At 48.2% G+C, this 71,482-nt stretch overlaps 1 protein-coding gene across 1 annotated transcript; it reads right to left on the reverse strand.

The window, feature by feature from the left end:
- Positions 1-9,429: 9,429 nt before the first annotated feature.
- On the reverse strand, positions 9,430-59,263 carry LOC140185997 (solute carrier family 2, facilitated glucose transporter member 5-like). Its single transcript, XM_072239822.1, has 13 exons — positions 59,222-59,263; positions 56,353-56,451; positions 54,056-54,216; positions 51,612-51,736; positions 50,756-50,901; positions 40,520-40,652; positions 36,063-36,256; positions 33,579-33,689; positions 23,880-23,981; positions 20,044-20,113; positions 13,651-13,778; positions 10,931-11,207; positions 9,430-9,539 (listed from the first exon to the last, which is right to left on the reverse strand). The coding sequence occupies exons 1-12, from the start codon at positions 59,261-59,263 to the stop codon at positions 10,953-10,955; spliced, it is 1,566 nt and encodes a 521-aa protein (XP_072095923.1). The 3' UTR covers positions 9,430-9,539; positions 10,931-10,952.
- Between the last annotated feature and the right edge of the window lie 12,219 nt (positions 59,264-71,482).

Below are 71,482 nucleotides of genomic sequence, written 5' to 3' on the forward strand. Positions count from 1 at the left end.
CTATTAGCACAGAAAAAGTGTCCCAACCTTTCCTCATACTCCGGCCAATCCTGGTTTCCTTCCAGAAATTCCCCAATAGTTCCAAACATCGCTATCTGAAACGCGAAGCTCCCATTTGGAAAACGTGCCAATACGTTCACAAAACCAGTTCACCTCGTCGCCAAAAATATGTAGTGACTTCTACTTTAAAAAAGGCGCACTCGACAACTTCATGCCAAAGAAACAACTTTATCTCGAACTTCAAAACCGTTACGTATATACAGAGGCTTTCACAACCCGTGCGGCATGGCAGGTACACTATACACAGAGCCCACCGGAAGTAAAAAGAACGGAAGTAGAGACCCTCCATTATCCTAATTAGTATTAATTTACTTTTAGTAATGCTCAGATTACAACAATGGAGACGCTGTGTTGGTGCTGGAATGTGTGGCGACACTTGCGGGCCACACCCAGCATATCCCTGCGTGTGTTGGTCATTAACGTAAATGAAGCACTTCACTGCTGTTTTGTTGTACAGTACACACATTAGGCGCATATTTATAGCTAGGGTGCCTGTCTTTTGCACAATACTGTAGTGATTTTATTATTGCACTGTACTGCTGCCACAAAAAAAAACAAAATTTCATGACTTATGTGAGTGATGACAAACCTGACTCTGATACGGGTCTCTATTGTGGACTGAGAGCAGGAAGGGGACAGGGAGAGGGGATCCGCGGTTGGAAAATAGGTAAGGGAGTGGGAAGCAGCAGCGAGATATTCTGTAATGACCAATAAACCAATTGTTTGGGATCAAATGACTTTACCTAGTGTCCAGGGCTGGGTGTGTCTGTATCCCCCATGCCGGGCACTCCTTCTCTGCCACCTGTCCTATACCCCTCCCACAGCGCCCCACCCTCACCATTTCCAACATCCTTTACTCCGGCCAGGTTTACAAACATGCTCACTGCTCCACGTTGACAAATACTGTACTGTGCAAAAGTCTTAGGTGCCCTGGCTATATGCATACACGGCTCAGACTTTTGTAGATGTGATCAATAAATCTGAATATGAATCGGGTGGTGGTGCTCATGAATAGGACCTGGCGGGTATGGGTAGGACTTTGAGAGCAATTGTCAGGGTGGGTGTTGAGAGGGTAGAGGCAGAGAGTCCCAATGCCGGGTTTCAAGCCGAGGAATCAACAATTTCTTTCCTCCGTCGACCTGCTGAGTTCCTCCGGCAGACAGTTGCCCTACATTCCAGCATCTGCGGTCTCCTGTGTCCCCGGGTTCAGAGAGTCCCACAGTCATACTGCACAGAAACAGATCCTTTCGCCCAACCGATCCAGGCTGACTAAGTTAGTCCCTCTTGTCCACATTTGGTTCATGTCCCTCTAAACCTTCCCCCCCGCCCCCCCAAGTATTGTAATTGTACTTGGCTCTACTACTCCCCCTGGCAGCTCAGTCCATACATCGTCTGCCCTCTGTGAAGAACTTGACCCTCAGGTCTCCTTCTCTCTCGCCTTAAACCTATTCCATCTAGTTCCTGATGCCCCCAATCCTAGGGGGAAAAACTGAGTGCATTCACTCTATCTATGCCCCTCATAATTTTATACACATCTCTTTAAGGTCAATTCCCCACCCCAAGTCTCCTAAATTCCATGGAAACGGAATCAGAATCATAACCACAAGGGATTCTGCAGATGCTGGAATTCCTGAGCAATACACACAAAATGCTGGAGGAACTCAATAGGTCAGGCAGCATCTATGGAGGGGAATAAACAGCCGATGTTTTGGGCCAAGATCCTTCATCAGGACTGCAAAGGAAAGAGGCAGAAACCAGAATAAGAAGGTGGGGGGAAGAGGAAGAGTACAAGCTGGCAGGTGAGACCAGGCGAGGGGGAAGCTGGGTGGGTAGAGTGGTGTGAGTATTGAACGAGCTGCCAGCGGAAATGGTGGATGTGGGTTCAATTTCAACATTTAAGAGGAGTTTGGATAGGTACGTGGATGGGAAGGGCATGGAGGGAGGGGGTGGGGGGAGGAGATAGTTCTGGGGGAGATAGACAATTTTTTCCACTGTACTTCAGTACAGGTGACAATAATAAACTAATTTGCCCACTTCTCTGATACTCCGGAGATCTGGCCCATCTTGGAAAGAGAACCAGAGCTGATGTTTCAGGTTAAGGTTAGGGCTGGAATTGGGAAGGAGAGCAAAGATGGTTAATCTTCAGGAGGTTGGTGGGGGTGTCTCTGTAGATGTGACCTCGGAGAATGATCCAGCCTCCACCACCCACCAAAATAAAGAATTCCACAGACTCGGCTGCCTCTCTGACAGGATATTACGGTGGAGATCTGAAATGACTTTTGGACCTCAGTAAGTCAGGCAGCATCAGACCTGCTGAGTTTCTTCAGCACTTTGTGTTTGTTGCTTGATATTTTCAGCATCTGCAGAATCTCTTGTGTTTAGTCCTATATGACTGCCCCCCACCTTTTTACTTGTCACCCCGTCCCTGTGTTTGAGATATTCCATCTCATATTAATGTCAGTAAAACTGCCTCTTACTCTCTGAACTCCAAAGAGTACAGCTGTAATTTATTAAACTGCTTGGGAAAGGGCACCCCTCTCACTCCATGAATTAGCCCAGTGAAACAAACAACCTGCTTGAGGCAATCATTGGGTCAAGCAGAATCTGTGGGGAAAGGGCACAGTTGACGTTTCAGGTCAAAACCTTATATCAGGACTTCTCGGTTTCGACTGTTCCTTTCCCCCTCATTCAAATGTTCGAGCTGCTGAGTTCTTCCAACAGGTTCCTTGTTGCTCCAGGTTCCAGCATTCGCGGTCTCCCCACATTACTCTTCCACAGCGAAGTCTCTTCAATGTATGCTGATTTTGAAGGGACGTTCCTCCCACTGGCCACCCCCCTCTCTCCAATCTCAGTCCTGATGCAGGGATCCAACCCACAACGTTGACATTTAGCCCTGCGCTCTGCACACTTCCACTTCCGAACACTGGTTTGTGGTCTGCTGTTGAATCTGCTTCCAACCCTTGAACCAGCAGCCTCTCCCAGGTCGCCATGGCACTAGAAACACTCTCTCTCCGTCCACTTGATCAACCCTGTGCCTGATCATTGGACACACCGTTAAATTTGAGTTTTTTGGCAAGGTAATGAGAGAGGTTGATGAAGGTGGGTCAGTGGATGTTGTCTACATGGGTTTTAGTAAGGTGTTTGACGAAGTCCTTCATGGGAGACTAATCCAGGAGATTAAGATGCATGGGATCCGCGGCAGATGCCTGTTTGGAATCAGAACTGCCTTGTGCATAGAAGATAGCGGGTAGTGGTTGAAGGGAGTTATTTGAGCTGCACGTCTGTAGCCCAGATAAATGTGCGCTATTGCACCTTGGTAGGGCAAAGTCCTTAACAGTGTTGCTGAACAAAAAAATCTTGGGATCCAAGTTCATAGTTCCTTGAAAGTGGCTACACAGGTTGATAAGATGGGGTTAAGAAGGTTTATGGAATGCTTGTTTTTATTAGTCGAGGCATTAATTTCAAAAGTCAGGAGGTTATGCTACAACCTTATAAAACTCTGGTTTGGCCACATCTGGAATATTGCACACAGTTCTGGTTGCTCCGCTATAGGAAGGATGCTGAACATAGAAACATAGAAAATAGGTGCAGGAGTAGGCCATTCAGCCCTTCGAGCCTGCACCGCCATTCAGTACGCTCATGGCTGATCATCCAACTCAGAACCCTGTACCTGCCTTCTCTCCATACCTCCGATCCCTTTAGCCACAAGGGCCATATCTAACTCCTTCTTAAATATAGCCAATGAACTGGCCTCAACTGTTTCCTGTGGCAGAGAATTCCACAGATTCACCACTCTCTGTGTGAAGAAGTTTTTCCTCATCTCGGTCCTAAAAGGCTTCCCCTTTATCCTCAAGCTGTGAGCCCTCGTACTGGACTTCCCCAACATCAGGAACAATCTTCCTACATCTAGCCTGTCCAATCCCTTTAGAATTTTATACATTTCAATAAGATTCCTCCTCAATCTTCTAAATTCCAAAAAGTATAAGCCTAGCCAATCCAGTCTTTCATCATATGAAAGTCCTGCCATCCCAGGAATTAATCTGGTGAACCTTCTTTGTACTCCCTCTATGGCAAGAATGTCTTTCCTCAGATTAGGGGACCAAATCTGCACACAATACTCTAGGCGTGGTCTCACCAAGGCCTTGTACAACCGCAGTAGTACCTCCCAGCTCCTGTACTCAAATCCTCTTGCTATGAATGCCAGCATACCATTCGCCTTTTTCACCGCCTGCTGTACCTGCATGCCCACTTTCAATGACTGGTGTACAATGACACTCAGGTCTTGTGGCACCTCCCCTTTTCCTAATCGTCCACCATTCAGATAATAATATGTTTTCCTGTTCTTGCCACCAAAGTGGATAACCTCACATTTATCCACATTAAATTGCATCTGCCATGAATCTGCCCACTCACCTAATCTATCCAAGTCACCCTGCATCCCCTTAGCATCCTCCTTACAGTTAACATAGAAACATAGAAAACATAGAAAATAGGTGCAGGAGTAGGCCATTCGACCCTTCGAGCCTGCACCGCCATTTATTATGATCATGGCTGATCATCCAACTCAGAACACCGCCCCAGCCTTCCCTCCATACCCCCTGACCCCCGTAGCCACAAGGGCCATATCTAACTCCCTCTTAAATATAGCCAATGAACTGGCCTCAACTGTTTCCTGTGGCAGAGAATTTCACAGATTCACCACTCTCTGTGTGAAGAAGTTTTTCCTAATCTCGGTCCTAAAAGGCTTCCCCTCTATCCTCAAACTGTGACCCCTCGTTCTGGACTTCCCCAACATCGGGAACAATCTTCCTGCATCTAGCCTGTCCAATCCCTTTAGGATCTTATACGTTTCAATCAGATCCCCCCTCAATCTTCTAAATTCCAACGAGTACAAGCCCAGTTCATCCATTCTTTCTTCATATGAAAGTCCTGCCATCCCGGGAATCAATCTGGTGAACCTTCTCTGTACTCCCTCTATGGCAAGGATGTCTTTCCTCAGATTAGGGGACCAAAACTGCACACAATACTCCAGGTGTGGTCTCACCAAGGCCTTGTACAACTGCAGTAGTACCTCCCTGCTCCTGTACTCAAATCCTCTCGCTATAAATGCCAGCATACCATTCACCTTTTTCACCGCCTGCTGTACCTGCATGCCCACTTTCAATGACTGGTGTATAATGACACCCAGGTCACGTTGCACCTCCCCTTTTCCTAATCGGCCACCATTCAGATAATAATCTGTTTTCCTATTTTTGCCACCAAAGTGGATAACTTCACATTTATCCACATTAAATTGCATCTGCCATGAATTTGCCCACTCACCCAACCTATCCAAGTCACCCTGCATCCTCTTAGCATTCTCCTCACAGCTAACACTGCCGCCCAGCTTTGTGTCATCCGCAAACTTGGAGATGCTGCATTTAATTCCCTCATCCAAGTCATTAATATATATTGTAAACAACTGGGATCCCAGCACTGAGCCTTGCGGTACCCCACTAGTCACCGCCTGCCATTCTGAAAAGGTCCTGTTTATTCCCACTCTTTGCTTCCTATCTGCTAACCAACTCTCCACCCACACCAATACCTTACCCCCAATACCGTGTGCTTTAAGTTTGCACACTAATCTCCTGTGTGGGACCTTGTCAAAAGCCTTCTGAAAATCCAAATATACCACATCCACTGGTTCTCCCCTATCCACTCTACTAGTTACATCCTCAAAAAATTCTATGAGATTGGTCAGGCATGATTTTCCTTTCACAAATCCATGCTGACTTTGTCCGATGATTTCACCGCTTTCCAAATGTGCTGTTATCACATCTTTGATAACTGACTCTAGCATTTATCCCACCACCGATGCCAGGCTTACCGGTCTATAATTCCCCGGTTTCCCTCTCCCTCCTTTTTTAAAAAGCGGGGTTACATTAGCCACCCTCCAATCCTCAGGAACTAATCCAGAATATAAAGAGTTTTGAAAAATTATCACTAATGCATCCACTATTTCTTGTGCTACTTTCTTAAGCACTCTGGGATGCAGACCATCTGGCCCTGGGGATTTATCTACCTTCAATCCCTTCAATTTACCTAACACCCCTTCCCTACTAACATGTATTTCCCTCAGTTCCTCCATCTCACTGGACCCTCTGTCCCCTACTATTTCCGGAAGATTATTTATGTCCTCCTTAGTGAAGACAGAACCAAAGTAGTTATTCAATTGGTCTGCCATGTCCTTGTTCCCCATGATCAATTCACCTGTTTCTGACTGTAAGGGACCTACATTTGTCTTAACCAATCTTTTTTCTTTTCATATATCTATAAAAGCTTTTACAGTCAGTTTTTATGTTCCCTGACAGCTCCCTCTCATAATCTTTTTTCCCCTTCCTAATTAAGCCCTTTTTCCTCCTCTGCTGGACTCTGAATTTCTCCCAGTCCTCAGGTGTGCTGCTTTTTCTGGCTAATTTGTATGTTTCTTCTTTGGAATTGATACTATCCCTAATTTCCCTTGTCAGCCATGGGTGCACTACCTTCCCTGGTTTATTCTTTTGCCAAACTGGGATGAGCAATTGTTGCAGTTCATCCATGCAATCTTTAAATGCTTGCCATTGCATATCCACCGTCAACCCTTTAAGTGTCATTTGCCAGGCTATTTTAGCTAATTCACGTCTCATACCTTCAAAGTTACCCTTCTTTAAGTTCAGAACCTTTGTTACTGAATTAACTATGTCACTCTCCATCTTAATGAAGAATTCCACCATATTATGGTCACTCTTACCCAAAGGGCCCCGCACGACAAGCTTGCTAACTAACCCTTCCTCATTGCTCAATACCCAGTCCAGAATGGCCTGCTCTCTAGTTGGTCCCTCGACATGTTGATTCAGAAAACTATCCCGCATGCATTCCAGGAAATCCTCTTCCTCAGCACCCTTACCAATTTGGTTCACCCAATCTATATGTAGATTGAAGTCGCCCATCATAACTGCTGTTCCTTTACTGCACGCATTTCTAATTTCCTGTTTAATGCCTACTCCAACCTCACTACTACTGTTAGGTGGCCTGTACACAATTCCCACCAGCGTTTTCTGACCCTTAGTGTTATGCAGCTCTACCCATATCGATTCCACATCCTCCTGGCTAATGTCCTTCCTTTCTATTGTGTTAATCTCCTCTCTAACCAGCAATGCCACCCCACCTCCTTTTCTTTCATGTCTATCCCTCCTGAATATTGAATATCCCTGAATTTTGAGCTCCCATCCTTGGTCACCCTGGAGCCATGTCTCTGTGATCCCAACTATATCATATTCATTAATAACTATCTGCACATTCAATTCATCCACCTTGTTACGAATGCTCCTTGCATTGACACACAAAGCCTTCAGGCGCGCTTTTACAACACTCTTAGCCCTTATACAATTATGTTGAAAAGTGTCCCTTTTTGATTTTTGCCCTGGATTTGTCGGCCTGCCACTTTTACTTTTCACCTTACTACTTTTTGCTTCTACCCTCATTTTACACCCCTCTGTCTCTCTGCACTTGTTCCCATCCCCCTGCCACATTAGTTTAAATCCTCCTGAACAACAGTAGCAAACGATCCCCCTAGGACATTGGAGAGGGTGCAGAAGAGGTTTACCCGGATGCTGCCGGATTTCTCTGGAGCGTCGGAGGCTGAGGGGAGAACTCATAAAGTTTACAAATTATGAGAGGCATAGATAGAGTGGGCAGAGAGTATCGGTTTCCCAAGGTTGAAATGTCTAATACCAAAAGGCATCCATTGAGGGTGAGAGGAGATAGGTTCAGGAGGGATGCGAGGGGTAAGTTTTTTACTCAGAGAGTGGTGGTTGCCTGGAATGCGCTGCCTGGTATAGTGGTAGAGGCAAATACATTAGAGACATTTAAGAGATGTTTAGATAGGCACAGGAATGTGTTGAAGATGGAGAGATATGAACATGGTGTAGGTAGGAAGGATTAGAGTTTTTGATTTTCTTCTTAACTGGGTCAGCACAACATTGTGGGCCAAATGGCCTGTTTCTGTACCATACTGTACTGTTCTATGTTCTAAATCCAAGGAGAACTGTGCTGGCCTCTACAACACCACAGAAGTGAAGGTCCTGAAGTGAACTTGGAAAATGAGAGCAGACCTCCTCACTGGAGTTTACAAAATCATGAGGGGTATGAATCATAGAAATCTACCGCACATTACAGGCCCTTCGGCTCACAATGTGCAGACTCTAGAAACTGCCTAGAGTTACCCTACCGCTTAGCCCTCTATTTTTCTAAGCTCCATGGACCTATCTAAGACTCTTAAAATACCCTGTTGTATCCACCTCCGCCACTGTCGCTGGCAGTGCGTTCCACACACCCACCACCCTCTGTGAAAAAACTTACCTCTGACATCCCCCTTGTACCTACTTATAAGCACCTTTAAACTATGCCCTCTTGTGTTAGCCATTTCAGCCCTGGGAAAAAGACTCTGACTATCCACACGATCAATGCTTCCCATCATCTTACACACCTCTGTCAGGTCACCACTCATCCTCCGTTGCTCCAAGGAGAAAAGGCCAAGTTCATTCAACCTGTTCTCATAAGGCATGCTCTCCAATCCAAGCAACATCCTTGTAAATCTCCTCTGCACTCCCTGTATACGGATAAGATGGATGGTCATAGTCTTTTCCCCGGGGTTGGAGAGGCCAAAACTGGAGGGGATAGAAACAAGACAAGAAGGGAGAGATTGAAAAGAGACCCAAGAAGTAACTTCTTCACACAGAGGGCAGTGAGTACCTGGAATGAGTTACCAGAGGTAGTGGTCGAGGCAGATCCAACTGTAAGATTTGAGGCATTTGAATAGGTGTGTGGAGGAGAGGGGCTTAGAGGGCCATGGGCTGAATGCAGACAACTGTGATTAGCAGTGAGGATGCTGTGGTCGGCAAGGACCAGTTGGGCTGAAGGGCCTGTTTCTGTGCTGTGTTACTCTCTGACTAAATTGCTTCCAATTCTCGTTGACTATCATCTCTTGGATATTCTCCCTCAGACACAAGAGATCTTGGAATCTGGAGCAAAAATACAAACTGCTGGAGGAACTCAGCAGGTGAGAAACATCTGTGGGGGTATGGACAGTTGATTTGGGTCGAGACCCTGCTCTTGGACTGATCGCTTGAGAAGGATTTCATTAAATTACACAAGACAACATGTTGGTAAAACATCAGTATCCTTTATATAGAAACAGTGCCTTACATTTGTGAGTAATGTCCACCATTTCAGGATTTTCCACACACTTCTCTGCCAGTGTGATGCTGAAAACATGGGAGAGGATTGTGCTCAGCTCGATCTCACTGGCAGTAAGGTCTCACAACTGGAAATAAGATTCTACCACTGGCAATGAGGCCTCATTATTGGAAATAAAGTTCCACCACAAGTAATGAGGTCCTGTCACTGGCAATGAGGTCATCCATTGAAATGAAGATGAAAAACCTGCAGATGCTAGGAATCTGAAATAAAAACAAAAAGATGTTTGGAACACTCACCAGGTTGGACAGTGTGGGTGGAGAGAGGCACAGAGTCAATACTTGGTGTTGCCTGTCCATACTGGAGAGAGGCTTTACCAGCTCTGATGACTGTTTCTCTCTCTCCACAGATGCCATCAGACACACTGAGTGTTGTCTGCACTGCGCTGCTATGTGTTAAACTGAAATTGGTTGGTTGATAAGCACGGACCCACTCACATCAGGCAGACCGTCCCAGCTCTATTCCAGCTGTGTCTGCCCACTCAACAGAGTCATCAGCTGTGCAAGGAGCTCCTTAAACTCACAAAATGTTTAACTCCAAAGTGAGAGTGTTCCATTCTGGAATGGCAGCCCCAGCCCTGGGATAGACAATAGATGGGATGGGATAGCCCAGGAAGTGGTGACCTCCCGACACTGGTGCAGCCTGTGGTTTGCAGGAGGGAGGGCTGAGGAAGAGGGGTTCATGAGGAGGGAGAGGAGGATCGAGGTGTGGACATTGAGGGTGAAGATGATGTGGGAAAGATGAGGAGGGAGGCAAGAGACATACATACTACTGCAACCACACACAAAATCCTGGTCAGGCAGCATCTATGGAGGGGAGAAAACAGTCAATGTTTTGAGCCAAGACCCTTCACCGGGACTGGAAAGGAAAAGACAGAACCCAGAATAAGATCAAGGAGTAGAAGCTGGCAGGTGATAGTTGAGTCCAGGTGAGGGGGAAGGTGGGTGAGTAGAGGAGGTAGAGGTGGATGAAGTAAGAAGCTGGAAGGTGATAGTCAGAAGATGTAAAGGGCTGAAGAGGAATCAGGTGGGAGGGGATAGTGGGCCACGGGAGAAAGAGGTGCTGTAGGGAAGTGGTTTCAACTTTAGCAACCGCACACTGGTGTGACCCAGTGCAGGGACAGGGTGTGGAGGTGAGGGACATTCTTGTAAATTAGCACCTGCGCAGCAACAAACAGTACAGGAAATGGAATCTTTCTGTTCATAGGACCAAGACAAAAGAGTAGAATTAGGCCATTCAGCCCATTTAGTCTGCTTTGCAATTCCATCATTCCCTCTCAACCCCATTCTCTTGCCTTCTCTCCAGAACCTTTGACGCCCTGACAAATCAAGGATCTATCAATATCTGTTTTAAATTTATCCAATGACTTTGCCTCCACAGCCATCTGTAGCAATGAATTCCACAGATTCACCACAATCTGGCTAAAGAAATTCCTCCTCATCTCTGTCCTAAAGGGATGTACTTCTATTTTGAGCTGTGCCCTCTGGTCATAGACTCCGCCACTACAGAAAACATACTCTCTCCACCCACTCTATCCAGGCCTTTCAATATTCCATTGGTGCATCTGTTCAGCGCATCTTGCCCGAATTCATACCTCTGCCTGCTGAGGCTGCTTCCTAGAAAAATCTGGAACTCTCAATGAATGAAGAACTAGAATCTAGCGTCCCGTATCCACTGAACTTCTTCAGCTGGAGCTCATCGGGTGACATGCGGGACGTGGACGAACTTGACACTGGGTGACTGACAGAGAACATCTGGCTGATCTCCATGAAGGTCTTGTTCTTGGTCTCAGGAATGACCAAGTGGACATAGATGCAGACGAGCCAGCAAATGCCACAGAAGACCAGGTAGCAGTAGGCACCGGCAGACATCTGGGAAAACAGAGAGGGGGTTCACAGCTCAGAATGGGTCACGGGTTATTATTGTCAGACGTACCGAGATGCAGTGGGAAGCTTTTGTTTGCCTGCCTTCCAGACGGATCATTCCATCAAGGAAGTAAAACGAAAACCAGAAAGCAGCATGTACTGTTACAGTTACACAGTACAGTGGTAGTACATGACATGTTACTGAGTATGTTATACTGTGCATGTTATTTATTAACATTCTAATTGGCTGCATCACCATCTGGTATGGAGGCGTCAATGCACAGGATCAGAAAAAGCTGCAGAGGGTTGTAAACTCAGCCAGTTCCATTGCAGGCACTAACCTCCCCACCACCACCAAGGACATCTTCCAAAGGCGATGTCTCAAAAAGGCAGCATCCATCATGAAGGACCTCCACCGTCCAGAACATGCCCTCTGGGAGGAGGTAAAGGAGGCTGAAGACATACGGGGTGGCTGCTTATTTGGGAGAACTCTTAAAGAACAAAAAAACTAATCGTGAAAATAGACGGGATTCCCTTCGTTTATGCTGTGTAATTGGGAGACGGTTGACGAACAGTTTCTAACTCACGTTAGTCACGTGTAATTGTGTGACCATTAGACACTACACCATGCTGACAGCAAACAGATTTTTACTTCTGTTCAAAAAGCAGTAAAGTTTGTCACTGATAGTTCACGAGAAATAAGCGGTAAGACAATTTGGAACCGTTTTGCTCTCTGCGGTTTCAAGCATTCATGCCTGGAGATGCCAGAAACTGCCAGGAGTGAAAATGAAACAATTCACTACTTCAACAATTTAGGACCTACGAAGAATTTGAAGGTGTCGACAATCATCTTGAATGTTACAATGAAAATGAAGATTTGGAGGATGTAATCATCGAAAACATTGTATGAAGGCAGTCCAATATTTGCATTAGGTATATGCATTGAGTTTGTTCATTTGCAGTCAATCAAAAGAACATGGCAACATACACAGTACAAATTCCTCTATTAATAACTATCAGGAACTAATACAATTTCATAGTATTGTAGTAGTATTGGTAGTGTTCTAATATGTTCTGTATTTCATTTAAATACATAATTTGTTACTCAGTTAAGCAACAGTTCATATTTTTTATACCTTTTAAACTATTTCCATGAGGGTTCAGCTAATTGGGGCAGCCACTTAATTGGACCAAAATGTATTGTCTCTGATGTCTCAGTTAACTGGAATCCTCTGTAGTTGCAATTATGCAACTCTGTCGAGTATTCCTGTTTCTATCACACAGTGAGGTGGTTTGTTATATCGGACTTCTGCAACAGGGGTCACTGCGTCCAACATAGTGAGACACTAGTTTTAAGATGACCACATGTTTAACATGGTTTCAAAGAGTGGCAAGGCAGTGTAAACACTTTACAGCACCTGCGACTGGGATTCAATTCCCACTGCGATGTGGGAAGGAGTCTGGAAGGAGTTTGCATATTCTCCCTGTGATTGTGGCTTTCCTCCCACATTCCAAACGTGTACGGGTTAGTAAGTTCTGGGGACACTATGGGGGCACTTGCGAACTGCCCCTTCATATCCTCGTATTGCGCTGGCTATTGAGGCCAATGACACATTTCACTGTATTTTTCAATGTGTCGACATGCACAGTACAGGTACAACACTCCTGTTTACAATGTAGTACAATACACCACGTATCTGACTGATCGTTTCCACGGATGCTGCCCGACCTGCTGAGTTCCTCCAGCGTGTTGTGAGTGTTGCAATACACCACGTATTATTGGTTAACGACACTTGCTGGGTGTAACCCTTCCCTACAACAGTGTATTAGCACCTAAAACACCTCAGTCTGTGTTATCTGATAATACACCATGTGGTAGCAGATGTAACAATCCTGCTTACAGTGTACAGGTCTCATGAAATACAGAGTACAGCACACTTTTATAGATTAGATAGATAGATTTATTAGTGATGTACATTGAAACCTACAAGGGGTGATTGATAAGTTCGTGGCCTAAGGTAGAGGGAGTCAATTTTAGAAAACCTAGCACATTTATTTTTCAACATAGTCCCCTCCTACATTTACACACTTAGTCCCGTGGTCACGGAGCATACGGATCCCTTCTTTGTAGAAGTGGTCCACAGCAGGGGTGATCGATAAATTCGTGGCCTAAGGTAGAAGGAGATGAGTTATACATCTCTCGTTACATGCACGTGCAGTTCAACTCTTTGAGTGAAAATGCAGAAAGTTTGAAGTTAATAACTCATTTCCATCCATGTGATAAATAGATCTGAATCAGGCAATGCTCATGGGAGGGATTTAGGACTTTGAGGGCAATCAGCAGGGGGGCGACAATTGTGGGCTGCTCCCAACACAATGCAAACAACACATTTCACCGTACATGTGATGAACAAATCTGAACCCGGACCAGCTGCAGTAAAGCACCGACCTGCAGGAAGGGGAAGACAAAGCCCACGGTGAAGTTGGAGAGCCAGTTGAGGGAGCCTCCCACGATGTAGGCCGCCGACCGGTGGGATTGGGTGAACAGCTCTGCTGTCATCAGGAAGGGGACGCCCGCTGGAAGAGCAACATGGTGGGCAGGGGAAGAGCCGGGGGGGGGTGGGGGAGGATGTGTGGGAGAGAGAAAGGAAGTGGTAGATAAAGAGAGTGGGAGAAGAGAACAGAGTGAGTGTGGGAGATAATGGGTCAAATAGAGAGAATGTGGGACAAGGAGACAGCAAGTAAATGAGTGGGGAGGAGAGAGGGAGAGAGATCAAAGAGGGTGGGAATGGAGAGAATGTAAAAGGAGAAAGAGAGAGAGCGAGAGAGTCAGCAGTCAGGCCATAGGAGAAGAAAGTAAAAGAAAATGGAAGGATGGAAAAATGGTAGGGGAGGGTGGGAGGGACAGGAGGGTATGAGAGAGGGAATGGAGGGGTGGGAGGGGGAGAGGAGGAGGTGCGGGAGGGAGAGGAGAGAGTGGGAAGGGAGAGAAGGAGAGGAGGATGTGGGGGGGAGTGAAAGGGGAGAGGAGGGGGTGGGAGAGGTGGGGGCAGTGAGGGGAATGGGAATGGAGAGGGATGGAGGGGAACGGAGAGGAGAATGTAAGGAATGAGGGGGAATGAGAGAGGGAGTGGGTAGTGAGAGAGTGAGGGTGGGGAGTGAGCGGATGAAGAGGTGGAGGAGGGAGGGCAGGAGTTAGAGTTGAAGAAGATGAGAGACAGCGTTAGACAGCAGATGCAAACCAATAGACGAGGAGGAAGAGGAGGGGAGCGGGGTAGGCAGTCACAGCCAGATGAGGCAGGGACGAGAGGGAGGAGGGTGATGAGAGACAGAAGTCGGTTAACAGAAGCAATGGCGCTGACCCACTCCCACAGATCACACAACCCATGGTACAAAAAACCTGCTCTCTGACAAACAGCACCAGGAAGACGTGGATAATCCAGGCATGGCAGCATGGAAGTTAATGTAACGTCTTTACTGCACCAGCAACTGGGCTTCAATTCCTGCCAATGTCTGTGAGGAGTTTGTACGTTCTCCCCATGACTGTGTGGGTTTCCTCCGGGTGCTCTGGTTTCCTCCCACAGTCCAAAGGCGTATGAGATAGTAGGTCACATGTGTAAATGGGCAATGCAAGCTTGCTGGCTGAACGGCCTGTTACCATGTTGTATCTCTAAATAAATCCTCCAATGAGTACACAAAGGTCTGTGTTCCTGGTAACTTGAGGAAACTGCATCCCCCAGTACTGCCTGTGGGAGGTAGGTGTTGGGGAAGGGATGTTACTGAATAGACGTATGGGCCCCCTCTGCCCCCATCTTACTCAACCCTTCCACAGATACATACGTCAAACTCGGAGATTACAGAGAAAGCAAGCTCATCTGTGACACAGGGCCGTCCAGCTCCGCACTTACTTAACGGAGATGGAGACAGTGATCTAATCTAACATGCAGAGGGTGAGTTCAACAACAATTTAGCCCAGATTTGCATCAGTTTTGCATAATGGCCATGGCAGAATTTAATGTGATAAAATGGATCCGAACCCAGAGTTGAATGCTATTGTTCATTAAGAATAAAGAAGAAGATATATTCATCATTGTTTATAAACAATGATGCATGGAAAGGACTAATTAAAGATGTAATTACACTGAATACATTCTCTGTTGTAAATGTAATATATTCTTCATGGACAGTACCGATACATCAACTACCTAAAACAGCGGCACCCACATTTATCATTCCGAGGTGCCCCTGTTATACTGCGTTCTGCGCCTTCAATCAGACCAGCCAGGAACAGTGCGGAATTCACTGAGGTGACAGAAGATAGAACAGTACAGGCCCTTCAGCCCACCATGTTGTGCTGACCTTTTAACCTACTCCATGATCAATCTAACCCAGATAGTCCTCCATTTTTCTTTCATCCATGTGCCTTTCTAAGGCTCTCTTAAACACCCCTGTTGTATTTTCCTTCTCTCTTGTGAGCGTGTTCCACTCACCTACCACCCTCTGTAGAAAAAATGTACCTCTGACTTCCTCCTATACAGTGCTTATAAAAAGATATTCACCACGCCCCCCCATGTTTCATTGTTTTACAACTTTGAATCAAAATGGATTTAATCAAAGTGTAAACAGATCCCGAGAAAACGTCTCTGGCTGTCTACTCTATGCCTCTTACCATCTTGTACACCTCTATCAAGTCACCTCTCATCCCCTTCACTCCAAACAGAAAAGCTCTAGTCTGCTCACCTATCCGCATAAGACCTGCTCTCTGATCTAGGCAGCATCCTGGTAAATCTCTTCTGCACCCTCCTTAAAGCTTCCACGTCCTTCCTATGTGTTGGCGTGTGGCCAAGTGGTTAAGGCATCAGTCTAGTGGTCTGAAGGTCGCTAGTTCGAGCCTCAGCTGAGGCAGCGTGTGTGTCCTTGAGCAAGGCACTTAACCACACATTGTTCTGTGATGATACCAGTGCCAAGCTGTATCGGTCCTAGTGCCCTTCCCTTGGACAACATCGGTGGTGTGGAGAGGGGAGACTTGCAGCTGCCGGTCTTCCATACAACCTTGCCCAGGCCCATGGTCTCGTGAGACTAACGGATGCCTATATCCTTCCCATAATAAGACGACCAGAACAGACCAAGTTTGGTGGTGCTGGAGAATTTAAAACTTCGCCTACCCCCTCTCCCCACTCAGTGTGGCTGGTACAAACCCCAGGACAGGATGGGCAAACTGTGTTCTCATCTGTAATAACAGGGCTGAGGGGGTCTGTGGAGTGGAGAGAATGTTTCCACTTGTGGGAAAGAGAGGATTCAGAGATCGCCAGTGTCAGAGAGTCAGCAAGGTACCTGACAGGGAATTCCAGAGAAACTCCTTTCTCTGGAGAGCGGTGGGAATGTGGAGCACACTCCCACGGGGAGGGGTGGGGTGTGTGGGTAGTGTTGATGTGTTGAAGAGGAGGCTGGAGAAGCAGAGAACAGGACAGAGGGTCACATGAATAGACTGAGAGGACAATAAGACATAGGAGCAGAATTAGGCCACTTTTCCCTCACAGTCTGGCCCACTATTTGATCATGGCTGATTTATTTTCCCTCTCAACCCCATTCTCCTGCCTTCTCTCCATAACCTTTCATACTCTTACTAATCAAGAACCTATCAACCTCCAGTTTAAATAAACACATTGACTTGGCCTCCACAGCAATCAGTAGCAATGAATTCCACAGATTCTCCACACTCTGGTGAAAGATATTCTTCCTCATATCTGTTCCTTGGAAGTCCTTGTATTCTGAGCTGTATCCCCTGGTCCTGGACTCTAAATGTGGATAAATGTGGATGTGGTTTGTATGGAGTGGATGGACTGCTTCTGTGCAATCCATGTTCGGGTCTAAAGGCTGATTTATACTTCTGCGTCAAATTGATGCCGTAGGTACGGCGTAGCCGCGAACCCTACGCAGAGCCGACGCGGATCCCTACGCTGTAGCCTGACGCGCACCTCTCCCAAAATGTAACTACGCGTCGTGGCGACGCAGACCGCAACAACTGTGATTGGTCCACTTGGTAGCATCGCATTTCCTCATACGCTGCAATAGCTTCCCATTGGGCGACTGAAGGGCAGGGAAGGAACTCTGGCTGCAGTGCTTTCCATAAAGCTTTACAGACCTCCGAAATTATGGAGGACACATTTCGCTTTTATGAAAAAGGACACTCACTTTAAACTTGTTTACCCCGAGAAAGACTACCATGACCATGAAGCCTTGCGCAGGCAGGTGTGTGCGCATGCGCGATGTGCCCGAATTGCAGAGCGACGCAGACACACCAACGCACAAGTATAAATGCTCACAACGCGCGTAGGCCACTTGAGTAGGTAACGGCGTCGAGTTGACGCACAAGTATAAATCAGCCTTAAGCCTTGCTGCTGAGCTATGCTGAGGCTCGAGTGAGGGAGCACCCCAGCGAATCAGAGGCTTCTTCAATCTGACGCCTCTGCCCACGGCAGCTCCTCCTCCAGTCTCCAGTCTCCAGACTCCGGATTTGCTGAGCACTGCAAACTCCTCGTCCAACAACCTGAGGAAGAAAACCTACAGGACACCACAGTGATGGCCTTCTCAATATGAGACTACTCTGAGCGATGTTAGAGCGCTCGTCTGGATGTGTGAGAGGGTGGAAAAGACCCTGAATGTCATGGGGAGTCTGCTGGTGTGAATGTTGGATCTAGCCACATTTATCTGGTCGAAGGCACACCATTGCAGCCCTCTACCTCCCTGTAGAATTCAGTCTCAATGCATTTCTAATCGGAAACTAAAGGTCAGCACACACAAAATGCTGGAGGAACTCAGCAGGGCAGACAGCAGAGAGAAATGAACAGTCGATGTTTCGGGCCGAGACCCTTCATCAAAATTCACTTGGAATCATCTATCACCTGCCAGCTCCAGTTCTCCTCCCTTCTCCCTACTCTTTTATTCTGGCTTCTGTCCACCTCCTGTCCAGCCTGTCGTTGGGCTGTGGGAGGAAACTGGAGCGCCACACGGTCACTGGGGGAACATGCAGACTCCACACAGACAGTATTGGAGGTCAGAATTGAACTGGGTTTCTCTGGAATTCAGAAGCAGTGGTGCTGTCTGATTGGTCTCCTCTACATCAGTACAACCGTGGGCTCCTGGATGGTGGGGAGGTGTCTGCAGTTGGATCGGCTCTAAGGCTTTCACTTAAAGAGGATGTGTTCTATGTAAGAGTGAGTGGCTCCTCTGTTCAGCTTTATGTCACGAGGACCCGGGAGAGAGGCTGGGCTGCTGACCGCGGAGACTGCAGGTGGACACCGTGTTGGTTGATAGTTTGCCTCCCGAGGTGGAGACAGGGAGATCAAAGAAGGGGACACAGGTTCTGGAAGTCACCTGTAGAACCTGCAACAAAGAAATCAGCCCCTGGAAGAAGACAGGATAAGAGGAGAGTGACTTAAAAGAGACCTGAAAGGTAATTTACTTACACAGAGGGCAGTGAGTACCTGGAATGAGCTGCCAGAGGAAGTGGTCGAGGCAGGTACAATTGCAACACTTGTGAGGTATTTGGATAGGTAGACGGAGGGGTGGGGTTTGGAGGGTTACAGACTGAACACGGGCAACTGGGATGAGCAGAGTTGGGCCAAAGGGCCTATTTCCAAGCTGCATGACTCTGTAACTTAGGGGGTCGGGCAGCGACTGTGGAGGCAGAAGGTGTAGGTTTATATTTCATGTCAAGCCCCTGCGTCGGACCGAGAGGGGCAGGAGAAGATTGCTGGTGTATAGCAGTGTGAGGGGAGGTGGGACAAAGGCTGGTAGGTGAGTGGTGAAACCAGCTGGGGAGAGGAATGATGGGCAGGCTAATCCAGGTGGGGGGGGGGGGTAGAGGGTCCTGCCGAAGAGTTTCGGCCCGAAACGTCAACTGTACTTCTTTCCACAGATGCTGCCTGGCCTGCTGAGTTCCTCCACCATTTTGTGTGTGTTGCTTGGATTTCCAGCATCTGAAGATTTTCTCTTGTTGGGGGTAGAGGGTGGAAGGGTGAACAAAAGGAAAGAAAACGAGGTGCGTACGGGTGCAGAGCATCGGGGAGGTGGGTCACCTGGATACAAGAAACTCAGTGTTCCTCCTGGCACTGTAAGTGCAGTGTGAGGTGTTCCTCCATTGTGCCTAGCGTCTCGGTAGCAACAGAGAAGGCCGAGGACGGCCGTGGGAGGAGAGCACCAGGAGTGAGGACCTGCACTCTGCTCACAACGACCAACTTGAGCTCCTGTGACTGGGTCGGAGTTCAACTTTCTATCCCTCTCCCCCACGCCAACACCCGGCTGCCCTTGGGCCTTCGCTGTGCTACACAGGAGCTTCTGGAAGGAGATTCAAAGTCGCCAGGTGAGTGGACACTGTGGGGCCAGGTTATAGCCACTGTTCCTACTTGAGGCTCGTCGGCCCACCCCTCTCTCCCTACACTGAGGAGAACACACGCGACTGGCCACCCTGGGGGAGGTTGGTGGGTTGCGGTAAGCAAGGGTGTGAGAAGGTGGGAGGGATGGAAGGGGTGGCTTGTGGTGGTAGAAAGTAGGAGGGTGTGAATGATGATGGGAAGGAAGGGGAGAGTGGTGGGAGGGTGATAGGATGGGGTGGGAGTGGATGGATGGTGATAAGGGGTAGGTTATGGTACAATGGGGTAAGAGGGGTGAACAACGGGTTGCAGTAAAAGGAGGGGGGAGGGTGAAATTGGGATGTGACAGCACAGGGTGGATAGTGATAGGATGCGGTCGGTTGTGATGGGAGGAGAGGAAAAAGGAAGGGTTGGGAGCCTGACATTAGGATAGGGTGGGTTTTGGTCTCAGACATCTGGCCTCGTACCTGGTCCGATGCAGAAGCCGGTGATGATCCCCACCACACAGGCGACACTAGCGTAGTGCATCCAGGGAACCTGGAACACAGCGAGAGTGGGAGTGAGTCAGTCACTGGTGCTTGCAGGTCACGGAGGGAGCGACTGCCAGACCACAGCCCACCCATGAGCTAATCCCACCCCCCGGGTCATATCCACCGCAACCAAACTCCACACGGTGTGATCCACAAAAACAGCGTGCGACAGTGGACCGAGAATAACGGTCAAAGCAACACACGCAAATGCTGGAGGAACTTGGCAGGTCAGGCAGCATCTGTGGAGAAGACGCTTTCAGGGCGAGATCGTTCATCAGGACTGGAACAAAAGATGAGAAGTCGGAGTGAGAAGGTGGGGGGAGGGGAGGAAGAGGTACAAGGCAGTGGATGATAGGTGAAACCGGGAGACGGGGAGGTGTTGAAGTAAAGAGCTGGGACATTATTCAGTGAAAGAGGTAAAGGGCTGGAGAAGGGGGAATCTAATAGACAGGGTAGAAGCCCATGGAAGAAATGGAAGGGGGGAAGAGCACCAGAGGGAGGTGATGGGCAGGTAAGAAGATAAGGTGAGAGAGGGAAACAGGAATGGGGAATAGTGAAGGAGAGGGAGTGCTATTACTGGAAGTTTGAGAAGTCGATGTTCATGCCATCACGTTGGAGGCTCCCCAGATGGAATATAAGGTGTTGCTCCTCCAACCTGAGTGTGGTCTCTGTGGCAATCGAGGGGGGCAGGGACTGACATGCCGGATTGGGGATGGGACCTGGTGTCCCTATCACAATCGCCGCCACAACTCCGCGATTCTCTCTCCACCGCCTGCAATCGATCCGTCCGAGCCAGAAAAAGCAGGATCTCCCGATAGCCACACATTTCAGTTCTACTTCCCATTCCCAATCCGACATGTCAGTCCATGAAGAGGCCACGCTCAGGCTGGAGAAGCAACACCCTACATTCCGTCTCGGTAGCCTCCAACCTGCTGGTGTGAACATCGATTTCTCAAACCTCTGGCAATTGCCCCCGCTCTCCTTCACCATTTCCCATTCCTGTTTCCCTCTCTTACCTGCCCATCACCTCCCTCTGGTGTTCCTCCCCCTTCCTTTTCTCCCATGGTCTTCAGTCCTCTCCTGTCAGATTCCCCCTTCTCCAGCCCTGTATCTCTTTCACCAGTTAACTTCCCAGCCCTTTACTTCACCCCTTCCCCTCTCCTATCACCTACCACCTTGTGCCTCTTCCTCCCCTTCCCCTCAGCTTCTTACTCTGACTTCTCATCTTTTTTTTCCCAGTCCTAATGAAGGGTCTTGGCCCGAACTGTTGACTGTATTCTCTCCATAGATGCTGCCTGGCCTGCTGAATTCCTCCAGCATCTTGTGTGTGTTGCTAATAATTTTCAATCACAGTTACCAAACCTTAATGATTTCAAGCAACTCGGGTCTTCTCTTAACCTTCTTCACTCTAACAGCACAAACCCTCCACCCTCACTCCGGTGTGGAATGTCCCCTTCTCCCCTCCCTCACAAGAGGCTCAACGATTCTACTGCTGGGACAGATGTCCAGCGGCTGAGGGCTGTTTCAGGACATCCTGAGATCAGGTAGAGCATGAAGGGCAGGAGTGGCCACTCTGACCCTCATCCCACCCCCTGCCCAAGGACAATTTGTCCCAGACCTCCCCACCTCCTGCCTGCCAGTCTCCCCATCACTCAAGTTCTGAAGAACCTATCTCCCTCTCCAATGATCTGGCCCCCATGAACAACACACAGTCTGCTGGAGGAACCTTGTGGGTTGATTCCAGTCAGAATCGGAATCAGGTTTATTATCACTGACGGTGGTGCAGTGGCCACTCCGGCGATGAATATCTGTTATCTGTCAAGTAGGATGCCGTGTACAATCCTGATTTGATGGAGACAGACGTGAGAAGTACGGAGGAACATCTGGAGAAACTTCTGAAATGCCTTTTTCGCTGCCGCTGCTACTGTGCGATCGAGAATCTCCGGAGGGGAAGGCCCCAAATCCTTGGCTTTGCCTATTGCCTGTTGCCTGTTGCCGGGGCCGGGGTCGAAACGCTCGGCAGAGATGGTGCTCAGTGCTCGGTGTCGGAGGGCTGGTTGGAGGCTCGAAGTTTTTGGATGGACTCAGAGTCGGACTGTGGTCGGGTGCTTCCAGGATGCTGCATCGGCAAGTTTGCGGCGCTGGAAACTCATGGCAGGGAGAGTTTCTCTTCCTTCTACCATCTGCTTGAGATGATGAGTCTATCGGGACTTTGAGACTTTTTTTTAACCATGCCATGGTCTGTTCTCTATCAAATTACGGTATTGCTTTGCATTGTTGTAACTATATGTTATAATTATGTGGTTTTTGTCAGTTTTAGTTGTGGTTTGTCTTGTGTTTCTGTGATATCATACTGGAAGAACATTGTATCATTTCTTAAAGCATGCATTACTAAATGACAATAAACGAGGACTGAGTGTCCTCATAATCTAATCTAATCTAATATGTCATGAAGTTTGTTGTTTTTGCAGCAGTTGTGGGTTACAATACATACGAAAATACATTAGTCAAGTCAAGATTATTGTCATTGGCTATGGAGCTGCTGTTGAGGGACCAGGTGAGATTACCGTAAGAAATACCATCCCATCACATCCACCCTACCCCACCTCCTCCCAACCCATCTGAATGTCAACCTCCTATCCCTTCTCTTTATCCACTCCCTCCCAGCCCATCACAATTGCACCCACACCTACATAAAACACAATTAATTACAACAAGAAACATAAAAATCTAAATAAGTAGCCCAAAAAGAGAAGAAAAATGAGTTAGTGTTCATAGGTTCATTCACTATTGAGAAACATTGAGTATGGGTGGTCAGGGTCCTGTATCTCCTCTCTGATGATAGTAATGAGAAGACAGCATGCCCTGGGTGGTCAGGTTTCCATATACCCATTGTATACCGTATATCGATACAGGATACGGCATGTCCTGGGGGCGGGCGGTGGTCAGAGTCCTGTATCCCCTCTCTGATGGCAGTAATGAGAAGGGGGCATGCCCTGGGTGGTCGGGGTCCTTAATAATGGATGCCTCCTTCTTGAGGCATCGCCTTTTGTAGATGTCCTCGATGGTGGGGAGGCAAGTGCTCATGATAGAGCTGGCTGAGTTTACAACCTTCTGCAGCTTTTTTCTGATCCTGTGCATCCCAGCATCTATGGGGGTAAAGGAACTGACGGCATTTCAGGTTGAAAATCTGCCTCAGGATCTAAAACACCAACAATACTTCTCTTGTCACAGATGCTGGTCAACCTGCTGAGTTTATCCAGACACTGTGTGTGACTCCAGATCCCAGCACGTACAGACTCTGGTGTCTCCATTGAGCCTCCTAACTTCCACGGGTAGGAGAGACCCAGAGATTCAGTACCCTCTGCAAAGTTCCTATGAACCTCAGCTTTAGATCACCATCTCCCAATGTTGTAACTGTAATGTATAATTAACCCACTGGGGATTTCTGGTGCCAAAATTTACTAACCCTAACCAATATGTCCTGGAATGTGGGAGGAAACTGGAGCGCCCAGAGGAAACCTACGTATTTATGGAGAGAACGTACAAACTCCTTAAAGACAGCTGGTGCAAATCGAACTAGGGCTCTGGTGCTGTAATAGTGTTTCACTAACTGTTACACTGTTGTGCTGCCTCTGAGTGCAGAACTCTCTTTCATTCTGGCTCAGCTTGGCAAGTGTGGAGCCGGAGGGTGGGTGGGAGCCTGGAGGGAGTGAAGTGCCTGCGTGCAGTGGTCAGTGCAGCTTTGTAAACACGTGCGAGACTGGAGTTACCTGAAGCAGTAACGTCATCGTTATGCCGGCACTGGACAATCCCATGAAGCTGAATCCACCAATCAGAAGCGGGCGTCTCCCCACCCTCTCGATGATTAAACTCTGAGTCACAAAGGGAACGCAAAGGTTGTGAACAATCATAAGACAAACTGTAGGAGCAGACTTAGACCATTGACTCTGCACTGTCATTCAATTGTGGCAGATTTATTTTCCCACTCAACCCCATTCTCCTGTCTTCTCCCAATAATCTCTAACACTTTCTAATCAAGAACAACAACCTCCGCTTTAAATATACTCAATGACTTGGTCTCCACAGCAAGGAATTTCACAGAAACACCATCCTCAGGCTTAAAAAAAATTCCTCCTCATCTCTGTTCTGAAGAGGCGTTCTTGTACTCTGAGGCTGTGCCCTCTGGTCCTAGACCCTCCCAAGACATTGGACAAGACCAATGTGCTCTATCAAATCCAATGCAGGGACCGCAGCAAATATTACGTCGGCCAAACTTGGAGGAAACTATCCACAATGATCCATGAACATCGACTGGCTGTGAAGCGGTATGACCAACTCTCCCTCGTCTCTACCCGTGGAGATCGAGAGGGGCACACATTCCACTGGGCATCAGTGAGAGTCGTGGCGCAAACAAATACACAGCATGCCAGAGAATTCCCTGAAGCCTGGTTTTCCACGAACAATTCTGAAAACAAACATGTAGACCTTGATCCTATTTATGAGCCCATGTGGGCAAAATTCCAGACCACAATGTATGGTTCACTGCACAACCAATCAACAACAAGATTTCCTCCTCGCATCACAATTGAGTTTCAGAGATGACGAGCAGTCAGCTGATTGATGTGTATAAAGGCCACACCATATTTGGAGGACACACCACAATCAACAGCGCACTGGTGTCTCCTTATATGGTGATGAAATGTTTTCAAGTAAGTTGCCGAGATCGGAGAAGAACTCAACCCAATCACTCTACAACTATTGGAAACATCCTCTCCATGTCCATTCTATCTAGGCTTTTCATATTTGTTAAGTTTCAGTGAAATTCTCTCCTCATTTGGCTAAACTCCAGCGATTACAACCCCAAAGTCATCGAACACTCCTCATACATTAACCCTTTCATTCCTGGGGTCATTCTTATGATACTCTCTAGACCTTCTCCAATGCCAGCACATCCCTTCTTAGATAAGGGGCCCAAAACTTTGATAATAAATGCACTTTGAAAACTGCTCACAATACTCCAGTTGTGGTCTAACTAATGCCTTACAGAGCCTCAGCATTATACCCTTATTTTTATATTCCAGAGGCAGGACAGGCGTGGATCAGAACCACAGTGAGTTCAAAGGCCAGTCAGGGAAATGCCCATCCACTGCAAAATGTGGAGAGTGATGGGAGATCGTGATGTTTATACAGAATAGCAGGTGCTTGAGAATAGGTTAGAGAGCAGATTCTAAACCAGGAGTTCTGGGGTTTATATTGTTACGTAACCTGTAACTGGGTTGCCAAACCAGCAGAAATGGATCACTCAGTTGGAGTCTGGATTACTAGAACTAAGAAAGTTTTATTAAAGAAACAAGCAACACAGTACTCTAATCAAAAGGATAATAAATGCAACAGTTCAGCAATGATAAACACACATGTACACAGAATTAAGATAACAGGATCAATCAAGCTCTATCGTTGTCTAGGGGTAAATGACCAGTTTCAAAGAGACGCAAAGTTCAGTTCAATTTAGTTCAGTTCAGTTCGCGGTAATCGCTGCCGTGGCGATGGACAGTGGGGGGAAGGAGAGAGAGAGCAAAACGAATGAATATTCAAGGCTTCCACACAGACCTTAGCAGTCAGCTTTCGGGCGAGTCCTTTGTGATGTCATCTGAGGTCACTGACCGTGACCCCTCCGTTTCCAGATACGATCGTTTCTCTGCGGTGAACCCAGCACCCAGGCGAGGGTGGACACACACCAGGTTCCCGCCGATCGTGCCTTTCCACCCTGTGCGTCTATGGCCCGGTCCCGCAACCGGCCTTTCAAAACTTCTCACCGACTTGTGAGAGACGCACCGCTTCCAGGGTCTCGTTACCTCGGGTGTCATGTGTGTGTCCTGCCTTAGCGAACCTGTCCCTTTTTATCCCCCTGCTGGGGTATCGCCTGTCCATCACTTCAAACAGTTCAGGGTTCAAAGGGGGAGCCGATCTTGACAGCTCTCCTTCCTCTTCATTACACATCTCCAAGTGCTGCTCTATTGTTTTCCTTATCTCTCTCTCTCTCCTGAAGACAGGTGGCAGACCAACTGCTGATTCCACTGGTGCCAGCCCAAGACAGCAAACATCTTTATCGATGTGTATTCTTGTCACAATATATAGAATCCCAAGGAGTGGGATTCAAGCTGGGATCTAAGCCAGGAGCTCAGGTGTTTATATATAGAATAACAGACCCTCAGGAGCGAGATACAGGCTGGGATCGAAGGCAGGAGTTCAGGGGTTGATATATAGAATAACAGACCCACCTCCTAGGTGTGGGATATATCCTGCGATCTAATCAGGTAGAGTGCTGGATGTATGAGGGAGGTTACCATGGGGTGGAATTCATTCACTATTGGGTCGAGTTTGGCTGCCTGGGTGTCCTACGGTGGGAGTGAAGTTTGCTGATCATGAGAAGTTCACAGGATCAGATTATGACTCCTCCCTCCACCCCTTTCACCTACTGAGCAGGTGAGAAGGGCTCTGGGGAAACTCAGACATGGCAAAGCATTGGGACTGGATGGTGTGAACCCCATGATCCCGAAGCAGTGTGCTGAGCAGCTGTGTGGAGTTCTCCAGTGCATTTTCAATCTGAGTCTCAGCCTGGAAAGGGTCCCAACTGTGTGGACAAAATCATACATGGTCCCAGTACCCAAGTAAGATCGACCGAAAGTCTTGAATGACTACCTTCCAGGGCCCTGACCTCACACATTATGAAGATCCTGGAGAGGCTGACCCTGGATCTTTGACCCCAGTCAGATCAGCCTCAATCCCCTGCAGTGTGCCTACCAGGAGCACACTGGAGTTGACGATGCTGTCATCTACCTGCTGAACAGAGCCTACTCTCATTTGAACAAGCAGTGTAGCACTATGAGGATTGTGTTTTTTGATTTCTCAAGTGCCTTCAATACCATACAGCCCTCGTTGCTAGGGGAGAAGCTCTGTTCAATGCAGGTTGGCACTTTCATTGTATCCTGGATAATGGGCTACCTGACTGGCATACTGGCAGACTGGCACAGTTTGTGTGGCTTCAGAGCTGTGTGTCAGACATGGCTATAAGCAGCACTGGGGCACCACAGGGGACTGTATTGGCTCCCTTCCTGTTTACCCTGTATACCTTGGACTTTAGATACAACACTGAGTCACATCATCTGCAGTAGTCTCTGATGACTCAGCAATAGTTGGGTGTATAAAGGGAGGATGGGAGGATGAACACAGGTCATCTTGGTGGAGGACTTTGTGAATCATCTGCAGCTCATCGTCAGTAGAACTAAGGAGATGGTGATGGACTTTAGGAATACTAAGCCTGCACTCCTCCCTGATGGTGAGGTTGTGGATGTGGTGAGGACCTACAAGTACCCAAGAGTGCACCTGGACGACAGACTTGAGTGGAGCATCACACAAGAAGGGCCAGAGTTGGCTCTACTTCCTGAGGAGACTGAGGTCCTTTGGAGTATGGAGGCCTCTCCTTCACATGTTCTAACAGTCTGTTGTCACTAGTACAATCTTCTCTGTGGTGGTGTGCTGGGGCAATGGCATCAACACGGGTGATGCCAACAGGCTCAATAAACTGATTAGAAAGGCTGGCTCTGTTATTTGAGTCAAACTGGACACACTGGAGGCTGTGGTAGAACAAACGACCCTACGGAAAATCCTGGCAATTCTGGACAATGTTTCTCACCCTCTGCATGCCACCTTGGCTGAACAGAGGAGCACTTTTAGTAATAGACTAAGACAATTGCACTGCTCCAAAGAGCGATATATGAGGTCATTCTCACCCTCGGCTATTAGGCTCTATAATGAGTCAATCTATAGCCAGGGAAGTGATGACCCCCTCCTGTTAGACTGAGGTAACTTATTTTTTATTCTTTCTTACTTCTCTTTTAATATTTGTATATCTATGCACTTGTAATGCTACTGTGACACTGTAATTTCCTTTGGGATCAATAACATATCTATCTATCTATTCTGGGCATCTTGAACAGGGGCGTCAAAGTAGCTGCTCATTCAACCAAACAAGTCCAACCTAGCATTTTCAAATGTGACATAACTAGTCTCAATACTCTGTCACCAAAAACCTGTACACTCTACCCATTTACCTCGAATTTATTCACACTGCCATCTTGAACAACACATTCCGGATTGCAATATTACATTCCTTCAGTATTGCAGTCCCTCTCCGAGCCTCGGCCTTTTCCGTACACACAAAATAATCTGCAGATGCTGGGGTCAAAGCAACACTCACAGCACGCTGGAGGAACTCAGCAGGTCGGGCAGCATCCGTGGAAACGATGAGTCAACGAAACGTTTGAAACGTTGACTCAACGTTTCCACGGATGCTGCCCGACCTGCTGAGTTCCTCCAGTGTGTTGTGAGTGGCCTTTTCTGTACCCTCCTTTCTCTACCCTCCCTCTCTCACCACTTTCCCTTTGTCTGTTCCCCCTCTCTCCATTCTCTCTATCTCACCATCCGTCTTTCTTGCTCTTCCCACTTTCCTTCTCTCTGCCCCTTCTTTCCATTTTTACTTTCTCTCTCCGTTTTCTCTCTCCATTCTTCTCTTTCGGTCATTTTCCCTCTCACTATCCCTCTATCCTTCCTTCTCTGCTTTCTCTATCCCCCCCTCTCCTTCTCTCCATCCTTCTGTCTTTCTCTCCCCACTTTCTCTATCTCTATTCCCCCTTCTCTCCAGCCTCTCTTCACCTCTTTCTCTCTCTGGTGATAGATAAAATGGGCAGTCATCACCTTTTTCCCAGGGAGGATACAAGAGGGTATAATTTTAAGGTGATTCAAGGGAAGTATATGGAGGATGTTGGAGGTAGGTTTTGGTTATAAAACCTGTGTGTGTGGAACACAGTTTTGGTAGAGGCAAACACATTTAAGATGGCCACATGGAAGGTTGAGAAATGGAGGGTTATCTTCTGCACAGGAGTGAAGGGTTGGATTGATTGTGGAGTAGGTTTATATACAGTATATCAGAACTACACCATGAGCTGAAGGACCTGTACTGTGCTGTACAGTTCTACGTTCTATCCCACACGGCCCCACCCACTCATTTTCCATCTCAACCCACTCTCCATTCCCCTCTGTCACCCACCCCCTTTTTCCGGCACCCAATTCCTGTTTTCCGAGGCAGTCTCTCCCTCCCCACCATCACCTTATCTGCACTGAGGAGAAAACTCTCGGCTTCCCCACTCTCTCCACATAACTAAAGCCTCGCACCTCCGTCTCCGTGGCAGTTAATCACAGGATGAACCTTCAACTTTCAGCAGGCCCCCCGTGGTCTATGCAAATGAGTTTGAGCAGCAGGAGGTGAAGACAAATAAGGAGTTTAGGGGGAGGAAGGTTGGAGAGAGAGTTTAACAAATGGCTGTAATTTTATAACCAATCCTCTCAACTCTGCTGGGTAACATTGGTGTAGGCACCCAGGGCCGATAATGATGACAGCACTGGCAGTTTCCTTGAGTAACTGTACAGGCTGAGGTTAAAGCCCAGGCCATCGAAGGGTCTTATAACTGCCAGCACGTCAGGAATGGAGTTTTAGCACAGACCATGTGAGAGGATTCAATCCAAATTCTGCACTGTCTTCTGTTTATTAAAGGCAAAATACAGCAGGTAATTTCACTCCTGGGAACCAAAACACCAGCATCAGTCTCTTTAGTTGTCAGAAACCCTATTCAGTGTTATATAGCGATGTCAGGCCCTGGTTCAACAGAGAAGGGCAGTGGACAGAATAAACCCAGGCAGAGAGGGCAGAGAGGGGGAGAGAGGGACAGAGAGGAGAGAGAGAGGGGGGAGAGAGGAGAGAGAGGGAGAGAGAGGGAGAGAGAGGGAGAGAGGGGAGAAAGGGGACAGAGAGAGTGGGGGGGAGAGAGAGAGAGGTGGGGGAATGTAAGGCAAGAGAGATGAAGAGCAACAAAGAGAGAGTGAGAATGGGGAAGGGAAGGTGAACAAAAGGGTGGGTACTAAAGTGGGGAGGAGAAGGGGAAGAGGGGGGAAGAGAAGGGGAAGAGGGAAGAGAAGGGGGAAGAAAAAGGAGGAGAAGGAGGGGAAGAGGAGGAAGAGAAGGGGGAAGAGAAAGGAGAATAGGAAAAGGGGGAAGATGGGGAAAGAGGAAGAGAGAGGAAAGGGGAGGAAGAGAGGGGAAGAGAATGAAAGGGGGAATTTGGGGAAAGAGAAGCAAAAGAGAGGGGAACAGATGGGGAAAGAAAGGGGAAGAGAGGGAGGAAGAGGAGGTGGAATAGTGGGGGAAGAGAGGGGAAGTGAGAAGAGGGGAAGAGAGGGGGAAAGTAGGGAAATGGGGAAGGGGATACAGAAGGGGAATAGAAAGGGGATAAAGAAGAGGTACAGAAAGGTGAAGCAGAGGGGAAAAGAGTGGGGAGGAGAGAATGGGAAGGGGGAATAGTGGGGGTGAGAGAGGGGAAGGGAGGATGAATGGGGGTGAAGAGGGTGGGGATGAGAATGGGAAAAGGGGGGTGGAAGAGACAGGAGGAAAAGAGTAAGGATGAGAAGGAGGGGAAGGAAAATAGGGGAAGAGGGGTGATAGAGATGGGGAAATAATGCCACCTTGTATGCATTCCTCCCTTTCCTCTCACCTTAAGAACTCTATCTCACTACGAACACCATCTCACTACGAACACTACATCACTACGGACACTACGTCACTACAGACACTACTTCACTATGGACACTATCTCCCCATGGACACTATCTCACTACAAACACCATCTCACTACGGACACCATCTCACTACGGACACTACGTCACTATGGACACTATCTCACTACAGACACTACCTCACCACAGACACTATGTCACTACGGACACTATCTCACCACAAACACTACCTCGCTATTCCTCTTTTCAGTATTTGCTTATTTTTATTGTAACTTATAGTACTTCTCTTGTCTTGCTCTGTATCGATGCTACAAAGCAACAAATCTCACAACCTATGTCAGTGACCTGATTCTGATTCTGATCAGTGCACCTAGAAAAACACAAGGTAGTTAGTGTAACATCTGCCGGTGGGAAATTGTTAGAAACTGTTATTAAATTCAGCATTTAGGAGGTAAGCAGGCAAAGACAATGTGGTTTAGTGAAATGGAAGTTACATTTGACCCAGTTGTTGGAGATCTTTGGAGAAGTGACAGGCGATGTGAATACCAGGGACCTGGTGGATGTTTTATACCTAGGTTTCTGGAAGGAAGTTGATAAGTTGAAGGATCAGAGGTTGGAGTAGAAAGTAACAGCTCTGTGGGCGGGAGGGGGTGTGTTGGCGAGGCGGGAGGATGGGCAGGCTAGCACGAAGTAGAGAGTGGGCATAAATTAGCAGAGACTCAAGAGACTGCAGGTGGTGTAATCTGGAGCAGAAGAAAATAAATTGCTGAAGAAATGCAATGGGTCATGCAGTATTCATTGAGGGGTGGGGAATGGACACAACGTTTCAGGTCAAGACACTTCATCAGGACTGAAAGATGGAGGAAGGCAGACATGAATTATAAACATGAGAGATTCTGCAGATGCTGGAAATCCAGAGTAACCCAGTAAAAATAAATGCCAGAAGAACCACCGGAGAGGAACGAACAGAGTGTAATGAGGGGTCTTGGACTGAATCATTGACTGTTTTGTAGATGTACCTTATAGATGCTGCCTGACCTGCTGAGCTCCCCCAGCATTCTGTGTTACTATGAACATGGCTCCAAGAGGACCATGATCTTGTTGTAGAGTTTGGAGGCTTGCATGCCTCAATGGCCCAGTGACCTATGTTGGTTTGAGTTTATGCATTGACTCTTGGGAGGGTCACCCATGCCAAACAGGTCAAAGGGTAGTGGCCAGGCTAAGAGTGGTCCAACAGTCCTCCAGGTTTGGGGGTTCAGCTCAGGGCTAACAACCCTGAGTGGTAAAACAAAATGGTTATGGAAACAGCAATGAAGAATCCTTCTGCATCTGAGAGTGACGGTATTCCTGAGTCTCCACCCGGGACTTGTATGACTGGTAGTAGTGAAAACCGAGAGGAAGCGGCTGACACGATGAAGGAGGCCCTGAACATCGCCAGAGATGGAGGTGTAACGGGCAGTAGCACACGACAAACTTCATCAAGTTATTTTCTGTTTGGCAAGATATAATGAGTGGTGCTAACTACACTTTACAGAGTCATGCAATCAGGCCCTTCCGCTCATCACATCCACACTGACCAAGATGCCTACCTGAGCTAATCCCACGTTTGACCCATATCCCTCTCAAGCTTTCCTATTCATGTCCAAGTGTCTTCTAAGCCTTGTGATTGTATCTGTCTCTACCACTGCAGCTGGCAGCTTATTCCATCTACCTACCGTCCTCTGTGTGAGAAACTTTAACGTTCAAAGTTCTAGCGTAGCGGCTAGTATAAAGTTTTACAACATAAGTGATTTGGGTTCAATTCCTGCTGGTGCCCGTGAGGAGTTTGTACTTGCTCACTATGACTGTGTGAGTTTCTTCTGGGTGCTCTGGTGTCCTCCTGCATTCCAAGGAAGGGTTATAACCTGTGGACATGACACACTGGTACGGAAAGCATGGCAACACTTACAGGCTGGCCCCAGTACATATTCCGACTGTGTGGGTCAATGACACAAATGATGCATCTCATGGTATGTTTCGATGTTTCTATGTAAATGTAACAAATAAAGCCAATCTTTAATCCTTTTTCATGTTTGCAGTTAGGGGATTATTCGGAATATTTTCATTTGTTCTTAGGGGGATCTCGGGAAGTTATGCTTCATTGTACTGAGACCACATCTGTGTTGGTTTTCCTTAAGGAAGGGCTTTCTGATACATTGGGACTATTTCAGCAAAGGTTTATTTAGATTTATTTGGAGATACAGTACAGTAACAGGTACTTCCAGCCTAACAAACCCATGCCACCCAATTATACCCATGTGGCCAATTAACCCTCCAAGTGGACCACAACCTTGTCGTCGGGTTTGGAGGTTTGCCTACCTCAATGACCCAGGGAGCGATGTTGGCTGGAGTCACGGGCTTTATGCTTTGGCTGCTGGTGGGGTCACCCATGCCAAACAGATCAAAGGGTAGAGGCCAGACCAAGAGAGATCAAACAAAACTGTTACAGTTTTGACCTGCAGCCAGTGGCACTCGGCTCAGCACAGCACTGACTCTATGGCTGTGGACTCACTTTGGGGACTCTGTGTTCATGTTCTGTATATTATTTGTTTACTTTTTAATTGTTTGCACGATTTGTTCTTTTCTCACACACTGGATTTGATAACCTTTGTGCTGTGAGGTTTTTCACGGATTTGATCATGTTTCTTTTTGTTTTGTGGCGACCTGCAAGGAGATGAACTGCAAGGTTGTGTAGTTATACATAACTTCGATAATAAATGTACTTGGAACTCATGTATCTCTCTACGGATGCAGCCAGTTCCTGGTCACTGCTGGTGATGTGGTCGGTCACTGTTACTCACCCCGATCAGTCCTACCACCACTTCGATGGCCCCTGTGCCTACGGTGATGTACTGGATGTACGTCTCCGGAATCCCAGCGTGCTCGAATATGCTGCTGGTGTAGAACCAAATCTGAAACACAAACAGATACACTGGCAAACTGCATCAGCGAATTTGCGGATGACATCAAGATTGGTGGCGTAGTGGACAGTAAGGAAGACTCTCCAAACTTGCAGTGGGATCTGGACCAGCTAGGAAAATCGGCTGCAAAATGGCAGGTGGAATTTAAAGTGGGCAAGTGCGAGGTGTTGCTCTTTGGGAGGGCCAACCAGCGTGGAACTTACACTGTAGGTGGCAGGGCACTGGGGAGTGCGTTAGAACAAAGGGATTTGGGAATACAGATCCATAATTCCTTGAAAGTAGTGTCACAGATAGATAGGGGGATTTTGGGACACATTGGCCTACATAAATCAGAGTATGGAGTGCAGGAGTTGGGATGTTATGTTGAACTTGTATCAGATGTTGGTGAGGCCTAATTTGGAGTATTGTGTGCAGATCTGGTCACCTACATACAGAAAAGATATCAATAAGATTGAAAGAGAACAGAGAAAACTTACAAGGATGTTGCCAGGACTTGAGGATCTGAGTTACAGACAAAGATTGAGTAGATTAGGACTTTTGTTCCCTGAGTGAAGGAAATGAGGGGAGATTTGATAGGGGTATACAAAATTATGAGGGGGGTAGATGGAGTAAATGCAAGCAGGCCTTTTCCACTGAGGTTGGGCGAGACTAGAACTAGAGGCGATAGGTTAAGGGTGAAAGGTGCAATATTTAAGGGGAACCTGAGGGGGAACTTCTTCACTCAGAGGGTGGTGAGAATGTGGAACGAGCTGCCAGTGGAAGCGGTGGATGCAGGCTTACTTGCGACATTTAAGAGAAGTTTGGATGAGTACATGGTTGGGGGGTGGGGGGAATGTTGTGGAGGGCTATGGTCCAGATGCAGATCCATGGGGATAGACAGAATAAGTCTGGCACAGACTAAATGGCCCGAAAAGCCTGTTTCTGGGCCTTAACTCCATGATCTGCCTGCAGGTCAGACCACTCTGAAAATCAATGTGCAGAGCCTGGGTGTGAGTGTTCACGCCTGCCCCATGCTAGGAAATGGTGTGCGACTGTGTGTGGCAACCTCCTCACACTCACCACTCCGGGCATAGTACTCACTCTCCATGGTTCAGCTCATGGTCTACTCCCCAGCTGCTGGCAGAGGTCAAAGTCACCCCCTACAAACTCTGGAAGACGCATCCACACCCCGCTTCCCCATGAGCAGTGAGCTCCCGACCGTCACCACTCTGAAGGGTCTTGACCTGAAATGTTGACTGTTAATTTCCCAGTGAAGATGCTGCCAGAGCCACTGGGTTTCCCCAGTTTCTAGTTTTTAGCTGCGTCACCGCTGTCTGCAACACTTAACTCACATTTACCCATTGTATCTGAGACTCATATCTATGGCACTTGGCACCCACTAAATCTCTCTCTAAACCCATCCTAACTTGGTCCATCCATCACCACCCAGCTGTTGTAGTCCCACTCTCCCCACCTCCATCTGCCCATCATCCCTCCTCACCTGGATCCACCCATCACCTCCCTGTCTCTGTCACTATTCCCACTCTCCTCTCCTCCATCTGCCCATCATCTGGATCCACCAACACCTCTCTGTCTCTGTCACTATTCCCACTCTCCGCTCCTCCATCTGCCCATCACCCCTCCTCACCTGGATCCACCTATAACCTGCAAACTCTTGCTCCATCCCTTCCCTTCATCTGCATATACTGGCTATCTCCCCTCTGTCTCCCACTCCATAGAGATTAGCAGTCTGCTGTACAGCACTGCTGTCCAAAAGGAGTTTGTGACCGTGTGGGCTTCCTCGAGGTGCTCTGCTTTCCTCCACATTCCAGTGAGGTGTGGGTTAGGGTTAGCGAATTGTGAGCAAGCGATATTGAGGCCAGAAGAGTGGCGGTACTTGCGGGCTGCCCCCAGCACAGCCTCGGACTGTGCTGGTCGTTGATGCAAAACAATGCATTTCTCTCTATGTTTTGATGTATGTGTCATAAATAAAGCCAATCTCTTATCTTTAAGTCTTTAGATGAAGGGTCTCGTCATAAAACATTGACTGTCCACTTCCCTCCACGGATGCTGCCTGACCTGCTGAGTTTTTCCAGCCCTTTGAGTGTTGTTGACTTTGTCTACTTCCATCAAACCTCGCCCCCCACGCGACCTTCCTCATGCTGAGAGCCCTGTCTTCTCCCGCCAAACCCTGCAGTTCAGATCACATCCTTGGAGCCCTCCTTTCCCTTTCTGGGATCCTTGTGGCAACCAGAGTTGAATAGAGTCCTCCAGCTGTGGGCAAACTAGCCTTCCGGACCGGTCCCATTTAACGTCCCTGTGCCTCGAATCTTGCCCCCACTCGTGAATCTCAGATGCCATTGGCAAGGTCTCTGCCCCACTCACCGCATCGATCCCAGAGAGCTGCATGCCAATGTTGATCACCATGGTGGATGCCACCTGCCAGCGTACGGACCCATCAGTCAGGAGCTGCCAAACGGTGACAGTTTCCAGGGACACCAAGGACAGCTGCTCTTCCTGCATCTCCTCAATTTCTGCCTGGACATTCACATTGTAGCTACTCCGGTACCACGTCAGGGCTGGAGGGGGTGACAGTGGAGAAATCGCATGACCTTTCAATGTCTCCAGCTGGTATATTGTCCATTCCTTTCCCCCTCCCCTGGCCTCTTAGTCTCTGCCACTCCTGGAGCACCAGAAAACTAGAGCTCACAGTGGCTGGGTACATTGGTAAGGACAAATTTACAGAATTGTGTGCATTTCTGGGAAGATGTCAATATTACCTACAGGAATTTAATAGGAATAAGTTAGGACTTTATTTTTTGGAGTATAGGAGAATGATGGGATGTTTGACAAAGATACAAAGTTATTGGGGGCATAGATAGGGTAAATGCAAACAGGCTTTCCCCCCTCAGAGACTAGAACTGGAGGACATACATTTAGGGTGAAAGATGAAATAGTTAAGGGCACTCTGAGGGAGAAAGTCTTCACTCAAAGGATGTTGAGTGTGGAATGAGTTGCAGCGGAAGTGGTGGATGTGGGGTCAATTTCAACATTTAAGAGAAATCTGGATAAGTACATGGATGGGAGGGGTACGGAAGGTTATGGTCCAGGAGAGGCCAACGGAACTAGACAGTTTGTCACGGACTAGATAGACTCAAGGGTTTGCTTTTGCGCTGTGGTTCTCTCTGACTCCGTGACTCAACAGCCCAAGATGGCTTGCCTTCAGCTGGAGCCACACCTCCATGGCATTAGGTGCTGGCCATGACGGTGAAGCCTACATGAAATTAGCCTGCACCTAATGCCATGGGGATGCAGATCCAGACGAAGGCGAGCAGTCTTGGGCTGTCACAGAACCATAGCTCACTACAGCACACAAACAGGCCCTTTGGCCCATCTAGTCAGCAACAAACTATTATTCTGGATGGGAGGGGCATGGAGGGCTTTGACCTAGGTACAGGTCAATCGGACCAGGCAGAATAACAGTTTATCACCAATTAGATGGGCCAAAGGGCCTGTTTCTGTGCTGTAGTGCTCTTTGGTTCTGTGACTCTACGACAGGGATGGTGGTAGAGAGTCCTAGGTCTCCAACGGGGAGGTACCATAATGCCAGGACAAGCCATAGATTACAGCATTGTGCTGGGGATGTTGCTGAAACCACGGCCAGTTCTCGACACCCTTCCCTTGGATACACTGAGAGCCTTGTTGGTTCAAACAGTCACACATCTGCCAGGCCAGGTGAGGGCAGCAGATTGCTGTCCCTGAAGAACCTTGCCAAACCTGATGGGCTTTTATGACGACCCCTCAGTTTCAACATCTACAAGTGAGGCTTTCTTTCAAAAAAAAATGCGCCTAGTTTTTTATCGTGTTAAATTTAAGCGTTCTCATTGCTGTTGTGGGATTTGAAGCCAGGCCGCTAGACTATTCATCTGGTTATGTAAGCAGTAGGTTATCCTACCCTCACTCAGGCGAGTCTCATGTGAAGGGCAAATGTGAGGTATCACCTTTGGGAAAGAAAAGCTTGGGTAGAGAACATAAGATCCAGATGGGCTTAAGAGGCAAAGGATCGTGGAAGAAGAAACACGGTGGCCCAAGGTAAATATCCTGGTGCAACTATTCTGCCCAAGAGCACAAGAAACTGCAGAGACTTGTGGACATCACTGAGATCATCTCCTCCCTCACCCGACTTCTTGCTGCCTCGGTAAAGCAGACAGCATTATCACGGACCCCAACTATCCCTGTCATTCTCTCTTCTCCCCACCTCCATACAAAAGCCGAGGCTACCCAGCTCAAGAGCAGTTTCTGCTCCACTGTTGTAAGGCTTTTGATACATTATCAAGTGAACACTTTATCTCCAAATGTCTGGAATTCAGAAGAATGAGAGGAGATTTTATAGAAACATATAAAATTATGAAAGGGATAAATGAGATAGAGGCAGGAAAGTTGTTTCCACTAGTAGGTGAGACTAGAACTAGGGGACATAGCTTCAGGATTCAAGGGAGTAGATTTAGGATGGAGATGAGGAGGAACTGTTTTTCCCAAAAGCTGGTGAATCTGTGGAATTCTCTGCCCAATGAAGCAGTGGAGGCTACCTCAGTAAATATATTTAAGACAAGGTTGGATAGATTTTTGCAAAGTAGGGGAATTAAGGGTTATGGGGAAAAGGCAGATAGGTGGAGATGAGTCCATGGCCAGATCAGTCATGATCTTATTGAATGGTGGAGCAGACTCGATGGGCCATATGTTCCTATGTTCTTGTAATGAACTTTGCTCTTTATTTGTCCACTGTTGGGCACGTGGCCAAGTGGTTAAGGTGTTCGTCTAGTTACCTCAAGGTCACTAGTTCGAGCCTCAGCTGTGGCAGCGTGTTTGTGCCCTTGAGCAAGGCACTTAATCACACATTACTCTAGTCTGTGTGAGGAGTGGCGCCCCACACAGACTTCCAATCTGTGCCTTGTAAGGCATGAAAATGCCCGACGCAGGCCTCTCATGGTCTGAGTCAACGTTCCCTCCCTCCCCTCCCTGCACTGCCCTTCTTCTGTAACTACAACACTACATTCTGATTTCTTTTCTACTACCTCAGTGTACTTATGTATGACGGTATGGCGGTGTAGCTGTTCGAGTAATGCTATTACAGCGCCCGTGATTCGCGACCCCGGTTCGATTTCTGCCGCTGTCCGGAAGGAGTTTCTAAGTTCTCTCGTAACCGCGTAGATTTCTGCTGGGTGTTCCAGCTTCCTCCCACATTCAAGGCTTACAGGTTAGAGTTAATACAAGCTACCCCTTCATTGTGGCAACATATTTGGACTGAATGACACATTTCACTGTATGTTTCGATGCGCATATGACAAATACAGCTAATTTAGTCTCAGGTAAGTGAGTGATCCGATGGGAGGGCAGAGGATAAAAACTTTTCGCTCTATTGTATTACATGTGACAATAACAAGCCGATTCCAATACTGGTACAGGTAAAGCACCAGGGTGAATCTAAAGAGCAAAAAGTAAAGAGGTCAGGCTACAGCAAAGCTGAGAGGTACCTGTGTACAGTCCTACTCTATAACAGTCCACCCAGGGAGTTCAAAGTGAGATATGCAAAGCTGATAGCAAAACTACAACGTTCTGGCAGACAGGCCAAAGGACCCGTTTATATGGAAAGATTGAATAGGTTAGGACTTTATTCCTCGGAACGTAGAAGATTGAGAGGCGATTTGATAGAAGTATACAAAATTATGAGGGGTATAGATAGGGTAAATGCAAGCAGGCTTCTTCCACTGAGGTTGGGTGGGACTATAGCGAGGGTTAAGGGTGAAAGTGGAAAGTTTAAGGGGAACATGAGGGGAAGGGTCTTCAGTCAGTGGGCTGTGAGAGTGTGGAATGAGCTGCCAGCACAAGTGGTGCACGTAAGCACGATTTCAACATTGAAGGGAAGTTTGGATAAGTATATGGATGGTAGGGGTATGGAGGGCTATGGTCCAGGTGCAGTCGATGGGAGCAGGCAGTTTAAATAGTTTGAATAGTCTAGATGGGCTGAAGGGCCTGCTTCTGTGCTATGACTCCTGTGCTGTAGTGCTCTATGACTCTATGATTGGTGGGAGGAGCTCAAACAGAGAGTGGTGGGTCACCATGAGTCCTCTGGGGTTCGAATGGGGAGTTCAGGAGAGAGCCCTCTCCTCCGTGAGTGGCGGTAATGTGAAATACGTCCACAGGGAGACAACAAAGAGAGGAGGTGAGGAGAGGTAGGGAAGAGACTTGGATGAGGAACAGGAGCTCACAGCTGAGGACCCGTGGACGGGGCCTGCCCAGTACACTCTGTGACTCCTACCACTGAGAGGGGGCCAATTCAGCCTAGTGGGCCTCTGTCATCTCACAGGGCAAACTCATCGATCTCCCCACCTTCCTAAAAATTCTACCACCCACTGGGGACAACTTACAGCAGACAATTGATGCTCCAACCCACATGCCTCAGGAAAGTGGGAAGGAACCAGAGCATCGGGAGAAAACCCATGTGGTCACGGGGGGAACCCGGCGACTCCACATAGTCAGCACCAGAGGTCAGGATCGAACCCAAGTCTCTGGAGCTGTGAGACAGTGGCTCCATCCGGGGTGTCACCGTGCAGTGCTGACGTAATGTGTCACTGGAATGGAGGGCTGCAGGTCATGTTCCCGACCGGGGCTGAATTACTGGACGGGTGTCACTGGGAAGTCACAACGATCTCAGGTGGTTCAGTACTAGGGGAAGTCCATCCGCATTCCAGTAACAACGCCAAGTCACTCCTGTTGCCATTTCATCCCCACACCCTCTCACTGCTTTCCTTACCTCTCCCCTCTTCCCACCAGCTTCATACCTTTGACTGTGGCAGAGTGGTCCTTCTTCTGAATCATCAGGTACCGTGGACTCTCCGGGAACAAAGGCAGGAAGAAGAGCTCAAACAGGGCTGGCACAATAATGAGGGAGAGCAGCAGAGGCCAGTGCTGTTCCTGGAAGAGCAGCAGACAGATTTAGATTATGAGGACACTCAGTCCTCCTTTATTGTCATTTAGAAATGCATGCATGCATTAAGAAATGATACAATGTTCCTCCAGAGCGATATCACAAAAAAAGGAACATTGTATCATTTACTGGAGACGGAGAGAGGGAGAGAGAAAGATAGAGAGAAGGAGAGAAGGAGGGAGGGAGAGTTAGAGAGAGGGAGGGAGAGATAGAGAGAGAGGGAGGGAGAGATAGGGAGGGATAGAGGGGACAGAGGAGGAGAGATAGAGAAGATGGAGGGAGAGAAAGAGAGAGGAAGAGGGGGAGAGAGAGTAAGGGAGTAAGGGAAAGGGAGGGAGTGACAGTGGGAGGGAGCAGGGAGTGAGAGGTTGAGAAAGAGAGAGTGAGAGAGAGAGGGGGAGAGAAAGAGAGGGAGAGGAGAGAGAGCAAGAAAGGGAGAGAGAGGGTGAGGGAGAGAGGGAAGGAGAGACAGAGTGGGAGAGAGAGAGTGATAGAGGGAGAGACAGAGGGAGAGAAAGGGGAAAGGGGGTAGAGAGAGTGGAGGAGGAAGAAAAATAGAAAAAGAGAGAGTGAGGGAGGGAGGAAGCAGGAAAGGAGAGAGGGAAGGGAAAAAGGGAAGGGGAAGAGGGAAGGAGGACAGGGCAGGAGAGAGGGAAGGGGAGAGGGAAGGGGGAGAGGGAAGGGTAGAGGGAGGGGAGAGGGAAGGGGAGAGGGAAGGGTAGAGGGAAGGGGAGAGGGAAGGGGGAGAGGGAAGGGTAGAGGGAAGGTAGAGGGAAGGGTAGAGGGAAGGGTAGAGGGAAGGGTTAGAGGGAAGGGGTAGAGGGAGGGGGAGAGGGAAGGGTAGAGAGAAGGGGAGAGAGAAGGGGTAGAGGGAGGAAGAGAGGGAAGGGGAGAGGAAAGGGTAGAGGGAAGGGGAGAGGGAAGGGGAGAGGGAAGGGGAGAGGGAAGGGGGAGAGGGAAGGGGAGGGAAGGGTAGAGGGAAAGGGGAGAGGGAAGGGTAGAAGGAGGGTAGAGGGAAGGGTAGAGGGAAGGGGTAGAGGGAGGGTAGAGGGAAGGGTAGAGGGAAGGGTTAGAGGGAAGGGGTAGAGGGAAGGGTAGAGGGAAGGGGTAGAGGGAGGGGGAGAGGGAAGGGTAGAGGGAAGGGGAGAGGGAAGGGGTAGAGGGAAGGGGTAGAGAGAAGGGGAGAGGGAAGGGGTAGAGGTGGGGGGAGAGGGCAGGAGAGAGGGAAGGGTAGAGGGAAGGGGAGAGGGAAGGGCAGAGGGAAGGGGAGAGGGAAGGGGTAGAGGTGGGGGAGAGGGCAGGAGAGAGGGAAGGGTAGAGGGAAGGGGAGAGGGAAGGGGAGAGGGAAGGGTAGAGGGAAGGGGAGAGGGAAGGGGAGAGGGAAGGGTAGAGGGAAGGGGAGAGGGAAGGAGAGAGGGAAGGGTGTGAGAGAATGGATGAGATGGATGCTGTGTATCTAATATTTCAGTAACTGTGTGATATTGTAAATATTTTGTTTGATTAAACAATCTTTTTTGTCCACACAATTCATTATGGGTTCTATGAAAAAGCACCTGTATGGCACACTGCACCACTACCTCATGAGCATGCACCTTACTAAAAGTAAATTGAGGTAGACACATTCATCTCCACATTCTCCGTGTTTTTCTTTCAATTAATTTTGGAGTTACAAAACATAACATGGCAACAAGGAAGTTTTAAAGATGGACCCGAGATGGCTTCCTACCTGTTGAAGAGTAGTGCATCTTTTCTTCAGAAGTAAGAGGGAGAGAGAGAGACGTTCAAGTCAAAAAAAAAAGCACGGCACATTTTCTTCTTTGGAAAGGGGAGAAAGATGGTCAAGATAAAAAAAGGCAGAAATTGGATGAAATTCACAGGTTCATGGCAGTGAGTACCGGGTGATAATGATTATAAATTAAAAAAACACAGAAATGGCTGTCTACTTTGGAAAGATAGTCATGTTTGATTGCACTAAAGAAAGTGGCTGATATATTCTGAAAGTATTTTGAAGCAATGAAAAAGCCATTGAGAAACAAGTGGTAGTTTTGCTACTTGCAATAGGTGGAAAGGCAAACAGTTTGCTTAGAAATTTGACAGCTCCGACCAAACCAGCCAAAGTTAGCCTTGGTGATATCGTGAAAATAATGCAGGAACATTACTTTCACAATATCCAAAAACATTATTGATTGCAGAACGCTTTGGGTTTCGTAAATAGAATCAAAAGGTAGGGGAGTCCATTTCAGCTTACAGGCCAGATTGAAGAGATTCTGAGCATTCTGAGTTCAGTGACGGGCTTAACGATGCACTGAGAGATCATTTAGTTTGTAGAGTCTTACAAGAAAGCATTCTAAAATGCCTCCTGACTGAAGCATAACTCACATTTAAAAGAATGGTTAAAAATGCTGTTTCAATGGAAACTGAGATGCAATTGGGTTGCAGTCAGGAATAAAAATGAATGTGAACCAAATTGCAGTGTTTAAACAGAAACCAGCCTGGCCAAACAAAGTATGTTACCATTGTGGCAGAGGCTCACATACACCAGACCAATGCAGCTTTAAAGGCAAAACTTGCAGAAAATGCAACAAAGTGGAACACGTATAAAGAGCATGTTGGGCAAACAAAAATATATTGATTGCACAAGTCAGAGGGGATAAAAAGTCAAGTTGCAGTTTTGAAAAGAGTACTAATCTGCATGCTGTCGTTGACAAATCTGATAATGATGAGAGTGACACAGGACTGAGTAGCCTTGAGATTTACAAGGTGAAAATGAACAAGAGACAAGCAACACACATCAAAGTTGCTGGTGAACGCAGCAGGCCAGGCAGCATCTCTAGGACGTCCTGACGAAGGGTCTCGGCCTGAAACGTCGACTGCACCTCTTCCTAGAGATGCTGCCTGGCCTGCTGTGTTCACCAGCAACTTTGATGTGTGTTGCTTGAATTTCCAGCATCTGCAGAATTCCTGTTGTTTGCGTGTAAAGAGACAAGCAATATGGCTTACACCAGAAGTGAATGGAAAGTTAATTAAAATGGAATTGGACACCCGCTCAGCTGTTTCAGTCATTCCACAAAATTAGTCTGAAGGCATTTCAAAGATACTGACTGAAGCCTGCAAATATCCAACTGAGAACTTATACTGGAGAAAAGATAACTCCTGTGGGAATGACATGTGTAACAATGAAATACAGCAACCAACAAGCTACATTGGACTTGTATGCGTTTAAAGCAGGATGGACATCAATGTGTGACTATGATTGGCTGAGACAACTCCAACTTAATTGGAGATCCATCCACCATTTGCATGCCGTGTCCCCTGTAGTAGAGTCAGCTGAAAGCAGATTGAGAAATGCACCGGATGATGTCACAGCAGTGTTCAAGCACGCCAATGGAAAGCTCAAACATATCAAAGGTAAAATAGAGTTAGATAAAAATGCCTCACCCATGTTTTACAAAGCCCATCCAGTTCCTAATACCATCCATGATAAAGTAGCCACTGAGGTAGATCATATGGAGGCTGAAGGAATTCTTTCCAAGGTTGAATAGAATCCATGGGCAATGGCAGTGGTCCCAGTAGCCAGGAAGAATGGGTCTGTCAGGATCTGTGGTGATTTTAAGGTCACCATCAACTCAGTACTGAAAGTAGTTCGATACCCTCTGCCCAGAATAGAGGATATCTTTGCAAACCTTTCTGGAGGAAAACACTTCAGCAAAATGGACTTAGCTGAAGCCTACCTACAGATGGAGATGGAAGAAGAGTCCAAAGTGTTTCTCAGCATTAGCATCTGTACCTGCACTCTTGCAGAAAGCAATGGACTAGATACAGTAAGGCTGCCCAGGCACACAGAATTACCTGCAAGACATCATTGTTATTAATGAGGATGACAAGGGACATCTCCAAAATCTCAAGACAGTGTTAAAAAGATTAGAAGATTATGTGTTCTGGCACAACAAGTATGAATTCTTTAAACCAAGCATCCCTTACTGTGGTCACACTATTGACACACAAGAATTACACACACACACACATGTGCTGAGAAAAGCCAAGCAGTGGTGGATGTCCCAAGGCCAAAGATCATGTCACAGGTGTAGTCCTTATTAGGATTTGTCAATTACCATAACAATTCCTGCCAAGCCTGGTTACTGTGCTTCATCCCTTGAACTCAGATTGGAAAAACTGGCAATGGACAAAGTAGTGTGAGGTGTCTTTCAAAAAGCAAAGGAAATGGTGACGTCAGACACTGTACTCACACGTTATGATCCATGTCTTCCAGTGAAGCTTGTCTGTTGTGCCTCACCTTAGGTGCAGTCAAGTCACATATTAGGAATGACAGAAGTAAACACCCTGTAGCCTTTGCATCACGTTCCCTTACCGCTACAGAGAAAAATTATGCACAGATTGATGGAGAGGCCTTGAGTCTGGCTTGGGGTGTAAAACATTTCAACCAGTACCTGTCGAACTTAATGCCAGCCAATTGCAGGGCCATGACTGCTATTCAGTAAGCCTGGACCTCTGGGTCAGTAGCTGTAACATGGAAGCAGGTTCGTGGGTTTGGTGAGCGAGACGTAAGTCACTGATCATGTATGAACATATTAATTATTTGTTTACAAAGATAAAATATTCAACCAAACATCTAAGTCCCCCAAGTTACACAAACTGCAAAACTAGATATTCAACAAGCAGATATTCGGCTAAGAGTGTGATGGGCCCTTCTATATCTGCAGCATACTTTTTGAATGGCTCTTCAGCAGTGGTCACGACCTGAGTGCTTGGGGACAAAGGAAAAGAGGCAGAGCCTCCCGCGTGTGCTGTTTTTATACCCCTGAGATGCCTGAAACTGGACACCCGTGGCACAAAAGACAACCAACAGGAAAGAGCTGCTGCATGCTTCAAACGGGCCAATTGATGACCAGCACAAAAAAAGCAGCTTTTGACCAACAAGTAAACCAACACCCCCACATGACATATCACCCCTCGAAAGACGTGACACCATGACCATTTGACCTTCAGATTATTATGACCATTGTGAACATTCCACTAAACTATATATAAAACACAGAAGTACAATACCCACTACTGTAAAGCTAATAGTCACCCCCCTCCCAGTGCACTATAGCAGTCCGCCAGCCTCCTGTCAGACCAAAAGTTCAGCAGCTTTCCCCCCAGAGTGTAATCACCAATGAGCTGGTCCCCCACTTAATCTTATCCACTGACTATGGAAAAGGACCTTGGTGATTGTAGGGATGACTTACTGTGGATTGAAAAGCTTGAACATTTAGATATTAAGGAAGAGGATGTGCTGGAGCTTTTGGAAAGCATCAAGTTGAATAAGTCACTGTGACCAGACAAGATGCACCCCAGGCTACTGTGGGAGGCGAGGGAGGAAATTTCTGAGCCTCTGGCGATGATCTTTGCATCATCAATGGGGACAGGAGAGGTTCTGGAGGATTGGAGGGTTGTGGATGTTGTTCCCTTATTCAAGAAAGGGAGTAGAGATAGCCCAGGAAATTATAGACTAGTGAGTCTTACTTCAGTAGTTGGTAAGTTGATGGAGAAGATCCTGAGAGGCAGGATTTATGAACATTTGGAGAGGCATAATATGATTAGGAATAGTCAGCATGGCTTTGTCAAGGGCAGGCCATGCCTTACGAGCCTGACTGAACTTTTTGAGGATGTGACTAAACACGTTGATGAAGGAAGAGCAGTAGATGCTATGTATATGGATTTCAGCAAGGCATTTGATAAGGTACCCCATGCAAGGCTTATTGAGAAAGTAAGGAGGCATGGGATCCAAGGGGACATTGCTTTGTGGATCCAGAACTGGCTTGCCCACAAAAGGCAAAGAGTGGTTGCAGACGGGTCATATTCTGCATGGAGGTCGGTGACCAGTGGTGTGCCTCAGGGTTTGGTTCTGGGACCCCTCCTCTTCGTAGTTTTTATAAATGACCTGAATGAGGAAGTGGAGGGATGGGTTAGTAAATTTGCTGATGACACAAAGGTTGGGGGTGTTGTGGATAGTGTGGAGGGCTGTCAGAGGTTACAGTGGGACATTGATAGGAAGCAAAACTGGGCTGAGAAGTGGCAGATGGAGTTCAACCCAGGTAAGTGTGAGGTGGTTCATTTTGGTAGGTCAAATATGATGGTAGAATATAGTATTAATGGTAAGACTCTTGGCAGTGTGGAGGATCAGAGGGATCTTGGGGTCCAAGACCATAGGACACTCAAAACTGCTGCACAGGTTGACTCTGTGGTTAAGAAAGCGTACAGTGCATTGGCCTTCATCAATCATGGGACTGAGTTTAGGAGCTGAGAGGTAATGTTGCAGCTATATAGGACCCTGGCCAGACCCCATTTGGAGTACTGTGCTCAGTTCTGATCGCCTCACTACAGGAAGGATGTGGAAACCATAGAAAGGGTGCAGAGGAGATTTACAAGGATGCTGCCTGGATTGGGGAGCATGTCTTATGAGAATAGGTTGAGTGAACTCGGCCTTTTCTCTTTGGAGTGGTGGAGAATGACAGGTGACCTGATAGAGGTGTATAAGATGATGAGAGGCATTGATTGTGTGGATAGTCAAAGGCTTTTTTCCCAGGGCTGAAATGGCTAGCACGTGAGGGCACAGATTTAAGGTGTTTGGAAGTAGGTACAGAGGAGACGTCAGGGGTAAGTTTTATACGCAGAGTGGTGAGTGTGTGGAATGGGCTGCCGGCGACGGTGGTGGAGGTGGATACGATAGGGTCTTTTAGGAGACTCCTGGATAGGTACATGGAGTTTAGAAAAATAGAGGGCTATAGATAACTCTAGGTAATTTCTGAGGTAAGGACATGTTTGGCATAGCTTTGTGGGCTGAAGGTCCTGTATTGTGCTGTAGGTTTTCTATGTTTCTAGGGGAGACAGAGTTTACCCTTTTTACTGATTATCATCCGCTGGTGCCCATTTTCAATTCACAGAAAGGAGTTCCACGAACAGCAGCAACACAAATGCAGAGAGGGGCTCTCTTTCTTGAAGGACACACTTACAAGATCGAATTCACAAAGACGACTAATCATGGAAATGCTGATGGATTGTTCCATTTACCCTTGGTAAAGGAAATATCTAAAAAAATTTACAAAAAAGAACACTTCTCTTGGTGTATTCTTCCTAATGCAAATCCAGAATCTCAGTATTACAGCAGATGATCCAAAGGAAAACCGGAAAAGCCTGGTCTCAGGTCTACATGGCTATCCAAAAGGTGCAGCAGAAATTCCAGTTACCCCATTTATACCAGCGCTGGGGGTTGCCTTAAGTGGCGGTTCAGAGTTGTTGTCCAAAAAAGCTGAGGCCTAAGGTATTGGAGGAGCTACATGTTGGTCATCTAGGCATGGCCAAGATGAAAGCGTTGGCTCAAAGCTTTGTCTGGTGGTCTGCCATGCACTGGTTGGGATGCCAGCACATACAGAAGATGCCAAGAGTGGTGTCTCTTCGTCTCTGGGAACGGCCTGCATTGCCCTGGCAGAGGAATCATGTGGATTTTGCTGGACCACTCCTGGGCACAAATTTCTTGGTAGCAGTAGATGCAGCTACAAAGTGGCCAGAAGTGTTCCCAATAGCCTCCACTACTGCCTTGCATTCTGCTGATGTGTTGAGAAGCCTCTTCTCAAAGACTTAGTGACACTGGACCAGTTTGTTGTAGAACAGTTTCAGTCATTCCTACAAATGGCTGGTGGAAAGGTTTGTCCAGAGCCTAAGGATTGCACTGTGAGCAATGTCAGAACAGACTACACTGACACGGAATCGCCAATTTCTTCCTTGCATATCGCAGTGCAGCACCCTCCACAACCAACGACTCACCAGCTACACTGTTCCTGGGTTGTCCACTGCGTTCACGCTTGGATCCCCCACAAACCCAGTCTCAGAAGGAGGGTGCAGGACAAACAGCTGAGGCAAATTGAGAGCTCCTCCAATGAGGAGGTTTGATGTTTCACTCCTGGTAAAATAGTCTTGGCGAGGGACTACAGGTATGATCAAAAGTGGGCACTCGGACACATTAAGAGCATTACTGGACCACTCTGCTATACAGTGGAAATTGCATCTGATATCATCTGGAGACTCCACATGAATCAGCTGGAGGCGCAGAGTCCATTTTTAGAGGAGAAATATGTTGGTAGCTGTCAGAGCCACTTCCTGCAGTCCCAGAGTCAACTCCTACAACCACCACGGAGGAGGCAGGAGAACATGTGGTTGTTTCGCAGCTACAAGTCTCACCTGCCAAGCACAGTGATCCCCCTTGTCAGGAAAGACATTATCCCACAAGAGTAATAAATCCTCCACAGTGATTAAATCTGTAGGCCTGAATGGGACAATTTAAAATTTACTAAGCTGTGGATGCCTGTATATAGTAGTTGTATTATATAGTATACTGTGTATATAGTTGAGATGCATTCTATATTGAGTTGGAGTTTATAGCTAAACAGGGAGGAGTGTTATGTACTTAATATTTCAGTAGTATTTTATTGAAAATATATTGTTCGATTAAGCATTCTGGTTTGTTTAAATAACTCATTCCGGGTTATATGTAAAAGTACGTGAATGGCACACGTCATTATGCCACCACGTCATAGGTGCTCACCTCATTAAAAGTAAAGTGAAATCCCAGGGCTCTCTGTGCTTTTCTTTTGATTAGATTGAGAGAGGGAGGGAAAGAGTGAGAAAAGGAAAGAGTGAGAAAGGGAGAGAAAGAGAGAGAGGAGGGACAGGGGAGAACAATAGGAGAATATGTGTGAGAAAGATTCTAAGAGAGTTGGGGAGGGGGAGGGAGAGAAACTGGTGAGAGTGAGAAAGGGGAAGAGTGAGAGAAAGAGAGAGTGGATAGAAAGATTAAATAATACAAAGAGAAAATAGAAAGAGGAAAAATGAAAGCGAAGGAATAAAAAGGAAACTAAAGAGGTAATACAAATGGCAGGAGAAAAAAAATGAGAGGAGGAAAATGATTAAAGGGAATATTGAAGGAAATTCCTGCTGAGACCAGAAGTCTGAGATAAGGAGGGAACGTGGGGGTGTGCCGCTGGGGAAACAGTGCCGGGGGGTGGGGGAAGCTGGGCGTAAAGGGGCCGCGCAGTGAGCTTGGGAAGCGACTGGCTCATTAGCGGATCTTGGAAGTGTGCAGCAGGCTACCCGCTGCTGTAGCTCAACAATACCTTGCACTTGTATAGCACCATTAATGGAGCAAATCCTTCCGGGAGCTTCTGGAACTAACACCCAGCCACTGAACCGCACGTTAGACAAGCTCAGCCGGAGTGGGAGTGGGTTCCTGAGCCGTACGGTACAATGCTCTGCGCTACCGATGGCACCCGGGACTGGGATTTGCACTTTGCAGTGACCGAATCCTACCCACTCACTGTACTCTGGATGTGACTGCGTACAAATACGTACCTTTGGCCGGGCTCAGATTATCTCACCGACGGATTTTCAGGATCTGGGCTCTAGCAGCAAGACCAGAACTTATTGCAGACTCCCGACCAGGCTTGAGGATTGGCGATGCTGCTCCCACAGAGCTGTTGTGGAGTGGGTTCTAGGGTTTAGACCCATTTCCAAAGGAGAGGTACAGTAATCCCAAACCAGGCTGGTGGGGAGGGAACCTATGGGAATGGTGACCCTGTTCCTGCCTTTCCCAGCAGTAGAGCTGGTGGGTTTGGGAGAGGCTGTTGGCGGAGCCTGGGTGAGTAACTGCGCTGCGGAGATGGTGGGTACAGCAGCCTCTGGCGGTGCCGGGGGGGGGGGGGGGGGAGAGGGGTAGTATTTGGGAGGGTGGGGTGGATGAGGTGCTGATTGAACCATTACATTGTCCCGATGGTGTCGACCTTCCTGACAGTCCTTGCCCACACTCACCCAGGCTAGTGGGGAGTGCTCCATCACACACCTGTTCTCCGGGACAGTGGGATGTCAAGCGATGAGTCGCTCTCTGCAGGGTGCCCAGCTCTTTAGGAGGCCTTTACAGAGGATTATCAGGGGTCTGAACTGCCCCGGGCCCGGCCCTGCTCCAGCAGTCCGCGGATTTTCTGGATTCGGGACACTGAAGAACTCCGACTACGGGGCGAGAGAGCCGATTGCTTACCTCTCCCATCACTTCCCGCAGACCCAGAATCTGGGCAGCAAAAATGCCCAGGCAGATGAAGATGGTGGGGATTAAGCCCAGGAGCCCCCGCAGGTTTTTAGGGGCAATTTCTCCTAAGTACATTGGTACAACGCTGAGTGAGATACCTGCAGACAGAGAGAGACGTCAGGTTCCGGCAGGGCGCTGTTCTAGTCTGTCGCACGCACGAAATGCTGGTGGGACACACCGGGTCAGGCAGCATCAGTGGAAAGGAATAAACAGCCGACTTTTCAGGCCAAGACCCTTCACCAGAATTGATGAAGGGTCTCGGACTGAATCGTTGACCGTTTATTCCACTCCACTGATGCTGCCTGACCTGCTGAGTTCCTCCAGAATTTTTGTGCGTTGCTCTGGATTTCCAGCATCTGCAGGATCTCTTGTGTTTATAATTTCCTGTCCCACCGTGTCTGCCTCCTCCTTCTGTGTCTCCACTTCATCCACTGTGTAAGCCCCTTACCCTTCACCTGCCTCCCTCCTTCCATCCCTCTAGGATCACCTGAACCCCGTTATGTCTCCTACCCTTCAACGTGTGCATCTCTCCACCTCCCTTTAATTTTATCCTCTGATACATTCTCATCATCATTATCATCCCTCATCTCTCATCTTCCCTCATCTCTCTGCCTTGTCTTTACTGCTCTCTTCCCTCCCTCTGTGTCCTCGCTGTCTCCCTTCCCGTCTACTTCTTGCTCCCTGTTACAGTCTTCTTCCCATATCTCTCTCCCCTCTCACTCTTCTCTCTTTCTCTCCCTCCTCCTTTGCAAGGGGGTGGGGATGATTCCCCCTATGAGCATGGACGGACGGCGCACTGCCCGGTTACCTGAGTGGATCCCGGTCACGAAGCGCCCCAGGATCACCATTTCCGGAGAGCGCAGCAGCCTGCTGAACCCCATCAGCAGCCCGGCCAGGAACACCAGGACTGTGCTGTACATCAGCGTGCCCTTCCTGTCCGTGAGCAGAAGGCATGGTCAAAGCTCCGAGCGGGAAGCAGGAGTCAGTCAGAATCAGAACCAGTTTTAATACCACTGGCATATGTCATAAAATTGGTGCTTTGTGGCAGCCGTGCAGTGCAATCCATAAAAATTACTGTAAATTACAATAGAATTGCATTGAATTGACTTTATTTCTTACATCCTTCACATACATGAGTAAAAATCTTTACGTTATGTCTCCGTCTAAATGTGCAATCCTAGTAATTTATAATAATTTATAATAAATAGAACAGTCAATGTAACATAGAAATACACTCAAATCAGCGTGAGTTGATCAGCCTGGTGGAAGAAGCTGTCCCAGCGCCTGTTGGTCCTGGCTTTTATGCTGCAGTACCGCTTCCCAGATGGTAGCAGCTGGAATAGATTGTGGTTGGGGTGACTCGGGTCCCCAATAATCCTTCAGGTCCTTCTCTCACACCTGTCTTTGTAAATGTCCTGAATCATGGGAAGTTCACAACTACAGATGCGCTGGGCTGTCCGCACCACTCTCTGCAGAGTCCTGCGATTGAGGGAAGTACAGTTCCCATACCAGGCAGAGATGCAGCCAGTCAGGATGCTCTCAATTGTGCCCCTATAGAAAGTCCTTAGGATTCGACACGCTAGAGGCAGGAAACATGTTCCCGATGTTGGGGGAGTCCAGAACCAGAGGCCACAATTTGAGAATAAGGGGTAGGCCATTTAGAATGGAGTTGAGGAAAAATTTTTTCACCCAGAGAGTTGTGGTTCTGTGGAATGCTCTGCCTCAGTAGGCAGTGGAGGCCAATTCTCTGGATGCTTTCAAGCAAGAGTTAGATAGAGCTCTTAATGATTGTGGAGTCAAGGGATATGGAGAGAAGGCAGGAACGAGTTACTGATTGTGGATGATCAGCCATTATCACAGTGAATGGCGGTGCTGGCTCGAAGGGCTGAATGGCCTACTCCTGCACCTATTGTCTATTGTCTATTGATTTGGGAGCCCATGCCAAACTTCCTCAACCGTCTGAGGTGAAAGAGGCGCTGTTGTGCCTTTTTCACCGCACAGCTGGTGTGTATAGACCAGGTGAGGAACAGGAAATATGAAATTAGTAGAGCAAGATAGTGAGGTAGGTGGAAAATAGAGGGGTAAGTGGAAAATAGAGGGGTAGTGCACGTTAGGGAGATCTGCCCTCAGTCTCCTGAAGGGATACAGTACCAGGTGTCCCAATTCCATCAATGTAGGAGGCTTCAAGTCCTCAAAGAAGAGAGGAATGAAGATTCAGGGAGTGAGTTCGAAGGCTTCAGGTGTGTGAGAGGTATAACTTGGATTCAGAGCTTGCTTGCTGAAAGCGAGCAGCCTAAAGGAGCGGTGAGGATAGAGCCTGGACGGGGTGGTCACGGAGTGGATGCTTCCATTAGTTGGAGAGCCTCGAACCAGAGGGCACAGCCTCGGAATAGAGGGGTGTCCCTTTAGAATGGAGAAGAGGAGGAATTTCTTTAGTCAGAGGCTGGTGAGTCTGTGGCTGTGGAGCACAAGTCATCCGGGGTATTTAGAGCAGAGGTTGGTAGGTTCTTGATTAGTCAGGGCGTCAAAGGTTACGGGGAGAAGGCAGGAGAATGGGATTGGATCAGCCATGGCCGGAAGGTGGCAGGATGCAGATATGTCTCTCTCGACGGGGGTGTAAGGCGCCCCTTGCCACTCCTAGCTTGCAGGTCCCCCTTGGGCAAGAGTAGCGCCTGCATAGCCCCCCCCCCCCCGATCAGGGTCACGTGGGAGCAGCTGGTGGATGGTCATAAGAGCAGCCGGTGCAGATCACCAAGCTCCCGTTATGCCACCACTGACGTCAGGCAGGCAATCTCTGAAGAGCATTGATATTGGCTGGGACCTTTACGAGACACTGCCCAGAAGAAGGCAACGGCAAACCACTTCTGTAGAAAAATTTGCCAAGAACAATCATGGTCAAGACCATGATCACTCACATCATGCATTCAACAAGGCACATAATGATGCTGATAATGATGATCGAATGGTGGCGCAGGCTCGATGGGCCGAATAGGCTATTTCTGCTCATTTGGCTTATGGTCTTATAGGATGTGTTGGGATAGAGGTGGAGGCACCGGTGGCCTCATACCTGCCATTCTGGTCATTAAAGACACTTGGGCATTTTCTGGCAGTGGAGTTGTTTGGACCGTTCTGGTGTTTTACACTTGACGTGTTTGTGCACTGATTGCCATGCTAGCAGGGAGTTCCATTGCACCCTGCTGTATGTGATCGGAATCTGGGTGTGAAGCATCAGGTGGTGGCCCGGATACTTACTGACCCAGCTTGGAGACCAGTAGGCCGACGACGAAAGCACCGAGCATCCCACCCACAGCGAAGACGGAGACCGTGGCCGAGTAGAACAGCACCAGTTCGTCGGCGCTCAAGGTCATGTTGTAACGCTCCAGGATGGTGTCATTGTAGAAAGCTTTGATGTACTGCAGATACACAATGCAACGTGAGTAATCAGACGGGAGAGGCAGAGGGTGCTGGGAAATGGCGAACGGCAGAGCTCGACCATAAGGCAAAGAAACTGAATTAGGCCATTCAGCCCATCGAGTCTGATCATGGCATTTTTATCTTCCCTCTCAACCTCCTACCTTCTCCTATAAGGAAATATTTTCCCTATCTAAACCACTCAAGATCTCATGTTTCAATCATTCCATCTCACTCTTCAGAATACCAGAAGATACAAGGCTATAAACCTTTGGTAAGATAACTCACCCATCCTAAGTTATTAGTAACCTCTCTCTAAACTACTTCTCACATATTAGCACCCTCCTTTTAAACTCCAGATGTGTTCTCATCATGCTCCAAGTAACTGATGCATTACCTTCCGAATTTTGTATTCACTTTTCCCAATTAATGATAGCATTCTGTTACCAATAAAAACAGAGAATGTTGGAAAATACACAATAGGTCAGACAGCATCTGTGGGAAGAGAAGGAGATCCACACCACCAGGCACAGGAACAGCTACTTCGCTTCATCTTCAATGAACCAGCACAACCCTAATCCCCATCTCATAGATCAACACTGTGCAAGACACACAAAATGCTGGAGGAACTCCACGGGCCAGGCAGCATCTAGGAAGAGAGTACTGTTGATGTCTGGGGCCGAAACCCTTCAGCAGGACTGGAGAAAAAAGGCTGAGGAGTAAATTTAAAAGCTGGGGGGGGTGGGGAGAGAGAGAATCACAGTGTGATAGGTGAAACCTGGAGGGGGAGGGATGAAGTAAAGAGCTGGGAAGTAGATTGCTGAAAGAGACAGAAGGCCATGGAAGAAAGGAAAGGGGCCAGAGCACCGGAGGGAGGTGATGGGTGGGCAAGGAGATGAGGTGAGAGAGGGAAAAGAGAATGGGAGATGGTGAAAGAGATGGGGTTGGGGCATTACAAAAAGTTAGAGAAACGATGTTCATGCAATCAGGTTGGAGGCTACCCAAACAGAATACAAGGTGTTGTTCCTCCAAGCTAAGTGTGACCTCATCACAAGTGTGGAGGAGACCATGGATGGACATATTGGAATGAGAATGGGAAGTGGAATTAAAATAGGTGGCCACTGGGAGATCCCGCTTGTTCTGGTGGACGGAGTGTAGATGCTCGGTGAAACAGTCTCCCAATCTGCATCAGATTATTATCTAAATGGTGAAAGATTGCTGCATGCTGTTGTGCAGAGGGACGTGGGAGTGCTTGTTCATGAATCCCAAAAAGTTGGCTAGCAGGTACAACAGGTTATTAAGAAGGCAAGCGGAATGTTGGCCTTCATTGCTAGAGGGATTGAATTTAAGAGCAGGGAGGTCATGCTGCAACTATACAGGGTACTGGTGAGGCCACACCTAGAGTACTGTGTGCAGTTCTGGTCTTTCTTGAGGAAGGATATACTGGCTTTGGAGGCAGTGCAGAGGAGGTTCACCAGGTTGATTCCAGGGATGAAGGGGTTAAGAGGAGAGATTGAGTTGTCTGGGACTATACACTCTGGAGTTCAGAAGAATGAGAGGGGATCTTATAGAAACATACAAAATTTTGAAAGGGACAGATAAGATAGAAGTAGGAAAGTTGTTTCCATTGGCAGGTGAGACTAGAACTAGGGGACATTGTCTCAAGATTTAGGGGAGAAGATTTAGGATGGAGATGAGGAGAAACTGTCTTTCCCAGAGGGTGGTGAATCTGTGGAATTCTCTGCCCAGGGAAGCAGTTGAGGCTAAATGTATCTAAGAAACAGTTAGATAGGTTTTTTCATAGTAAGGGAATTAAGGGTTACGGGGAAAAGGCAGGTAGCTGGAGCTGAGTTTACAGACAGATCAACCATGATCGTATTGAATGGTGGGGCAGGCTCGATGGGCCGGATGGTCTACTCCTGCTCCTATTTCTTATGTTCTTATTAACCCTGGATATCATCTTAACACTATCTTGATCCTGGGTGTAAGGTAACTGGCCTGTAATTCCCTGTTTTCTGCCATCCTCCCTTATAGGGAATGTCATTGTAGCTGAGAGGGAGTGATCATACAGGTGTGAGTGACAGCTGGGAGTAAGAGCTCAGAGGGATTGTGTAGCCGGGACTGACCTGGCACCTTACCTGGGTCGGGGAGTTCACCACTGCCAGGTTGTAGCCGTACGGCATGGAGGAGCCGAAGGAGGTGAGGGTGGCAGCTGCAAGGAGGGTCCACGTCAGGTGCTGTGCAGGGAGTAACATAGGACTAGTTACGGTACAGCACCCAGACCAGGAACATTCCGGAAGGTGTGCCGGCTGGAACAGGACCACCTCAGAATCAGAATCAGGTTCATTATCTCTGACATAGATCATGACATCTATGGTCCTGTGGCAGCAGTACAGTGTAGTACATAAAATATTCTATAAATTACAACAAGCAATATGTATGAAGTATTAATAAGTAATGAAAAAGAGCATGGGTTCATTGACCATTCAGAGGGGAAGAAGCCGTTTCTAAAACATGGAGTGGGGGATTTCAGGCTCCTGTGCCTCCTGTTGATGGTAGTAATGGGAAGAGGGCATGCCCTGGGTAGTGAGGGTCCTTGATAAGGATGACTCCTTCTTGAGGCATTGCTTTTTGAATATGTCCTCGATGATGGGGAGGCGAGTGCCCACGATGGGGCTGCTTCAGTTTACAACCCCTCCGCAACATTTTCCGATCCGGTGCATTGGCCCCTCCATTCCAGACGGTGGTGCAACCAGTTAGAATGCTCCCCACGGTACCTGGCATCGGTGGTGGGGAAAATGCTAGAGTCAGTTATTAAAGATGTGATAACAGCACATTTGGAAAGCGGTGAAATCATCGGGCAAAGTCAGTATGGATTTGTGAAAGGAAAATCACGTCTGACGAATCTCATAGAATTTTTTGAGGATGTAACTAGTAGAGTGGATAGGGGAGAACCAGTGGATGTGATATATTTGGATTTTCAAAAGGCTTTTGACAAGGTCCCACACAGGAGATTAGTGTGCAAACTTAAAGCACATGGTATTGGGAGTAAGGTATTGATGTGGTTAGAGAATTGGTTGGCAGACAGGAAGCAAAGAGTGGGAACAAACGGGACCTTTTCAGAATGGCAGGCAGTGACGAGTGGGATACCGCAAGGCTCAGTGCTGGGACCCTAGTTGTTTACAATATATATTAATGACTTAGACGAGGGAATTAAATGCAGCATCTCCAAGTCTGCGGATGACACAAAGCTGGGCGGCAGTGTTAGCTGCAAGGAAGATGCTAAAAGTATGCAGGGTGATTTGGATAGGTTAGGTGAGTGCGCAAATTCATGGCAGATGCAATTTAATGTGGACAAATGTGAGGTTATCCACTTTGGTGGCAAGAACAGGAAAACAGATTATTATCTGAATGGTGGCTGATTAGGAAAAGGGGAGGTGCAACGAGACCTGGGTGTCATTATACACCAGTCATTGAAAGTGGGCATGCAGGTACAGCAGGCGGTGAAAAAGGCGAATGGTATGCTGACATTTATAGCAAGAGGATTCGAGTACAGGAGCAGGGAGGTATTACTACAGTTGTACAAGGCCTTGGTGAGACCAAACCCGGAGTACTGTGTGCAGTTTTGGTCTGCTAATCTGAGGAAAGACATTCTTGCCATAGAGGGAGTACAAGGAAGGTTCACCAGATTGATTCCTGGGATGGCAGGACTTTCATATGATGAAAGACTGGATCGACTAGGCTTATACTCGCTGGAATTTAGAAGATTGAGGGGGTATCTTATTGAAATGTATAAAATTCTAAAGGGATTGGACAGGCTAGATGTAGGAAGATTGTTCCCGATGTTGGGGAAGTCCACAACGAGGGGTCACAGTTTGAGGATAAAGGGGAAGCCTTTTAGGACCGAGATGAGGAAAAACTTCTTCACACAGAGAGTGGTGAATCTGTGGAATTCTCTGCCACAGGAAACAGTTGAGGCCAGTTCATTGGCGATATTTAAGAGGGAGTTAGATATGGCCCTTGTGGCTAAAGGGATCAGGGGGTATGGAGAGAAGGCAGGTACAGAGTTCTGAGTTGGATGATCAGCCATGATCATACTGAATGGCGGTGCAGGCTTGAAGGGCTGAATGGCCTACTCCTGCACCTATTTTCTATGTTTCTATCTGTGGAAATTTGCTATAGTCTTTGGTGACATACCAAATCTCCTCAAACTCCTTATAAAATTACAGCACAGCCTTCTTCATAAATGCATCAATATGTTGGGCACAGGAAAGATCACCTGAGATGTTGCCACCCAGGAACGTGGAGCTGCCCACCCTTTTCACTGCTGACACCTCGATGAGGATTGGTGTGAACCTTGGGGTTGTGTGTGGGATGTACTCTGATAATAAAATTTACTTTCAGCTTTGAACCTTGTTCCCTTGTCTTCCCCTTCCTGAAGTCCACAATCAACTCCTTGGTCTTACCGACATTGAGTGCAAGGTTGATGTTGCGACACCACTCAACCAGCTGATTTACCTCGCTCCTGTACGCCTCCTCATCTCCACCTAGGATTCTGCCATCGGCAGTGGTGTCATCAGCAAAGTGATGTCCTCAGTTACCAGAAATTGTAGCTTCCTACCTGTCGTTCTGGTCTACAAGGCCAGGGGTGGGGGAGGTAGGTGTGACGGTGTCAGTATGGGGGAGTAGACGGTGTAGGGGGTATGAAATGTGGGGAGATGGTATTGGGGGGGACAATGACTTGGGAGGAGCAGTAACTGAAGCCCTTTTCAAAGATCGTCCTTTGAGCAACGTTCTTCCCCCTGCCCCCGCCTTCGGATTTCTGAATGGTCCATGATCACTATCTCTGAACCCTTTTCAGCTTCATGACGTCTCTCTGAGAACATGCTGGCCACAGCTTCACTGTGCGCTTGGCCACGATGACAAGCCGGCAGAAAGGGAGCTGAGGTTCCATGAATTACTCGGCGGGCTGAACGTCCTGTCATTCCCTCGCAGCGGATGAGGCACCTCACGCAGGTGGGACCGAGTGGACTCGTGCTTCTGACGCATCCTCGTGACAGAATGCCAGGGTGCTGACTGCTCTGTGAACATATTACTCACGGGTTTGTCAGATACGGACGGTTATAGATCGTGAGAAGGAAATTCAATTATCCTGTTTGCAATTTCCTTGAGTATTTCATCCAAACGTTCAACTGCACAGCAGCAGTTACATGTGGTTTTATAAAACACACACCAGTCTTCATGCCGAAAGAACTCGCTGCCAAGAATTCCTGAGGCAGGGTGGGGTGGGGTGGGGGGGTGTCGGGGGAAGGGGAGAACGTGGAGGGGTAGTCTCAGCAACAGCAGGAGTGTGGGGTGAGATGGGAGTGTATAGGGAGAGTGAGAAAACAGGGGAGAGGAAGATAGGGATGAGAGAAGAGGGAGAGAAAGTAGAGAGAAAGAGAGAGAAGGGGGACAGAGAAAGAAAGATACAGCAGAGGTAGAGAGGGGTGAGTGAGAGGGAGAGGGGGGGCAAATTAGAGAGAAGCATGAGTGAGATTGGGACATGAGTGAGGGAGTGAGTGAGAAAGAGAGAGAGAGAGAACGAGAGAAAGGAGTGAGTGTGAGAGAGTGAGTGGGGGATTGAGAGAGAGAGACGGGCAAGTGAGAAAGAGAGGGGCTGAGGGAGAGAGAGGGAGCGTGAGAGGTATTGGGACATAAGAGAAAGGGGTGAGTGAGAGAGAGAGGAGGTCAAATGAGAGAGAGAGAGGGGTGAGTGTGAAGAGAGAGGGTACAGAGGGGCTGAGTGAGAGAGATTGGGATGTGAGAGAGGGGGTGAGTGAGAGAAAGACAGTGAGAGAGAGAGGGATGAGTGAGAGAGGGGATGAGTGAGGGAGAGAGGAGTGAGTGAGAGAGGAGTGAGTGAGGGAAAAAGTGTCGTGAGATAGAGGGGAGTGATAGAGATTGGGACGTGAGTGAAAGGGGGTGAGTGAGGGAGAGAATGAGAGAGAGGGATGAGTGAGAGAGAAAGGTACAGAGGAGATGTCAGGGGTAAGTTTTTTTATGCAGAGAGTGGTGAGTGTGTGGAATGGGCTGCTGGTGGCGATGGTGGAGGTAGAAACGATAGGGTCTTTTAAGAGACTCCTGAATAGGTACATGGAGCTTAGAAAAATAGAGGGCTATGGGTAAGCCCAGGTAGTTCTAAGGTAAGGACAAGTTCGGCTCGGCTTTGTGGGCCGAAGGGCCTGTATTGTGCTGTAGGTTTTCTCTGTTTCTATGCTTCTATGTAGAAAGGGGCTGTGAAAGACGGAGTGGTGAGAGAGAGTGAGAGAGGCGAGTGGGGGACTGGTGAGATGGGGCAAGTGAGAGAGAGAAGGAGGGGAAGTGAGAGGGAGAGGGCTGTGTGAGAGAGGGGGAATGAGAGAGATTGGGATGTGAGAAAGGGGGTGAGAGAGATAGGCATAAGTGAATGAGAGAGAGAGGGAAGGGCTGTGAAAGAGGGGAATGAGAGATTAGGATGTGAGAGAGGGGGTGAGTTGAGAGAGATAGGGGGTGACTGAGTGAGAGAAAGAGAGATTAGTGAGAGAGAGAGAATGTGTGAGAGAGACAGAAGGGCTGTGAAAGAGGGGAATGAGAGATTAGGATGTGAGAGAGGGGGTGAGTTGAGAGAGATAGGGGGTGACTGAGTGAGAGAGAGAGGGATTAGTGAGAGAGAAAGGGATTACTGAGAGAGAGGGTGTGTGAGAGAGACAGAAGGGCTGTGAGAGAGGGGAATGAGAGATTAGGATGTGAGAGAGGGGGTGAGTTGAGAGAGATAGGGGGTGACTGAGTGAGAGAGAGGGATTAGTGAGAGAGATGGAGGGGGCGTGAATGGGAGAGGGCTGTGTGAGAGAGTGAGAGGGTACTGAGAGAAGAGGATGAGTGAGAGGGGGAGGGCTCTGAGAGAGAGTGAGATAGAGAGGCGAGTGAGAGAGAGAGAGGGACTGTGAGATATAGTGGGAGCGAGAGAGATTGGAATATGAGAATGAGGGAGTGAGTGGGAGAAAGAGGGAGGGGCGTTTGAGAGAGGGGGGTGAGTGAGAGAAAGAGAGACAGAGAGAGCCGAATGACAGAGTGAGGGGGGTGAGTGAGTGGAAGAGAGAGTGGCAGATGAGTGAGAAAGGGACTGAGAGAGAGATTCGGATATGAGCTGGAGGGGGCAAGTTAGTGAGAGACAAAAAAGAGATAGAGAGGGGCAAATGAGAAAGAGAGGTGAGTGAGAGAGAGAGAGGGATGAGTGAGTGAGAGAGAGGGAGGGGAAAGTGAGAAGGAGAGGGCTGTGTGAAAGAGAGAGAGAGGTGAATGAGAAAGAAGGGTGAATGCGAGGGAGAGAGGGAGAGAGAAGGGGCAATGAGAGAGGGAAGTGAGTGAGAGAGAGGGGAATGAGAGAGAGAGAGGTGTGTGAGATAGAGAGCTGGGTAAGTGAGGGAGAGAGAGGGTAGGTGAGGGAGAGAAAGAGTGAGTGAGTGAGGGAGAGGTGAGAGAGAGAGGGGATGAGTGAGAGAGAGGGAGGGGGAAGTGAGAGGGAGAGGGCAGTGTGAAAGAGAGAGAGAGGCGAATGAGAAAGAAGGGTGAGTGAGAGGGAGAGGTCAGTGAGAGAGAGAGGAGAGGGTGATTGAGCAAGGGGTGTGTGTGTGAGAGACAGGGGGGCAACTGAGAGAGAGAGAGGGCGATTGAGAGAGGGGTGAGTTTGAGGGAAAGTGAGGGAGAGAGGCGAGTGAAAAAGAGAGGGGTGAGTGATAGTGAGAGTGCTATGAGAGAGAGGGTGAGTGCCCGAGAGAGGTGGGAGTGAGAGAGAGATAAGGATGTGTGAGAGAGGGATGGGCGACGGAGAGAGGGACAAATGAGAGAGAGAGAGGGTGAGTGAGAGAGAGAGAGAAAGAGAGAGAGAGAGGGGAGAGTAAGAGAGACACAAGTGAGAGAGTGGGAGATAGAGGATGATGAGTGAGAAAGGAGCTGTGAGAGAGATTGGGACAAGATGGAGGGGGTGAATGAGAGAGAGGGTGAGTGAGAAGGAGAGGGCTATGAGAGAGGGGCAAGTGAGAGGGAGAGGACTGTGTGTGTCTGAGAGAGAGAGAGAAGGGGCAAATGAGAGAGAGAAGTGAGTGAGAGAGAGCGGCTGACTGAGGGAGAGAGGGGCTGTGAGAGAGAGGGGGAATGAGAGAGACTGCGATGTAAGAAAGGACCTTCTATAAAGATCTGTATGATTCTTCGGATCCATCACAAAATAAAGGCAAGCTGGGCGAAATTTTTAGAGACATCTGTATAAACAAACTTTCAGAAAGTGAGATTGTTTCACTGACACAACCAATCTCAGAACTAGAAATAAAAGATGTTATTAAAACATTGAAAAATAATAAATCTCCAGGCACGGATGGATTTCTAGGTGAGTTCTATAAGATACTCACAACAGAACTTACTCCAGTTAATGTAAAGTTTTTAATTATGCTCTGAATGAACATGACCCCCCCCGAAGAGCTGGTCAGAGGCAGTCATATCAGTAATCCACAAGGATGGAAAGGAGCCTATAGCATGTAGTTCATATAGACTAATCGGCCTACTTGGTACTGATGTGAAGATTTGTTGTTCTATTTTAGCAAAGAGACTACAGAAATATATAGGAAAATTGATTAATCCAGATCAAATTGGATTTATTCCAGGCCGCCAGGGAGCAAATAATGTTAGAAGAGCTTTAAATATCCAGTCTTTGCACAGAGATCCATCCAACCTTCAACGCTTCTTAGCTGAGATGCCGAGAAGGCATTTGATAGGGTGGATTGGATATACTTAGACTATACCTTAGAAAAAATGGGTTTCAATGCAACATTTCGAAGTTGGATGAAGATACTGAATAGAGACCCAATTTTCAGGGTTAGAGTAAACGGATACTGTTCCAATTTCTTCAGGCTCAAAAGGGGAACCAGACAGGGGAGTCCCCTATCCCCGATATTATTTGCCTTAAGCATCGAACCACTGGCTAAGTTAATAAGACAAAATGAACAAATTGAGGGTATAACAGATAAAGGAGGTATAACCCACAAGATAGCTTTATTTGCAGATGACATTCTTCTCTTTGTAAAGAACCCTCTTTCATCAGTTCCCCTGCTTGTGCAATGCTTGAGAAGCTATGGAGAGGTCTCTGGATACAAAGTTAACGAAGTGAAATCTGAAGTTATGATGATTACAGGGACCTGGCCAAGTCAGCTGGATGATAAAGTGACTTTTCGTTGGCCAAAACAGGGCTTTAGATATTTGGGGGTTAGTTTACCTCATAGTCCCTCCCAAATCTTTGCAGCCAATTATGTTAAACTTATTAACCAAGTGAGGAGAGAGCTTGAACATTGGGAGATGCTTCCTTTATCACTGATAGGTAGAGTAGAAGTGATCAGGATGAATATTTTGCCCAGGTTTCTTTTTCTTTTCAGTGCTCTACCCATGATAGTTCCTATATCTACTTTTAAAATATTGGATAGACTCATCAGTAGGTTTATATGGCAGAAAAAGAGGCCCAGGGTGAGACTAAAAGTGTTATACTCAGATAAAAAACAGGGCGGTTTAGCTTTACCTCATTAAAGGACCTATTATTGGGCTGCCCAATTAACAGCAATTGTGTCATGGATCAGAGAAGACGTGGATTCAAGATGGGTTCACATTGAGCAGAATTCAATTGGTGAGTTATCTTCAGCAGCTCTTCCCTTTTTACATCCAAACGTGTGGAACAATGTTGAGACTCAGAATGAATGGGTTAACTATACATTGAAAGTATGGGATAGAATTAGGTAAAAATTAGATCTTCCAAGGACTATATATCAAGGGCAACCAGAATTGCATTCATTTCAGATTTTATTCCAGCAAGACTGGATTTTGGTTTTAACAGGTGGGCGCAAAGAGGCCTGGTTCTTGTGGACCAGGTTTGATGGTGAGGCGGTCAAATCTTTCTCCCAACTCCAAACTGAATCCGACCTTGTATCAAATGACGTTTATAGATTCCTCCAAATTAGACACTACCTTACGTCACACAAATAATGGAACAATCTTAAAATACAGCCAAATAACTTGGAAAAATTTTGGATAGAGATCATCATGGGTAGGTCGCAATCCCAGAAAATTGTATCCTATCTATATAAAAAAATACACCTGGATACAATGGATAACACATTAGATGTCAAACATAAGTGGGAATTGGAGGCAAATACCATAATAGAAGAGGAAGAGTGGAAGAGTGGGAGAAGTCTTGGGAGTCATGGCATAAATGCTTGAATAGTTCCAACTGGAGGGAATTTGCTTGGAAAAAAAGGATGAGGTACTTTAAAACCCCGCTAGTAATATCATTATACGCAGAAAAAAAACAGCAGACTTTGCTGGAGAGGCTGTGGCCTAGTGGGAGATTTTGCACATACGTTCTGGGATGTCCCAGATTAAGGAATTTTGGTACAAGGTTACTGAGGAAATAAGAAGGATTTTAGATATGGTACTACTACTACGTCGACTCGGGCCTAGGGGGCCGGCATCGGGCATTTTAGATATAAGCATACCCTTTGAACCTAGTCATTTAATTTTAGGCAAACTCCCGCAATCTGCATTAGAGAAGAATAAACCATACATGTTAAGAGTTCTGATTCTGATTGCTCACAAAATGATAACTGTCAACTGGCTTAAATCTCACCCACCCCTTTGGAACAATGGATACAGAGACTGAAAGAAGTGAACTGTATGGAAAATATCACTGCAAGTCTACAACTGAAAATGGACTCTTACTTGGAAAGATGGAACTCTGTTGTTGTGTACTTGGCACAGTGAAAGGCCCATACAGGGGCCTGGTAAAATGTGGGACCTGAGTTGATTTACTGAGGACTGTGACTTTATCTAAAATAGATGTAAATCTACATTGAGGGGTGATGCAAAGTAGTAGATCATGTGTATGTTTGTGCTCTTTGTTTCCTCTTTCTCTTGCTCCTATTTTCTTCTACTCCGGTATTGTTAATATAAGTATTTACCATGGTGCAGTGAACTGTGGACTGATAGCCGATGCTTGTTTGTAGATATGTGTTTGTTCAATAAAGTTATTAAACTTTTTTAAATATTAAAAAAAGTGTGAGAGAGAGAGACTGAGTGTGTGAGAGAGGGGGGGGGCTGTGTGAGAGAGGGAATGAGAGAAAGAGGGGACTAGTGAGGGGGGGTGAGTGAATGAGAGAGGGGTGATTGAGAGAATGGGGCAAGTGAGGAGACAGAGATGGGGTGAATGAGTTTGAGAGAGAGATGTGAATGAGAGGGGCGTGTGAGAGAGAGGGGTGAGTGAGGGAGAGAGCGGCTGTGAGAGAGGGGAATGAGAAATATTAGATCTTGAGAGAGGTTGTGAGAGGGGCACATGAGAGAGAGGGGTGAGTGAGTGAAAGAGAGTGAGAAAGAGGTGAGTGTGAGAGAGAGGGGCTGAGTGAGAGAGTGAGGGTATGAGTAACAGAGTGAGGGGCTGTGACGGACAGTGAGAGAGGGAAACGGCTATGTGTGTGTGAGAGAGAAAAAGAGTGAGAGAGGTGTGTGTGAGAGAGATAGAGGTGAGTGAGAGTGAGCGGTGAGTGAGAGTGTGAGACAGTGAGAGAGGGGTGAGTGACTGACAGAGTGAGGGGCAAGTGAGAGGGGTGAGTGTGTGACAGTGAGAGAGAGGGGGTTGATAGAGAGTGAGAGGGAGAGGGCAGTGAGAGTGAGAGAGCGGCTGACTGAGAGATAGAGGGAGCGGTGACTGAGGGGTGAGTGAGTGAGAGAAAGAGAGAGAGGGCTGAGTGGGAGAGAGAGGGTTGTGAGAGAGAAAGAGAGGTATGACTGAGAGAGGGAAAGTGAGAGAGAGAGGGGCTAAGTGAGAGAGAGAGGGGATGAGTGACAGAGGGGTTATGAGAGAGAGGGGGTGAGGGAGAGGAAGACAGTGAGGGAGGCAAAGGGCTGTGTGTGAGAGAAAGAGAGGCAAATGAGAGAGAAAGACGGTGTGGTAAACCATATATATATGTTGTAACTGGGTTACCTGTCTGGACACGCCCCTCTGCTGACTGCCCCTGTGGCTCCTCCCACAGACCCCTGAATAAAGGCGATTGCGCCATTGCTCCTCCCTCAGTCCAGGGCAGATACTCAGCATGAAGGTTACATTTTACTGCGAATAAAAGCCTTTCAGTATTTACCCTACTTCCAGTCTTATGGAGTTATTGATGGTGCATCAGAGGGACGATTGAGAGATAGAGAGGGTCGAGTGAGAGGGAGAGGGCTGTGAGAGAGGGGGTTGACAGAGAGAGAGATGGGGAGCGAGTGAGAGAGAGAGGGGCTGAGTTAGTAGGGGCTGTGAGAGAGAAGGGTGAGAGAGAGGGAGAGGGCTGGGTGTGTGAGAGAGGGGCATGAGAGAGAGAGGGTCGAGTGAGAGGGAGAGGGCTGTGTGTGAGAGAGAGAGGCAAGTGAGAGAGCATGGAGTGTGAGAGAGAGAGAGGGGCAAGTGAGAGGAAAAGGGCTGTGGAGTGGAGTGAGTGAGTGAGAGAGAGAGGTGAGTGAGTGAGGGAGGGCATGAGTAACAGAGAGAGTGGCTGTGAGAGAGATGAGGTAAGGGAGAGGGAGAGAGTGAGAGAGGGAAAGGGCTGTGTGTGTGAGAGAGAAAGAGAGTGAGAGAGGTGAGTGTGAGAGAGAGAGTGAGGTGAGTGAGAGAGAGAGGTTTGAGATATGGAGGAGTGAGAGAGATGGACACGTGAGAGTGAGAGAGGGGCGAGTGAGTGACAGACTGAGAGGGGTGCGAGTGACAGAGTAGGAGAGGTGAGTGAGAGGGGGAGTGAGAGAGAGGGGTTGATAGAGAGCGAGAGGGAGAGTGCAGTGAGATTGAGAGAGGGGCTGACTGAGAGATAGAGGGAGCAGTGTCTGAGGGGTGAGTGAGTGAGACTGAAAGGGGGCCGAGTGAGATAGAGAGGACTGTGAGAGAGAGAGAGGTAAGTGAGAGAGAGAATGGGGTGATTGAGAGAGAGAGATGGTCGAGTGAGAGGGAGAGTGCTGTGAAGGAGAGACGTGTGAGAGAGAGTGTGATTGAGAGTGAGAGAGTGGCAAATGAGAAAGAGAGAGTGTGAGTTGGGGGGGTGAGTCAGTGAGAGAGAGAAAGAGAGAAAGCCCAGTAAGAGAGTGAGAGCAGGTGAGTGAGTGGGAGAGAGAGGCTGTAAGAGAAATTGGGATGTGAGATAGAGGGGGCAAGTGAAAGAGAGACAGTGAGAGAGAGAAAAGGGCAAGTGGGAAGGAGAGGGTTGTGAGAGAGAGGTAAGTGAGGGGGGGATTGAGTGAGATTGTGATGTGAGAGAGAGAGAGGTGAGTGAGTGAAAGAGAGAGGTGAGTGAAAGGGAGAGGGCTGTCTGTGTGAGAGAGTGGGGCAAATGAGAGAGAGGGGTGAGTGAGTGAGAAAGAGGGGCTGTGTGAGAGGAAGAGGGCTGCGAGAGAGCAGGCAGGGAGAAAGATATATAGAGAGAGAAAGAGGTGAGTGAGAGAGGGAGAGGTGAATGACAGAAGGAGTGATTGAGAGAGAGAGGGGCCGAGTGAGAGAGAGAGAGGCATGTGAGAGAGAGTGAGAGAGAGGTGAGTGGGAGAGAGGGACATGAGTGAGAGAGAGAGAGGGTTAGTGAGTGAGAGGGAGAGAGACAATTGAGAGAGCAGGGAGCAATTGAGTGGGAGAGGGTTGTGTGTGTGAGAAAAGAGAGGGGGCAAAAGAGAGAGGGTGGAGTGAGAGAGAGATTGAGAGGGTGAGTGAGAGAGAGGGCTGTGTGTGAGAGAGAGAGAGGTGAGAGAGAAGGGTGAGTGAGAACAGGATAGAGAGAAGGTGCTGAGACAGAAGTGGGCAAGAGAAGGGAGAGAGTAAAGGGTGAGAAAGAGGGGTGAGAGGGTTGAGAGAGAAGGGGCTGACAGAGGAGGGAAGGGGGAGTGAGTAAGTGGGGAGGGGGGCAACAGAAGAGGGGGAGAGAGAAGGGGGAAAGAGGCTGAAATGGGGTGGAGAGTGGTTAGAAAGAAATGGGGAGGGAGACGAGAGGAAAGAGAGTGGGGGAGAGAGACGGGGAGAGGGAGTCAAATGGGAGGCAATGGGACAGAGAGAGAAGGAGTTTGAGTGAGCAGGAGAGAAGGGAGAGGAACGTAAGGGAGGGTCGGGGAGAGAGGGGGGAAGAGAGGGAGTGAGAGGGAGAGCGAGACGATAAATAGAGGGGATGAAGAGAGGGAGAGAGAAGGGGAGAGGAGAGAAGGGGAGGGCAGACAGAGCAGTCAGGGTGAAGAGGCAGAGGTAGAAAGGAGAGCAAGGGTGGGAGTTGCAAGATGGTGAGTGAGAGATGGGGAAGTAGAGAAGGGGAGAGACAGAAGAGAAAGTAGGGAGGAGAGAGAGAAAAGGGAGAGAAAGTTAGAGACAGATGGGGAGAGAGATGGGGAGGGAGATGGGGAGGGAGATGGGGAGGGAGAGGGAGATGGGGAGAGAGAGATGGAGAGAGAGATGGGGAGAGACGGGGAGAGAGATGGGGAGAGGGATGGGGAGAGGGATGGGGGAGATATGGGGAGGGAGATAGGGAGAGAGATGGGGGAGAGAGATGGGGAGAGAGATGGGGGAGAGATGGGGAGAGAGATGGGGGAGAGATGGAGAGAGAGAGATGGGGAGAGAGATGGCAAGAGAGATGAGGAGAGAGAAATGGGAGAGAGAGATGGAGAGAGAGATGGGGAGAGAGATGGGGAGAGAGATGGGGAGAGAGATGGGGAGAGAGATGGGGGAGAGAGATGGGGAGAGGGATGGGGAGAGGGATGGGGAGAGGGATGGGGAGAGGGATGGGGAGAGAGAGATGGGGAGAGAGATGGGGAGAGAGATGGGGAGAGAGATGGGGGAGAGATAGGGGAGAGATGGGGAGAGAGAGATGAGGAGAGATGGGGAGAGAGATGGGGAGAGATGGGGGAGAGATGGGGAGAGAGTGATGGGGAGAGATGGGGAGAGTTGGGGGAGAGAGATGGGGAGAGATGGGGAGAGATGGGGAGAGAGATGGGGAGAGATGGGGAGATTGGGGAGAGAGATGGGAGAGAGATGGGGGAGAGATGGGGGAGAGATGGGGAGAGATGGGGAGAGATGGGGAGAGAGATGGAGAGAGAGATGGGGAGAGAGATGGGGAGAGAGATGGGGAGAGAGATGGGGGAGAGATGAGGAGAGAGATGGGAAGAGAGATGGGAAGAGAGATGGGAAGAGAGATGGGGAGAGATGGGGAGAGATGGGGGAGAGTTGGGGAGAGAGATGGGGAGAGAGATGGGGAGAAAGAGATGGGGAGGGAGATGGGGAGAGAGATGGGGGAGAGATGGGGAGAGATGGGGAGATTGGGGAGAGAGAGATGGAGAGAGAGATGGGGAGAGAGATGGGGGAGAGATGAGGAGAGAGATGGGAAGAGAGATGGGGAGAGATGGGGAGAGATGGGGGAGAGATGGCGAGAGAGATGGGGGAGAAAGAGATGGGGAGGGAGATGGGGAGAGAGATGGGGGAGAGATGGGGAGAGAGATGGGGGAGAGAGATGGGAGAGAGAGATGGGAGAGAGAGATGGGGAGAGAGATGGGGAGAGATGGAGAGAGATGGAGAGAGATGGGGAGAGATGGGGAGAGATGGGGAGAGGGAGATGGGGAGAGAGAGATGCGGGAGAGATGGGGGAGAGATGGGGAGAGGGAGATGGGGAGAGAGAGATGGGGGAGAGATGGGGAGAGAGAGATGAGGAGAGAGAGATGGAGAGAGATAGGGGAGAAATGGGGAGAGAGATGGGGAGAGAGAGATGGGGAGAGTGAGATGGGGAGAGATGGGGAGAGATGGGAGAGAGAGGTGGGAGAGAGATGGGAGAGAGAGATGGAGAGAGAGATGGGGGAGATATGGGGGAGAGATAGGGAGAGAGAGATGGGGAGAGAGATGGGGGAGAGATGGGGAGAGAGATGGGGAGAGATGGGGAGAGATGGGGGAGAGATGGGGAGAGATGGGGAGAGATGAGGAGAGACAAGGAGGAAGAGAGAAGAGGGAAAGGAGAGAGGGAAGGGGAGATGGAGAGAGAGAAAGGGGAGAGAGAGGGGAAGGGAGAGACACGGAGAGTGATAAGTGGAGTGAGAGAAGGGAAGGGAGAAGTGGTGGCGAGAGCGGGGAGGAAGTGGGGTAAGGAGAGAAGAGGGGAGTGGGAGGGGGAAAGTAGAGGGAGAGAGAGGAGAGAAAGGAGGGGGAAGAGAAAGGGTGAGGCAGAGAATGGGGGAAAGTGAGAGACCAGGAGAGGGAGACAAGGGGGAGTGAGTGAAAGAGAGAAGGGGAGAGAGAGGAGTGGAAAGCAAAAGGGAAGTGAGAAGAGGGAAGAGAAGGAAGAGCCAGGCAGAGTGGGGGGACAGAAAGGGAAGTTGAGAGAGAGAGAAATGGAGAAAGAGAGGTGGAGAGGAGGGTTTGTGATGAGGTGATTGAGGGTGTGGGAGAAAGGAGGGGTGAAAGAAGGGAAGGGGAGAGAGGGTGAGGGTGGCGGTAAACTGTCGGAAATAGCGGGATGGTTAGAGAGAGAGGGAGGAGAAATGGAGGGATAGAGGGAGGGATAGAGAGAGAGGGAGAGAGAGATGGGGAAGACAGAGAAGGGATGAGAGAGAAAGTTCAGGGGAGAGTGGGAGAAGGTGGAAAGAGAACTGAGATGAGAATGAGGGACAGATATTGGGAGAGAGAGAGGGTGGAAAAGAGAAGAGAGGAGGAGAGGAAAGGGGTGAGAGAAGTGAGGGTGGGAGAGAGATGGGGAGAGAGAGTATTAGAAAGAAGTGTGACAGAGTGGGGGAAAGAGAAAGGGGAGGGATGAATGAGGGAACTTTAAGAATGGGAGATGAAGAGGTGGAGGGAGTGACTGAGGGGAGAGAGAGAAAGGAAGAGAGAGAGAAGGGGAGAGAGGGAGAGAAGGGGAGAGGAAATGGAGATAGGAAGGGGAGACAGCAGGGGAAAGAAAGGTGGGAAAGAGAAACTATGGCCGAGAGGAAGAAAATGCGGAGAGAGAATGAGTGAAAGGGGGAGAGAGGATGGTAGAGAGTTGGTGTGGGAGAGAAACGGGGGAAGGGAGGATTGACAGACGGGGGAGAGATAATGCGGGAAGGTGAGACAGAGAAGGGGGAGAAGGTGAGAGAAGGTAAAGAAAGGGACAGAAAGAAGGAGAGTGAGAAGGGAGGAAAGAGAGAGTAAGTGTAAAATGAGAGAATGGGAGAGAGAGATAGAAGGGGAGAGAGTGAAGT

Source organism: Mobula birostris, chromosome 21 (assembly GCF_030028105.1).
Source record: "Mobula birostris isolate sMobBir1 chromosome 21, sMobBir1.hap1, whole genome shotgun sequence".
In the NCBI taxonomy this organism is placed as follows: Eukaryota; Metazoa; Chordata; class Chondrichthyes; order Myliobatiformes; family Myliobatidae; genus Mobula; species Mobula birostris.

Coding starts and splice junctions, on each gene's coding strand:
- LOC140185997 (XM_072239822.1), bottom strand. CDS start 59,263: ATGCGTCAGAAGCACGAGTCCACTCGGTCCCACCTGCGTGAG. Junction 51,737..54,055: donor CTGGTCTCCAAGCTGGGTCA/GTAAGTATCCGG, acceptor GCTCACGGACAG/GAAGGGCACGCTGATGTACA. Junction 11,208..13,650: donor TTGTCTTCCCCTTCCTGCAG/GTCGGTGCTTTA, acceptor CTGTTTTCCCAG/ATGTCTGCCGGTGCCTACTG.